Genomic DNA, 57,796 nt, shown 5'->3' on the forward strand with positions numbered 1-57,796 from the left:
ACATTTTTTCAAAATCTCTGTTTGTCTATAAAATACAAAAATCAAACAAAAATAGATATATGAAAATAAATTAAAACAAAAAAAAAAATGAAAAAAAAAAAACAACAAAACAAAAACAAAACACAAAATATTTTTTTAAATCACACAAAGTTAAAACAGAACATAAGAAGATAATATCATCTTATGTAACATCATATATAATAAAATATTTTAAAAACTGTACTCCACATGAAGTTTGCTAATTAGATTTTCGTATGTTAAACGCATATATATCCATGAAACTAAAAGATTTAGCTGATTATCATAATACATTGTTTATCTATAGAACACTTACCATTTTTGTATTCTCTGTGTATTATCTTTTAATGACAATTGTTTGTTACATGTATTAGATTATAAGGAGAAGAACTCGTAAGTTGTAAGAACTTGTTTCTGATCCTTTTGTATATATCATATACAATAAAATACGCTCAAATCAAATTAAATCCGTTGTAAAATGTTCATATCAAATACATGTCAGAGGTATTGTAATGAATAACCTAGATTTAACAAACTCAGTATTCTAATTCTTGAACTCGGCTGTCTAATGAGGTAATGGGTTTAATTGCGCGATGCCAGTTTAACACTAGACAAAACAGTCGTTTGGCGCGATAGAAATCATTTCGTGATATATCTGTTGAACGGAAACAAAAGAATAATCAGAGACAACCCATAGCATTGCCTAATAGTATATTGAAGTTTACTTAGGATCTACTAATGGACATAAAATGACTGAAAAATGGATCCTAATAGTGCTTTGTCTTGCTACAGTTTTCAGATTCTCAGGTAAAGTTCACAAAACAAAATATTTAAGATATTTGAAGATTTTGAAACTATGAATACTGATTACATTTATAAGAATAAGGTACTAAAATGAAAGAGGCTCCCATCTCTCACAGAATTCTCCCATAAGAGTAAAAAAAAAATATCACTGCTTGTATCTGGTTGTTACTGTTGTAACTCTTCAATTTCACTTACACCACATAATTTCAATTTCAATTTTTTAAATTAATTTAAGACTGTTTCTAATCATCATTGTATAAAAGAAAAATTACAATAAAACATCTTAAGGTAGCTCCATCCTCATGTGACTTATCAATATCAATGGTTAAAAGTGGAAAAACTTTATTAATTTCCGTTCAATATAGTTTAATTTAATTAATAACCAAAGAAAATGTATATGTTGCGACCATTTTAAAGATGTCGGACATACAAAAACAGAAGTCTACATCAACGTAAGAAAATCACACATTTTCGTTAAACAGAATAATAAAAATAGATAAAAACTTGTTGAAATGACAAAATTTAAATATCAACAGTTTTAAAAAACGGCTAATTCATAAATATATATAAATTAATTGTGGCTATTAGGGAAACCAATGTATAATGGACATCCATTAGAGGTAATTCCAGCAGAGGAGGTATTGCCCTTGACAACATTTCTGTAATCATAATTAATTGATCTATGGGAAATATAATTTTTTTTTTCAGTAATGATAGTTTACCAGATTTTTTATCATACCCAGTGAATGAAATTCCTCGGAAAGATATATTTCTATCATGCACAAAGTTTAATTTATTAAGATTTTTGCAAAAACCTATGACATCACATGAGGATCGATCAACCTTAAGACAAGATTATGGATTTTGCCATATTATGTGGAAGCAAAATGATTCGCTTTTACATAATTACATCATATGTAATATTTATGCATTGAAACTTTACCATGGCGTGTAAAACATTGTACAAATCTTAATTTATATTCGAAAATTCTTATTTGTATGCAAATATCTTGATTCATATTCGATAAATCTTGATGTATGTTCAATACATCTCGAAGTATATTCAATAAATCTTTATTTATTTTCGATTATCTTGTTATTAATATGCAAAATCTTCGATACGGTAAATCTTAATATAATTGTATATTTAATAAATCTTGATGTACATTCAATAAATCTTGATTATCAAATATACATCAAGATTTTCACAGATTATCGAATATGAATGAAGATTTTGGCATAAAAATGACAAGATAAAAAGGTGAAGATAGCATGATCAAACTCGCAACTCGGGTGTCCAGGAGAGTAAACATCCCCTATTGACCTGTCACATCTGCCGTGAGCTCTATATCTCGATCGGGTAAACGGAGTAATCCGTAGTCAAGATCTGTGTACAAGGAACGGCCTCAATTGGTATGAAACATGTACTGAAAGATGCATCAAATATGAATAACAATATCATCGGATACAAATGAAGATTCTCGTTTATAAATAACAAGATTATCGAATATAAAATTATGAATTTTGCATATAAATATATAAAATTAAGATTTTCGCATATAAATAAAGATTTATATAATGTTGCAACATTTTACACGCCATTCTCTACTGTCAGTTTACAGGAAGTGCATTGAGTTTTCAACACCGCTAACAAATGATTTTAGATAAAACGTTTCAATAAGATACAAAATGACCAAAAACTGAATAATGCGCATTTCATCATTATTAATTTTATTGTTTGTTGAACTGATTGCGATTAATATTGATTCAAATATTGGTTGACAACAAGAATGGAGAGAGAGAGAGAGAGAGAGAGAGAGAGAGAGAGAGAACAAAAACAATTCTGATTATTTCTTTTTTAGTAGATAAATTTCTTCCTATATTATCAATTGTTCAGTTTGATGTCTATGAACGCTTACTGTTTCCACATCATTTATCAATATGAACTAGCGTTGAGTTGCATATAATGTATATATACAATGTAGGTCAGCCACATAACTTGTGCATATACAAGTACTCTGATATTAGTTATTTTTAAGTTCTTGACTTACGACCCTCTCTCCCTGAGGAGAATAGGACAGTGAACAATTTTTCCTCATTCTGTCCTTCGTTCTTCCACCCTGCTTGCCTCTGTCCAGGTCTTAAATATATTTTATATGTAAGTGTTGTTATTGCATTTCAAAAGTCTTACATTTGTATATTAATGCTAGACATGAGAATAAAAATTGTAAATAAAATCGCAATGTCCCGGACAAGACAATGTCGTATATTTTGAAAGTTGTCTTTTTTGGCATTAGAAGTAAATGCTACACGTACATACTAGATAGGTTTTTTATTATGCAAACAGAAAGTATCATATATCCTGAGTGCTGCTGATAACTGCCAATCGCAGATAACGTATTCCTGATATGGTATAACTTGATTTCTATTCACCACGGCAGCTCAGTGGAACATGAAGAGCGTTCGCGTCATAACCGGGAGTCCCTTTCACACATTCACGGATGAGACGACGGAGCATCCCGGATCGTCAATCCGTGAAAATCCGTCATCAACGTGTACAAATCGTAAATGCATTCGGCGTCGTCCAGGACCATACGGCTCCTTCAAGACAAGCAGGGGTATATCAACCGATAGGTCCGTGTATCAATCAAGAGGTCCGTGTAGCCACCGAGAGGTCCATGTAGCCACTGAAGTATCCGTGTGAAGTCCAGGGGTCCTACAGGTACAAAACTCTACTGAAGAATCCGGTTGTCTACGGATTGCACACGGATTATTCCCGGAAACTACACGGACAATCACGATAACTCCCCATTCACACATTCACGGATGAGACGCCGGATTGTTAATCCGTGATGGTTCGTGAAAATCCGCCATGCCCGTGTACAAACCGTGAATGCATTCAGCCGCGTCCGGGACAATCCGGCTTGGCCAAGCCAAACAGTGAAAAAAATTAAATATGTTTGATTTTCACCCCGGATCGTCCCGGGAAAAAATCCTTCGTATCGATCCGTGTAGGTACCATGTATCAACCGAAGGTCCGAGTATCAACCGAGAAGTCCGTGTAGCCACCGAAATAACCGTGTAAAGTCCGAGATCATCCGTGTACGAAACTTTTCTGCTGAAGAACACGGATGTCTACGGTCTGTACACGGATTGTTCTCGGTAACTACATGGACAGCCACGATAAACGCATGGAAGACAGATCGTGATAATCCCTGGATATCTGCTTATCTCCGTGAAACAACCGTGGATGGACTGGCAGAAACCGTGATCTTCCGTACGCCCCGTGATCATGTCGGCACCGACAGGGATTTTTTCCTGGGACATACGGGTAGCTACCGTGCTTATCCGTAGAGAAACCGGCGTTTTCCGTGTCTGCATTGTGATATGACTGTGTTGACACCGGCGTTACGACGTCACAGAACCCAAAGTCGTCGGATCACCCTGGATGACTAGAATTTTGCATCCAGAGTCGACCGGCTCCTGATCCGTGAATGTGTGAAAGGGGCTTAAACGCAGGGGAGAAAGATCGTAATAATCCGTTGACATCCGTATATTTCCGTGAAACAACCGCGGAAGGACCGGCAGAAACCGTGATCTTTTGTACGCTCCGTGATCATGTCGGTACTGACCGGGATTTTTTCCGGGGACGTATATATGTACGGGGAGCTACCGTGCTCATCCGTAGAGAAACCGGCGTTTTACGAGTCTGCATCGTGATAATACCGTGTTGACACCGGCATTACGACGTCACAGAACCCATTTGATGATCACGCATGACTAGAATTTTGCACCCGTCGTCGACCGGCTCCTGATCCGTGAATGTTTGAAAGACTTTAAAATAGATAGTGATTGCTCCTTAACCAAACGTTCGGTATTTATAGAAGTCTTACGGATATGACCATGCATAAAATCGGGGGTTCCGTGTGGGGCCTGCACGTTAAAGAACCCTCACTGCTGATAATAGTATTAGACTTTAGCGGCTTATTCTTAGTATACCATATCTATATTTATTTAAAACATAATAATAAATCCCTATTTCAAGTTTTATAGGGGGAAAATATCGCGCTTGTAAGAAACCAGCTTGGTCTACACAGTATGGTGATATACTTCTGCCTCGTACAGTAAGCTATTTATTTTAGATTATGACGACAGTCAAGATAATTATGTTAACATGCAATATAAATATCCCAACCGGCAACTCGTGTATGTTAACGTACAACTTTTAAAATTACGTTAACTTGTAACTCGTGTATGTTAACATACAACTTTTAAAATTACGTTAACTTGTAACTCGTGTATGTTAACATACAACTTAATTACGTTAACTTGTAACTCGTGTATGTTAACATACAACTTAATTACGTTAACTTGCAACTTTATTATGTTGCACCCAATATGAAATACTAATGTCTTCATTATGACGTTACGGTAGGCGGTTTTGAGAACACACAGTGGACAGACAAACAGACGATTGTGCCCAGATTGTTTTGTTTTTTTAATCCTGTCGAGAATTTTTCACTCCAATTGAGACGTCACCAGTTGTAGGCGAAGTAGAACACATTTAGAACTATGCTTAGCGCTTATGAAGAAGTGAGGGGTTTTTAACGTGCCACCGCCTGGACCTCCCTATTTTAAGGCCATATCCAAAAGACCTCTAAATGCCGAGGGAGCATTTACGTCTTAGGTTTGACGCGGCAATGACACGAGCGGGGGTCGAACTCATGTCCTACCGGTTACAAAGCGAACGCTCTGCCATTGAGCTACCGCGACCGGTTTGTAACCCAGGAAACCTTTATAAAAAGGTTTTCGCTTGTCTTAATTTTAGCGCAGGGACACTTCACCATTTCATGGGTAAAACTATCCACCGACACTTTCAATTGATGACAAAACGAAACTCCTCTACATAGCAATCGTATACAATATAGTTATATAATGTTCTTAGACATACAACACTGCGTATTACCATTATAATGTGTAAGGCCTCTCAAGAGATTTTTCTTCTCAAGCAGAAGCTTTTGAATAAACTCTGCTTCAATTAAGCAATAAAATGCTTTCTTTGTTGTTTCATACAGTAGTTAAGAAGTACATGTATTCGTGACTTCAGAGAGGAACTAAATTGTATATAATATTGTGGAGTGTTCTTAGACACACAACACTGCGTATTACCATTATGATGTGTAAGGCCTCTCCTAGACTTGCGAGCCCGTTTTGGGGGTCCCAGGACTGGGATGCGTTATAAATATATAACATGTATATAATCCCAATTTTCCAAATCTAATTAAAATGAGATCCTTTGATCCACTCACGTATACATGTATCTTAGCGATATACGTGAGCAGATCAAAGGGTCTCATTCCAATTGGATTGAATCTCACCGAGTCAAAAAAAAAATTATTGTGTGGGTGGGTGGGGGGAGCAGAGTGGACCCGAAAATCCTTCTCTAGTGATGATCGAATTCCCTAGAAAAGTATCGTATGCCAGCTACATAAACTGAAAGTATATACTTTATCTATTCTTATATTTCTATTCTTGTTTTCTCGTTTTGGATGGTGGTAATACATGAAGGTACACCGTACTTAATTAACATTAAACAAGGTTGTTGGGATTGTGTTCTTGACTCTGATAATGTGGAAATTCGGTTCATAACAAACCCTTCAGTAATTGATAGAATTTTCTTAGCTGTATCAGTACTTTTTACCAATGATGTGGTCAAAATGCAATTGCAAGTGCGAGTTTTAGCCAAATCCTTCTGTTTGTAAAAAAAAATTCATTTTCCAGATAAGTCTGCGAAAGACACAAAGGACAATTGCTCTATTATATACGGACAAACATGCAGTTTATTGACCTGGTTTTAAAAATATTATAAGGATTGACGCATTTACTAAGAGATATATATCTTTTTAAAATATCATGCATATAGCTCTACATTTTATTTCATCTGTCACATCGTACAAGTGAATACACATTGTTAGATGTTTCTTTGTGATGTAGATTTCACCGTGTGCTTGATATATACCTAAAACACTGTAATGTACGACACTTTTTCATAACAAGCAAACAATTAGCGATAAGATCAAGATAACACAAGATGATTTGTAAAGGTTGATTTTTTTAAAGAAAAATCTTTTATACTGATTTACAAAGAAATGCGTTCCAGCTTATGCGGGTGCCTCTATCATTATCAGGATGATTGAACATACAGAACAAGGTTTAAATTTGAATAGCTGACTGTAATTTATAATTAACGATCCGCACGTTTGATAGCGTGGCTGTCATGTTCGTAATGTGTGCATTATGAAATATTAGTTATCTTACATATGCCATATTTAGGATCACCACTGATGATATTAATCCTCGATCGCTTTGTTCACCCAAATATAAATCCACCACATTTTAAGGACCAAAAATGTCAAATATTGGAATAGAACATTTCATTTTTTTTTTTTATTAACAGTGTGTCTATACATGTATTTGTATTTAATCATCGTTGGTTAAACACATAATTATTAAACTCCTTGTACTTTATCAAGTATGATATTTTAGTTCCAGTGAGCGATAGAATGACTCGAACATTACACACTGACTATTTATACCATCAGACCACGTGACTAAGTAACAACAATTCAAATACCATACAAGAGTGTTAAAGGTTACAACTCAATCAATGAAGGATGATCGATCTTCCTTTCTAATTTTACACATTATCATAGATAAACATTCGTAGAGATATCTACATCAGGATTAAATATATTCCTGTAGGGATCCGGGTTAGAGTATGTCCTCAGTATCCCTTGCTTGTCGTAAGAGACGAGTAAATGGGGCGGTCCTTCGGATGAGACTGCAAAAACAGAGGCCCCGTGTCACAGCAGGTGTGGCACGATAAAGATCCCTCCCTGCTCAAAGGTCGTAAGCGTCGAGCATAGGCCAAAATTTTGCAACCCTTCACCGGCAATGGTGACGTCTCCATATGAGTGAAAAATTCTCGAGCGGGTCGTTAAACAATAAAATTAATCAATCAAATAGAAATAACACACAATACATAAAACACATTTGCACAAAAGTATGAAAAAGATTTTTTTATTTTTACTTCACATAGAACTTGCTACATGTGTTGGCTTAAGGAGAATAATTGACAATATTTGACAACAATTTTGTTCTGCCTATAATAAGTTCCTGTTTAATTACTGAAGATATATAAATAAATAATTCAAACAAATTCACAAGGTACCTGACTCTTCAGTAACAATATAATCAGATTTGTTATTTATCTACTGACACTTCAGTAACAATATAATCAGATTTGTTATTTATCTACTGACACTTCAGTAACAATATAATCAGATTTGTTATTTATCTACTGACACTTCAGTAACAATATAATCAGATTTGTGATTTATCTACTGACACTTCAGTAACAATATAATCAGATTTGTTATTTATCTACTGACACTTCAGTAACAATATAATCAGATTTGTGATTTATCTACTGACACTTCAGTAACAATATAATCAGATTTGTTATTTATCTACTGACACTTCAGTAACAATATAATCAGATTTGTTATTTTTCTACTGACACTTCAGTAACAATATAATCAGATTTGTTATTTATCTACTGACACTTCAGTAACAATATAATCAGATTTGTTATTTATCTACTGACACTTCAGTAACAATATAATCAGATTTGTGATTTATCTACTGACACTTCAGTAACAATATAATCAGATTTGTGATTTATCTACTGACACTTCAGTAACAATATAATCAGATTTGTTATTTATCTACTGACACTTCAGTAACAATATAATCAGATTTGTTATTTATCTACAATCAAATGCATCTATTAGCAATCCAGAATATGGTTTAGCGAGTGGCTTACAACTGTAATAAGTCAGAGGGGTGTTTGGATGTACTTGGGGTCGAGATCAAAATAAAAATATAAAATTAAGTAAATGGGGTAGGGGACTGGATAAAAATAATTTAAGTGTCCGTCGTCCGACATCGGTTACATGATTTTGAAACGCATTTACTTTTGTATGTAAATTCAAAGCAGCATTCATCATCAGAACCTACACAGACACCTTTCTTTGGCGAATAAACTCGTAATGTGTTGTTAATACTACTATACTTTATAATGGAGTAATAAACATACTCGTAATGTGTTGTTAATACTACTATACTTTATAATGGAGTAATAAACATACTCGTAATGTGTTGTTAATACTACTATACTTTATAATGGATTAATAAACATACTCGTAATGTGTTGTTAATACTACTATACTTTATAATGGATTAATAAACATACTCGTAATGTGTTGTTAATACTACTATACTTTATAATGGAGTAATAAACATACTCGTAATGTGTTGTTAATACTACTATACTTTATAATGGAGTAATAAACATACTCGTAATGTGTTGTTAATACTACTATACTTTATAATGGATTAATTAATAAACATACTCGTAATGTGTTGTTAATACTACTATACTTTATGATGGATTTGGGTCAACAACTACTTTTAAGGGGTTGGGGTGTTTTGATGAAATCTGTGAATGTGAAGTAGTTTCAACTCAGCCAAAACGTGTGGCTATAAGAAGCTAGATCTTAGACCGGATGTCGTATCAGCTCTGTTTGATAAGCGTACAAACGTGTAGCTATAAGAAGCTAGATCGTGGACCGGATGTCGTATCAGCTCTGTTTGATAAGCCTACAAACGTGTGACTATAAGAAGCTAGATCGTGGACCGGATGTCGTATCAGCTCTGTTTGATAAGCGTACAAACGTGTGGCTATAAAAAGCTAGATCGTGGACCGGATGTCGTATCTGCTCTGTTTGATAAGCATACAAATGTGTGGCTATAAGAAGCTAGATCGTGGACCAGATGTCGTATCAGCTCTGTTTGATAAGCCTACAAACGTGTGGCTATAAGAAGCTAGATCGTGAACCGAATGTCGTATCTGCTTTGTTTGATAAGCGTATAAACGTGTGGCTATAAGAAGCTAGATTGTGGACCGGATGTCATATCAGCTCTGTTTGATAAGCATACAAACGTGTGGCTATAAGAAGCTAGATCGTGGACCGGATGTCATATCAGCTCTGTTTGATAAGCGTACAAACGTGTGGCTATAAGAAGCTAGATCGTGAACCGAATGTCGTATCGCCTCTGTTTGATAAGCCTACAAACGTGTGGGTATAAGAAGCTAGATTGTGGACCGGATGTTATATCATCTCTGTTTGATAAACCTACAAACGTGGGAAAGACGGGGAGAAATAGAGAAAGCCAAAAGCTTACTACAAGCGGAGAATAATACTGTCTTGTAATTTAATGCCCTCTTTATAAATTGTATAAAAACCACATTTACCGCACCAATATACTTTGTCTAGAATTTTAATTAAAATTAATACGACGCTGCACATGATGCAAGACACCTGCACCCCTAACATAATATTTTCCCCAAAACAAAACAAAACAACATTAAAGCAAAAAAGGAAAAATAATATGGCAACACTTGATGCAGTCTCATCAAAATTGTATGTTAATTCAATTAAAACATATTTTATTGAGAAACTCAATAGGATCGGGCAACAGGCAGAGCTTATGTAGGCCCTCTCCCAAAATTGTATGTCATGTATATCTGCTCACGAACTCAATACACAAACACGTGTCTGTTTAGAGAGTATGCACGTGAACGTGACATATTTTTATGATTCATTTTCATTATGATCCTCACCCACAAATTCCTCCATTTACAAAACATATGTCTTTGTTCTACATTGCTCTCATGACGTCATAAGTTCATAGTACTAAAACTTTGAGATTTGATTTTTCAATATTAATATCATCAAAAATTAATTCATTAATAGTTTTCATGAAGAATCTATGTTACAAAATTGATATTTAAAGTGAAAAAAACAACTTTACCATCCATCTCTTATGACCCTTAAGAATATTGTTTTAAAAAGCAACACACACATACTCCGAAAACGTTGTGAAGGTATAGTGGAGGTAAATGTAAAAATATATAATTAAAGATTGTGTTGTGTTTCAGAATCTTGGTGCCGACCATTCGAGAGAGCAGACATCTACTTTATCATGGAAAATTCTTATAGCACTGGCTATCAATATGGAGATTTCTACGACCAAAGGTCGCTCATCAGCAGACTCATCGGCAAACTTTACATCAACCCAGACAACGGTTTCAGGATCGGGGCCATCACCTATAATGAAAACGCTGACCTTCATTTCGACCTAAACGACTACACGACTACATCCAGTATACAAAGCCGAATTAACAGTATCGGCAGAGTGCGCAACTCATGGATATATGAAAATGACACGGATTACGCATACAAGGGCATTGATAAAGCACAGACACACTTTACGTCGAGTTATGGCGACCGCTCAGACGCCCCCAATATTTACTTTTTCATGACAGACTATCTTTTTTCAGTGGATACTAGTGGCAGTACTTTGTATAACAGAGCGTTAAATCTGCGAAACGCTGGTGAGAACTATTTTTGGGCGATAGGCGTGCGCAGCACCACAGGACAGGTAGCTAACATCGTGGGCTCTGACGGGGGCTATTTTACCGGAAGTACATGGGCGAGTTTGAACAGCGACACTTTCGCAGAAACCTTTTACCAACAGTTCTGCAGATGTCCGACCGTAGATCCGGCACCCTCATATTACTGTGAGTACTCGCATATTCACAAATTGAGGGATACAGTTAGCTAAATATGCTCCCAAATCCCATCTACCAATGTTTGGCTCGTATATATGTTCTTTGATCACTTTCTATATGATTTTCAATCAAACAAAATGTCCAATATACATTTGAACTTTCGACTGCACAAAAAGTACCTGATGAATGTGGAGGAAGAGTTTTCGGGTCGTATGGGCCTTTAAGGAATATTTTAGGGTATGTTTGGGCACAAGTAGAGTAGGAAAATATGTTAAGAATTTTTTTATATTAAATTTGTGAGACAGCAACACAAGGATATAACGATATCAGGCCTCGACCGTGCGCAGCTTTTTGTGCGCCGTAAATCGAAGTTTTTTTTTATAAGGGATGGATCTGTAGCTCTCTGTTCCGTCACAATATTTTTTCAGAGAACTACAGTTCTGCAGCTAATTTTTCATAGTAAAGGAACTCGACATACATGTATCTGCATACAACCTTACAAAAAATGGGGCGCTCTTTGTTGTTTAGGAAAGGGCGTTCTAAGTTTTTTTAATAAGAATTTTGTGTCCAATTGTTTTGTCTTTAATATTAATCTTGACAATAAATATATTCAATTATAAAAACTCAAACATTCCAAGCAAGAAGTGTTGTGTCGCTTCATGGCCCAAATTTCTTTGAAAATTAGAGGAAGTTGACCTTTTACAATTTTGCATTGCTATACATTGTATTGACAAAAATACATGATTTAACTTCTTCAGATGATTTTTATGTTCGTGAAATTAGCAGTAGACCCACTAGTTTAAGTTAAAGCGATACATTGTATTTCTCAAGGGCAAAACGCTGTACTTTAGAAGATCTTTCGCAAGTTACGGCTCGCAGGTGTTGAATGAACTACTACTGAGAAATTTTAAAATTTTACCTAACGTTAGAAACTTAAACTTTAGGTCTACGTATCTCAAAAATTATTTTCACCCATCACATTGATGAAAATCAAGCTCTTCGCATCTCATTGGTCAGTACCACATTTGTTATCATGATTATTATTACATTATATGTTTTTATAAGAAGCTCCCTCTTATCATGTTTTACTCAGTTTTATATTATATTGAAAACTAATTTCTCAAACTCATCACTTTACAGTTTGCTACCGACCCAATTTCTTATACTACGAAGACCCGGCTCAGGCAACATCCTCAACGGAAGTGTGCGAAACGGAGACAGGTGCCTCTTTAATGGAATATGTTTTATCAAATATTATAAGACACAATTAAATTTAGATACTAGTACGCCACGAGTCTTCTTTTCTATTATTTGTTGTTAAATACAATAACAAAATTACGGAAATAACCGAGTACATACACATAGAATTTAATATACCTACAACACTAAATAAGCATGCAGGCCTTTTTATTTTCTGAATAACAAGATGGCGATTTTCCTTTTCTACAGGTGTGATGTACTTTATGGATGACGATCTGTTCCAGATTAATTGCTGTGGCATCATATCCGCCTGGGAGTTCTACCCGTGTGCTCTAGGCACCGTGGAATTCATGGTCTGGACGAAGAAGTCGGGAACAACATACGAATTGAAAGGCATCAATCGGGTGGAAATCATAGGTGAAACTATTCACGCATCTAGTTTCTGGAAACTCTTATGTACAGCTATTGTAGCGATCGTGATTGAACCTGTTCTGTACTTGATGACGTTAAGCTTTATTGGTTGATAAATGTTCCATATTTGAAGGGTTTTTTAAAAGATAATCATTGATAGATCTGTTCTGTACATTTTGAAATTGACCTTAGTTTTTATTGGTTGACCCGGTATGTACTTGTTGACATTGGTTTTTATTGGTTGACCCTGTTTGTACTTGTTGACCTTGGTTTTTATTGGTTGACCCGGTTTATATTTGCTGACATTAGTTTTTATTGGTTCGTACCTGTTTACGTTAGTTTTTATTGGCTGACCCGATCTGAACTTCTTCTTTATTGATTGACCTGGTTCTGACTTGTTTACGTTAGTTTTCATTGGTTGACCCGGTTTATACTTGTTGACGGTAGTATTTATTGGTAGATCTGTTCCTACGTTGTAGACAATAGGTTTTTTTTTTGTGGGTTTTGTTTTTTGTTGTTGACTGATATGAAGATAACAAACAGTGATCAATCTCAAAAATAATATAAAAGATAAAAAATTAAGAGAATGACAAACACGGACCCCTGGACATACCAGAGGTGAAAGCGGGTGCCTAGGAGGAGTAAGCATTACCTGTTGACCGGTCCTAACCACAACCCTATATTTTGATCAGGTAAACGGAGTAATCCGTAGTCAAAATCAATATGTAAAGAACTGCCCAACAATTGGTATAAAACACGTCAGACAACATTCGCTTCATTGGTTGACCTGTTCGACGATTTTTCTATTGGTTGATTTGCTCTGTACTTGTTCATGTTAGTTTTTATTGGTTGATCTGCCCTGTGCGTGTTGGTGTTTTTCATTGGCTGTTCTTCACATTATTTTTTCATTGCATGGTTGATATGTTTCGTACTTGTAGACGTTATTTTCACGCATCTGTTGTTTCAGCGGATGATCTGACCGGGACAGTGGCGTCTGTGAACTACACGGTGCCTGAGGAGGAGAGAATCACCATAGTAGAAAATGACAGGATTGGCTGGTAATTCTGTTTAGGATTCAAATATGTACATAAAGATTGTAACAAGATGCGCGGACAATTTTTGGTTTAGATATTAACGATATAAAGTAATTATCATTAAAGTTTGCTCTAAATTTAAAAACAATGTCATTACCCCTTTTCGATGCTTGCCAAATATATTGTACCTATTCTCTTTTTAAGAGTATCACGCCATGACATATTGCTTGACAGTAACGGCCACCGAAAGGCCGATAACTCGCCGTCGCATGTACACCAGCTATGCCGTACACGTGATACTGTATACAGTACAGTCATTTAACTTTTTTTCTTTTGAACTTTCAGTTTTGTACATGTTCTGTGATACTTTCAGGCGAGTGGCTACACAGAATATCATATCGTATCAAGCATGCAACATTCTGACGGACCGCTTCTGTCCACAAAATGTCTACGCTACCATTCAATCAGACGATATCTATGAATACATGCAGTTTGATTGGTCGGTTAGATACGATAACGCAACCAATACAAACGTCACAAAAATTACTAACAGGGGCTATACGTTGAAAGTGTATGCGAATAATAGTGAGTATGATCCTAGTAGATAATAGAGAAATCGAATCACTGAGAATGATTTTCAGCATCAGTATATATTTACATTTTCTTTTGCCATTTCAGATACGGCTGTGGAGTTTGTGGAGTCGTTCTACCTCGCTTCCGCTGCGGATCATTGGCCAATCGGAACGAGCTTTGTATCGTATGAATTGACTGGTGTGGATTACAAAGAAAACGTCACATTTTCTTGGCAACAACAAAACAACTATATTGCCCTCAATGAGTCTTTCAGTATGTGCATGTTAACCTAAGCCATGAGCCATTTTATAGAAGATCTTACTACTAAAATTGGAATTTCTGTTAGTCGAAAATGTGCCTCATTTATGTTTAAACTTTGTTAAAGTATAGCTGTAAAAACTGAAACATCAGATAAATTGTACAACGTATATCTAGTCCTAAGTCGTAAGATGTTCAGTGAAGTTAACCCCTGGTCGAAGTCTAACGAGGCTTTTGTTCGCAATTAAATCGAATAGCGTTGTTAAAATAGCATCACAACTATGGAGCGCCAAATGAACATAAATTCGAATAATTGAAGACATCGTTGATTATGTGAAGATCTCATCAATTCAATTATAGCGCGCAATAATTGATTAATGCGCACATCAAATAATTTTTTGCTCTCATCAGTTGAATTTATGAACGCGTCGCATTATTCATTATCATTAATTCCATTGAAGATAGCAATTGCATGTCTTCAATTATTGCGCGAATGTATTGAATTGATGTGGATATTAATTGAAGTATTGTTCTCGTCAATTGAATCATAGCGCCCATTAATTCTTTCGAAAATGCGCAGCCATCAATTCAGCAGAATAATTACCACCAATAAAATTAATGCGCGCAATAATTCAGATTGAAGACATCATTAATTATCTGAAGAAATTTTAATGGAGTTGTTGCGCGAATTTAATATCTTAAAGTAATTAAAGATATTTTCAATTATTTGAGTTTATGTTAATTTGGCACTTCATCTCATACAAAATGTATAATGTCACGCTTGGTCCATTCTTTTGCATTACAGTGTACTTAGTATATATTTTTATGAATTTGGACTATTAGAAGTAATTGACTACGAATGTCAAATTATAAAATAATGGAAAGATAGAAACTACTAGTATTCAAAAGTACATGCCACTTTTCCCGGTTTGATTCAGGTTTTGTACAAGTTGCGAAGCAGCTGGAGCCCTCGGAATCTACCCAGGGATTGGCGGGATATCAAGCCATCCTTAGAGTAGTGGACACGTGTCGCTGGACCTCCACGGCCACTTTCAGCGTCGAAACATTCAATGGGGTAAACTTCCTTCACCGTGTATCAATTTTAACAGCCATTGTTTGTAAGGAATTGGACATCACCGACAGTTAATTTATGGTGCAGAAGCGTACAATAAATCATTGTTTTGTTTTAAATACATGAATTCTCGAAGTGTTCTATTTGGCATGCTTCGATCAGAAAGTGGTTTCTTATATTCGAAACAATATTAAAAAAAACAATGAGGGAAAGAAAAGATTTTTTTATATAGAAAGATATAACTTGACCAATATTTATATTTTTTCTCGAACATTATGAGACAGTATTCTTGTTGTTAAGGGTTTTCGAGATATTTTCTCGTGATTGCAAGATAATGTTATCGTAATTAACAGAGCTGTTCTCCTAATTACGAGGTCTTCTCTTCTGGTAGTAGGATGTGAATTCATTTTTTACATGATACTAATAGGCTTTCGTAGAAAGAAGCAATTTCGCAAATTATTATTTTTTTGTATTATTTCTGAATCATGAAAAAGTGAAGATAATGAACAGTGATCAATCTAGTATTTCCTATATGAATAATACAAAATTAAGAGAAGGACAAATACAAACTCTATATCTTGACCAGGCAACCGGAGTAATCCGTAGTCAAAATCAGTATGTAAAGAACGGCCCAAGATTTATTGGCATGAAACATGTCAGACAGCATTAAATCTAATGACAGATTATATTTGTGAATTATATTGTTCTCTATTACGACGATGGAGTTTTCGAAATGCTGACTTTAAAACTGTTGAAACCTCTGTACCATAAACTTATTCGTCCGTAGCCTATCACGATTCTTAACTGATGTTTTTAAAGTCTTTACTTTTTTAAAACTATGTTTCATTATTGATGACGACATTTCAATTAATGTAATGTCATTTTGCAGCCCCCAGTTATCACGAATTTTCCAAAGGAAATGTCGCTGATGGAGGACACTGGGGCCGAGTTATTTGTGTACACTGTAGCCGTGTATGACCCCACCGTGCCCCCTGATCCCGTATGTTGTACTTTAGAAAGCGTCCGCCCCCAAACCCAAAATTATGAGATTCAACTCATCAACGGCACGAATTTTCTTCTGTTCACTACGGAGAAGCCGGTGTTCGATTATAATTCTTGGAATTCCTATATGTTGACTGTGTGCTGTGAGGACGGATATGGGACCGTGAAGGGAATTCTAAAAATAGACATCATTCAGATCAAAGAGAAGAGCGTTTACGTACCTCCATGTAGGTATAATTACCGGGTTTAGTGGTTTCTTCAAAGATACAGTATGATAGTCATGTAGAGATAATTAAATAGTACGAGCTTTTAACTAACTATTTCAATTATTAACGTTAAGGTGATTTGTCTTGGATTTTGTTTTTCGTTTACAGCTTATATAAATGATTAACTCAATCTGGGTTTTATTTTCTTCTTTTAACGCGATCTGGAATTTCTTTTATAGCTTATATAACTTTAGAATTAACGCGATCTAATTTTTTTACAGCTGATATAACGTCAGAATTAACGCGATCTATTTTTTTTTTACAGCTGATATATATATTATTACTACAGTAACTTGATCCGAAGAGTTGGATCACGTCGAGCTGACAGGCGTGGATCATCAGATCACACGGGACGCGAAGCGTCGAGTTTGATCTGCATGATGATCCGCGCCTGTCAACGAGACGTGATCCGACTCTTCTTATAAGTTACTGCAGTAATTTTATTATATACCCCTTTATGCATTTTACATCCACATTTATAATATAATAAATGTAATCCAATTTATCAAAAACACAAACATACCCTGAAATTATGCTTTTGTACGCAGTTTTGTTTGTGACGCGGTCAATATTTTCCACAAATAACGTTGCATTGATACATTGTGACGGCATCAGTTTCAGGGGATACTGATACGGAATCAGAAAACCACAGTGTGGTGATCCGCAAAACCGGATCACACACTGTGAAATCCACATTATCAGAGAACGATACATTGATGGGTATATAATAAAACGTCAGAATCAACGCGATCTATTTTTTTTTTACAGCTGATATAACGTCAGAATTAACGCAATCTATTTTTTCTTTTACAGCATGGTTTTACACTTCCGTCTTCGCCAGCCTCATTCCAATCGGCATTATGTTCCTCCTGGCCTGTTTTCTGTTGCTGGACACGATGTTTTGCATGTAACTGTTAAATTACAATGTTAATCAAGTAATAAACTATGCACGCATGTACCTCCAAGAAGTTTACGGCATTTGTGTGGGTCCAAAAATAGGCATTCCAATGAACTATATACATGTAATCTGCATTCAAAGTTACTGGAAATGTGAATAAAAAATAGCCACGCCTGCACGCCCGTAACAAGCTACTCGTATTATATTTTATCATCGTGTATACAGTAACTGTGCACAAGAACGAATTACTGATATCACTTTCTCGTTGAATAAAAGTACTATCAGAAAATTTACACTATGTAATGAATTTACGAGCACTTACAGCTTTTATAGTGAAAATTTTCTTGAGAATATTTCTTTCACACCATATACTACTGTCAGTACTAATGAGTTATACCCTACTGTCAGTACTAATGATTTATACCCTACTGTCAGTACTAATGAATTATATCCTACTGTCAGTACTTCTGAATTATATCCTACTGCCTGTACTAATGAGTTATACCCTACTGTCAGTACTAATGATTAATACCCTACTGTCAGTACTAATGAATTATATCCTACTGTCAGTACTAATGAGTTATACCCTACTGTCAGTACTAATGAGTTATACCCTACTGTCAGTACTAATGAATTATATCCTACTGTCAGTACTAATGAGTTATACCCTACTGTCAATACTAATGAGTTATATCCTACTGTCAGTACTAGTGAATTATATCCTACTGTCAGTACTAATGAGTTATATCCTACTGTCAGTACTAGTGAATTATATCCTACTGTCAGTACTAATGAATTATATCCTACTGTCAGTACTAATGAATTATATCCTACTGTCAGTACTAATGAGTTATATCCTACTGTCAGTACTAATGAGTTATACCCTACTGTCAGTACTAATGAGTTATATCCTACTGTCAGTACTAGTGAATTATATCCTACTGTCAGTACTAGTGAATTATACCCTACTGTCAGTACTAATGAATTATACCCTACTGTCAGTACTAGTGAATTATATCCTACTGTCAGTACTAATGAGTTATATCCTACTGTCAGTACTAGTGAATTATATCCTACTGTCAGTACTAATGAGTTATATCCTACTGTCAGTACTAATGAATTATATCACAGAATTCTTCCCAAATCAATAGCATTAAAACCTATGACTTTTCAACACTATACACGACCATTCCTCACGATAAATTAAAGACTAGACTTTTTGACATCATAGACAGTTGCTTCTTCAACAAAAACGGAAAACGGAAATATTCATATCTAGTGATCAGTCATTCAAAAACTTACTTTGTTAAACACCACTCTGATTCCACACACAAGTACTCTGAAGTTGAAATAAAAAATATGCTAGAGTTCCTCATTGACAATATCTTCGTGGTCTTTGGTGATCAGGTCTTCCAACAGTCTGTTGGAATTCCCATGGGCACGAATTGTGCTCCTTTGTTAGCTGACCTGTTTTTATATTCATATGAAGCAGAATTTATTCAAAAACTTCTACGTGAGAAGAAAAAATCTCTCGCTGTGACCTTCAATTCGACTTTTAGATATATCGATGACGTTTTGTCTATTAACAATGATAGCTTTCATTCATATGTCGATTTGATATATCCATGTGAGCTGGAAATAAAGGACACCACAGAGTCGTCCACTTCTGCTTCATACTTAGATATTTTATTGAAAGTAGACATTAACGGCAAACTAACAACTCAACTGTATGACAAATGGGATGATTTCAGCTTCTCCATCGTCAACTTCCCACATTTATGTAGCAATATTCCATTATCACCTGCATATGGTGTTTATATATCTCAACTGATTCGATATGCAAGAGCTTGTTCTGGGTATAGTCAGTTTTTAAATCGAGGTAAGCTACTGACAAACAAGTTGATGGTACAGGGATTTCAACAGTCTCGATTGAAGTCAGCATTTCGCAAATTCTATGGTCGTTATAACGATCTAGTTCGTCAATACAACCTCGCATTGGGTCAAATGCTGTCTGACGTGTTTCATACCGATTGTTAAGCCGTTCTTGGCACACTGATTTTGACTGCGGATAACTCCGTTTACCTGATCAGGATATGGGGCTCACGGCGGGTGTGACCGGTCAACAGGGGATGCTTACTCCTCCTAGGCACCTGATCCCACCTCTGGTGTGTCCAGGGGTCCGTGTTTGCCCAACTATCTATTTTGTATTGCTTGTAGGAGTTATGAGATTGATCACTGTTCGTTATCTTCACCTTGCATCCTACTGTCAGTACTAATGAATTATATCCTACTGTCAGTACTAATGAATTATATCCTACTGTAAGTACTAATGAATTATATTCTACTGTTAGTACTAATGAATTATATCTTACAGTCAGAAATTAATTATATTCTTACTAATGAATTATTTCCATCTTGAGAGCAACATTAAAACAATTGAGATTTCTTGTTTGAAACTGGACCACTGTTATGTGGAAATGTAGAAATAATTCTTTAATAATTATGTAAAAAGTTAACAACAGACTAATTCTATAAGGAGAACTCTCTCAAGTCGATGAGGTAGATAAGGTGTTTGGAGGTTTCGATTCCTTAAATGGACACAGCCTGGTTACTAAGTATACACACAATATAGTTTTCTAACATAAACTGCACATGACATAGTGCCTGCAGCAAACACATGTCACGCACAAACGTTTACAAAACACATGACAGTGTCTGCAGCAAAAAACATGCCACGCACAAACGTTTACAAAACACATGACAGTGTCTGCAGCAAAAACATGTCACGCACAAACGTTTACAAAACACTCGATCCCCCGCGTTGACGCATGCTCACAAAACACTTAATTCTCCATATTGACACCGTGTTCACAAACACAGAATTTCCCGCGATGACTTGTGTTCACATTGAATCCTCCGTGTTCATGTGTTCACTGAACACGTAATGACCCACTTTAACGTGTTACAGGGATGTGACTGAATACGCCGGTTTCGAGATACGTACGAGTTATTTCCCTTTGGAGAACTCTCGTACATAGTAAGGCGCGAAAGAATTTGTTTACACGCGGGAGTGGGACAGATATCCATCACAGCGTAAGTGAATGTACTCAGTAAGTTTCTCATACGCTGTTTGATAACCTGAATTCGACTGATACACAAACTAAGTAAGTGATAAGTATTTAGGGAGTAATTAAATACACGGAATTCTTATCCTATCACGTTATTTCGTTGGTCATAAGTACCATATCCAAGATATTTCTTGCAAATATGACATTGTTTGTATGTTTCCACTTCGGTAAAACATTTCTTTCGATAGTATTTAGTATTTTCCACATTTACATATCTAAAGAGAAACCGCTTTTAATACATTTCATCCTCTTCCTCGTTGGCTGTATATCCACTCTGTCCCACTTAGGCATTCAAAGTCCCACTAAATGCACCTCCTATACAGAAGAGTTCGTATCTCAAAACTGGCGTATTCCTCAGAAATCAGAGGAAAACTGGTCAAAAAGGGAGGAAAACACCTCACCCTACCTGGAAAAATATCATTTTCTGTCACTTTAGATCAAATCCAGAGTGTTTCATTTTTTTCGAAAATTGAGCAAATCAGAGGATTTCCTCTGAAAAGAGGAAAAATCACACCTCTGGTGTTCACACAATATTTAACACTAATCAGCCTCACTTTGACATATGTTCATAAATACTTAATGCTAAGTGTTCACTTACTATTGTATTGCCCTACTTTGGTACATGTTCACAAAACATTTACATGTAATCTCATCTGTTCACAAAAGATTGATCTCCCACTTTGACATATTTTCATAAAACACTTACTCCCTTTTTGGCATGTGTTTAAAAACCACTTAACACCCTTCATCATATTGGTAACTGAGCAGACAAATGTTTCCCACCAGTGATACATGTACACGTGCACCATACACTTAAAATTCCGCATGTGTACGAAGCATACATTGTCCACATTGACAGATCTGACAGACTGCTAAGACGAAAACATCAACTAGTAGGCTACTTCATTTCAATTTTATTGTTCATCCAGCAATGATGAGTTCGTGTTTTGTAATAGTTATCAAAAGAGAAAAAGCTAATTATATAATATAAACTGAAACATTTTCCTGCACGTTTCAGAGACAACCGGTAACAAAGTCACATGCACGCCAAAACTGATATGTGGTCAATTTTTTTGTGCTGAATAAATCTTTATCTGAAAGCACTCTGGAGTTCTGAGAAGAGGAACTTTTTCTGATAATCAGAAAAAGAAAGATTGAGACTGAGTACTCGGTTCCTTCCCTTTAGTGTCGACAGAATCTGATGACGATCTACGGACCTCAGTCTGCTGTGGTACAAAGAATCATTCTCTACCTCTTCATCTCTGACGTACAACACAAATACGTCACCTGCAAAATATTCATCACCATCTATCAAGCCATGGAAAATATTTAAAGTATATTCGCGCGCCAAAAAAAAAAAAACCCTTTTAATTTTTCCACTTTGGTACAGGAAACAGCTAAGATTTTGTAAACTGCTCAGCCATTGCTTTAGATTGTCTGTGCCACGTTAATGTTCATCTTCGTACAAGTACTTACACCCCATTTCGAGAACGGATTCAACAGTTTGTTTCCGGAACCAGCCGATTTCCTGGGTTGGGTCTTCTAGTATGATATGACGGCTGTTGGCTTCCACGAAAACAAAGACCACCTTGGATGGAGGGATTGTTTGGATTTCATCCTCACGCGTCACAATGGTACGCCGAACCTTAAAAAATAGTGTTAGTTCTATATATCTGATACAACGTTCTGTAACAGAGTTTGTCAGTCTACGTTATCTTTTAATTTCACATATTTTGAAGATGAAACCTACAAACTTTACTGTGGCGGGATTTGATAAAAAAAATTTACATTATCTTTTTGTATGAAAATTGTCTTACTAGAAATTCATCTGAGTAGAAATGTGGACCACACAACACTAAGCCTAACTGTAACCCCGTGACTTTCTATATATGATACATAAAAATTATTAAATGATATTCAAACACTAGCGCTTTCTAGATTTTAAAGGGACATGGACAGTTTGAGACATGGACACAGTTTGAGATGAAAATTGTCAAATTTTATTTTCCCATTTTTAATGTTTAGAATGCTTCAATAACGTATTACTAATAGTCAGCAAAAATTTGAATGTCAGTTGTCGAGGTACATGGGAGATACAGAGCTCACAATTCTTTGATATGTAAACAAGGCTCGTGCCGTGTGGTTTTGTTTTTTTTTAAGGTTAAATATACTATTAAAAGTTTCGTTTAAAGCAGATTTTTCATAAACAGTTTCTAATGTTTGACACATCTTATTTTGTTTTAAACATGATATTTTCTATTGAGCATTCTATATGTAAACAAAAACGTGGCACGAGCCTTGTTTACATACATGTAACTAGGAATTATGAATGCTGTATCTCATTCGTAACTCAACAATTGATATTCATATTTTGGTTAACGATTAGAAATACTTTATTTAATCATTGTAGATAATAAAAATGGAACAGTAAAATTTGAAAATTTGAAAAATGCCCCTTGAACAGCCATGCTCAGGTGAATATAAATTGAATATCCATATCATATTCAATTTGTATTCACCTGAGGATGGATGTTAAAACCCTGAAAGCTCGAACTGTCAGCAGACGATAAAATCTTAATAAGCTTCTTACTGAATGTGTATCTTATTCTGATTGACAAACTGGTAGAAGACGATAAAAACTTAATAAGCTTCTTACTGAATGTGTATCTTATTCTGATTGACAAACTGGTAGCAGACGATAAAAACTTAATAAGCTTCTTACTGAATGTGTATCTTATTCTGATTGACAAACTGGTAGAAGACGATAAAAACTTAATAAGCTTCTTACTGAATGTGTATCTTATTCTGATTGACAAACTGGTAGAAGACGATAAAAACTTAATAAGCTTCTTACTGAATGTGTATCTTATTCTGATTGACAAACTGGTAGCAGACGATAAAAACTTAATAAGCTTCTTACTGAATGTGTATCTTATTCTGATTGACAAACTTGTAGCAGACGATAAAATCTTCATAAGCTTCTTACTGAATGTGTATCTTATTCTGATTGACAAACTGGCAGCAGACGATAAAAACTTAATAAGCTTCTTACTGAATGTGTATCTTATTCTGATTGACAAACTGGTAGCAGACGATAAAAACTTAATAAGCTTCTTACTGAATGTGTATCTTATTCTGATTGACAAACTGGCAGGAGACGATAAAAACTTAATAAGCTTCTTACTGAATGTGTATCTTATTCTGATTGACAAACTGGCAGCAGACGATAAAAACTTAATAAGCTTCTTACTGAATGTGTATCTTACTTTGATTGACAAACTGATAGCAGACGATAAAATCTTAATAAGCTTCTTACTGAATGTGTATCTTACTTTGATTGACAAACTGGCAGCAGACAATAAACCTTCAATCAGATCTTTGTGGAAGTCGCTTTTGTGTTTATCAAAACTCATGACACCTACGCTGTTCTCCAACGTTCTCCTAGTAAAACGAGTCATCTGTGCAGGAGCTTGCTAAACAATATAAAATGTATTTCAACTCAAACGAGTGATTCAGAGGTATATTACACTCAACATGTCATCGACAATAACAGATAAAAATGGCTAACGTATGGGTGACAGTTAGGGTACTATTGACGGTTGAGGTATCACTGGTGGTTAAGGTATTTTTGAAAGTTAAGGTGGTATTGACGGTTAACTCAAAGGTATTACCGACGGTAAATGTATTACTGACGGTAAAGGTATTACTGTCGGTTGAGGTATACTGTTGTTTGAGGTATACTGTCGGTTTAGGTATTACTGACGGTTAAGGGCATAGGATACCCAAATTTTATTTTAGACTTTTGGGAAAATATCACCGATGGTTAAGGTATCACTGATGATTAAGGCAAGGTCGTCGCTATGGAATTTTTCGGAAATTGTAGGGAAAAAATTGAATAGATTCTGTGAATATGACCTCCTCTCATCCGTTATTGATTGATTGATTGATTGTATCTTGCTTAACGTCTCACTCGAGAATTTTTCACTCATATGGAGACTCATCCGGTATTAACATAATATCATTTCCTACTTTCAACAATGGACGCGCCATTATGAAAAAAAAATCTATAAAGCATTTTTACACAGAAAATTTCATGAATGATTGAAAAACATCAATGTAATAAAGCTTAGTTCTGTAAATGGAAAAAATAGACAAAAATTGTATGAAAAGTGAAGGTAACGAACAGTATTAAATTTTTAAAAATCCTATAAGAATACAAAATTGAGAGTAAGGCAATTCTAGAAACACCAGAAATGGGATCAAGTATCTAAGAGAAGTAAGCATTCCCAGTCACACCAGCCGCGAGTTCACCATCTTGATCAGGTAAAAGGAATAATCCGTAGTAAAAATCAGTATGTAGAGAATGCCTTAACAATTAGTGTGAAAGGCATCAGACAATATTCGTCGTAATGACAGGTTGTATCTGCAAATAAGATCATTAAAACGACCTTAGAATTTACTAAATGCTGAGTCTTGGAAACCCTTGTAACATTAGCTCATTTCACAGTAGTCTGTCCGATTTTAAAAATTGATCATTCGCAGAACATGCTCTCGTGTATCGAGCCAGTTGAGAGACATACATGTAAACACCACATGCAGTTGATAATGGAACATTGATACATAATTTGGAAAGTTGGTGATGGAAAAGCTGAGGATACACCGAAATATCCAGTCAATTTCATGTACATGTAAATAGCTAAAATGGGTGCTAGATTGTGTAATAAAAACTTTTCAAACAGGGAAAATACCATTGTCTTCCCAGAGTTCCGTGCGCTCCTCGTACTACACCTCTGTCAACAGCTTTTTACAGAAATCTTGTAAAAGTTTCTTTGATCCAACATTTATATTTTGGACTAAATATATAGTCATATTATGATATGGTTTTGGTGCAATCAAATTGATACTTACTGTAAATTGTTTAAAATCGCCGTTTTCTGATCATAAATTTGGAACTACTTCGTAATATGCGTATGAATGTAGGATATACACGTGCTGGAGATTTAAATGTAAACATGGAATCATAAGTAGGAAAGGCTGTAAAATACGATAAAACGTGTAAAATAAGAGACAAACAGCTAAATGGTAAATATGCACTTATTAAAGTGTCAGTTGGCTATGAAAAGAGATTGATGTATCACCTGTTGCCTGAACTTTTAAAGGGGAAGGAAACCGAGAATGATTGTTTATATCATGTGATTATATTGTCACGTGATTCCAAGCGTTGACAGAGGTGTATGTGAAGCTTGCGTAACGCGCCCTCTGGTGAGAGAATGGGAAAATACTAACATTATAGATCACATCGAGGTTTTCCCGGGTGTGTTTCCTTTGTTCTGACTTTCGGTGTTCGCTATTGTCTGTTGGGATTGGCGTTTCCGTCTCTGTGTGAGGAAGCCGTATCCTTCGTCTGTAAACAACCACGCACAAACCGATGACCAGTAGAAAAATGAAGACAAGTTTGCCATCTAAAAATAGCAATCATAACATCACCCCTGGTATTTTCTATCATTTAACAAAGTATAAAAACGTACTAAATACAGCGATATTTTCGCTGATTTTGTTTGTTTGCTATTTTCACCGTAAGTAAAAACCGCAAAATATAAATATAACAGTCATTTTTAATAATAATAATAAAAAAAAAAGATTTCAACCAGGACAATAATCATGCGAGAATCAAAACTATAAATACAGCATCATATAGAGTAATCTGTCTTTACAGGGCAAAAATAAAACCCGCATAAAGTATTACTTAGAATAACCCGCCAGATTTACAGGAGAGAAATAAGAGCTGTATACAGTATTACAATGTATAGTGATCCGTCAAATTTACAGGAGAGAAATTGATTGATTGTTTTGATGCTTTCCGCCACACTCAACAATGCTCTAACCACTAGGCCACAGAGGTCCCTCAGGAGAGAAATTAGAGCTATATACAGTATTACAATATATAGTGATCCGTCACATTTACAGTATTACTAATAGAGGTAGCCATCAAACTTACAGGCGACTATTTCCTGTATGGTGAGGTTATTTAAGGAGAGTTTACTGTCCAGATCCGGTATTTTCTGCTCGCAATATTTGACTAGCTTTGTAACCTCAGACAACATGTTCGAAACGTGAGACAGATTCTGTCGGGTCTCCAAGGTTTCCCGATTCAAAGTTTCTATACTTTCTTTTTGCTCGTCAATTGTCGTCTGCATACGAGCAATAGTACTATGGGCATCTTGTACATCTTTATTCAACTGTTCGTCTCTCCGCAACGTGTGATCTAAAAAGGGAATTGACAACTTGAACTCAATATCCAAATTCATTTTTTTTTGTCTCCTTATTTAGATGTTAGAGATCTCTAGTCTGATTATCATTAACAGTTACCTGAGTCTTCTTTCATCTTGACTATCAACTCCGAGTGTCTTGAATGTAGTAATGTTACATCTCCTCCAATCAAGTCCAATTTCGCACGTATTTCACTGGTTTCCTGTGTCGTCCTCCCTTCTACTTCATTAATCGAATTTTGCAGATTTGCAACACGTTTATTTAATCTCTCACCATTTTCCTTTTCTTTATTCACTGAAATTCTTAATTGTGAAATAGTATGTATTAGATTATTGATTTTCCGTCTTGATTCCGAGTCTCGTTTAAGGCTGGACACATCTGTTTGTAGTTGTTTTATCATATTTTCAATGTTAATACTCATTCTTCCCTTGCTCGGGTTACAATTGTCTGTCTCTCTCAACGGGCACTGGCCTTCCTTCCAGACGGGGGGCAAATCTTTGTAACAGCTTACGAAAGAACTGAAAGAAAAAGCAAGGATTCTGTCATATATATATTTACCGAAAGATAAGATTTGGACCGTTCTCTTTGATATTTTTAACAAATCTAATTGAAGGTTTCTCAGCTTTGTCAACTTCCGGTGCTGCATAGAGTAATTTTATATATATTTCCACAATATTACAATCTTTTGTAGAATACTTGGATCTGATTGGTCGTGGTGGGATGGTTGATTGGTTGGTTTGTAGAATACTTGGATCTGATTGGTTGTGGTGGGATGGTTGATTGGTTGGTTTGTAGAATACTTGGATCTGATTGGTCGTGGTGGGATGGTTGATTGGTTGGTTTGTAGAATACTTGGATCTGATTGGTCGTGGTGGGATGGTTGATTGGTTGGTTTGTAGAATACTTGGATCTGATTGGTCATGGTGGGATGGTTGATTGGTTGGTTTGTAGAATACTTGGATCTGATTGGTCGTGGTGGGATGGTTGATTGGTTGGTTTGTAGAATACTTGGATCTGATTGGTCGTGGTGGGATGGTTGATTGGTTGGTTGTTTTAATGTTTCACTCGTGTTGAGACGTCACCAGCAGTAGGTGAAGTGCTAATCTAAAAATTTACTTTCAGCTTCGGCCGGTTCTAGCAATTAATGTGCACTTAGATGACACTGTTGTTCGCTTCAAATAAGTTAGTTGACTATTTAATCAACTCTATTATACTGCACTACTTACCGTCTAAGTATGTATTTAATAAAATAAACCATAACTAAATTTTCCGTTCAAGTGATTGACTGATTGGTTGTTTTTTAATCCCGTCGATAAGTTTTCTCTCATATCGAGACGTCACCAGCTGTAGGTGAAGTACCACAAATTTAGACGTAGCAATGAGGGTTCTTTATCATGTCAACGCCAGCTGCGACACGAGACCTCCGTTTGAAGGTCATATCCGAAAGACCTGTGATTCTCACTTCTAAATGCCGAGCGTTTGGCGAAGGAGCAATCACTACCTATTTTATTGTCTTAGGTTTGACGCGGTCATGGCACAAGCGTCGGTTAAGCAAAAGCGTTAATTTATTATTGCGTAAAAATAGAAAACTACTTATTCATCCATTATGCTAATTAATACACAAAATAGTGAGTCAGCTCCGACTGCGCCTAATTTTGAATATGAAAAGAGAGTACATATATAGTAATCAGAATAATATGTGCCATTTAGTTTCGTATCGATGCTTTTTTTTTTAAACGAAAACTTGAACAATTGAGCAGTTAAGGTTCTTTCCAAGTCAAAGTGGTTTGATTTCTTCTTCTTATGTTCTTGTCCAGTTTTCTGTGCTCTGCAACATACTAATATCAATATCACAAGAGTGTTTTACTCCATTTCGTGAATAGAAAAACAACTGTCAATCAACTAAACTTCCAATTAATCAAACTATTAATGCTCTTTGTAGAGCAGATTTAGACAGACTGTCTCATAGGACAAGAATGTATTTCATGTAAAAAATAATAATAATAATTGGAATAATCTTATTACCTTTCAGAATACATTAGCATTCAAAGACTATAAAACAGAAATCAACACAGATTCTTGGACTAGTACTAATCACTTAAAATGTTCATTTAATAAAAGTACGATAAAACAATATCAAGAGAGCAAAGAATGATTGATTGGTGTTTACAAGACGAATCTTCAAAAATTCATAATTCACTGTAACTAAATGTTTATCAAGTTGTTTTTAATTGCATATTGTGATATACCCAAAGTAAAACAGAGAGGACAGCTGTATGTATCAGAAGAATAAGATTTAAGGAAATATTGTGTAATATTTGTAATACAGGTCTGGGCAATTGAAGAATACAATCCATATTCAAAGCAGCATTGCTCAGTATTTTTCATAAACAAAATTTATCTAAAACAAATACTCAAAATGTCAAGCTTTCCTTCCAATATAATATCCAAAGGTACTGAAAATAGCATGTTCATTAATAAATGTATTTTCTCAAGAAATAACATATAAGAATAGAACATATGTACAATATACTCATATTTACTTTGCATAAAATTGAATACGAAACGATTGTATTACATTTTATGTATTTTTCTAGATAAATCTTAGACCTTAGCCAATTACTGTAATTGTATGGTATGAAATATACACCAAAATAATGTTAAGATTTCAAGGAAATAAAACAATTAAAATGTACATTAGAAATAGTACCCACTATCACTTTAACTTACATTTTCAATAATTGATTAATACATGTACATGTACCTTTATTAATACATGTACATGTCCCTTTATGTAGTAAAACCAGTCTGACATATCTTGGCATTTAAAGAAATTATATCAAGTGTCTAAAACCACATAGAAAATAGTTCTATATCTTGGGAATTTAAGCATTGTTTTCAATGTTTTGAGATAACTTTCAAATATCAATGTAACATGATGCGGCATTTTCAACATCAAGTGAATCTTCAGATAATTGTACTGCATTATTATGATAAGCTGACAAGTAACAGAGGGTTAGAAACTGGAATGGCCAGAGTCGAACAAATTTTGTTTAGGGGGTACCATTATCAATAAATTTATAAGATTAAAAAGTATATAAAGACCGAATTAATCGATTATGGTGTAAATCCTAAAGATGAATTTGAGAAATTACCAACCCTGACGGAATTATCTCCATATTCTACACTTGAAACGTTTCTAAATTTCGCAGGTTACATTTTGTATATTTCAATCTGTCTTTTGTATCGTGCTTGACTGAGCTTGGAGCTGAAATTTTATCAATACATGTACGTACAAGAATATATTGATTGAATGTTGTTTTACGTCCCTCTCGAGAATATTTCACTCATATGGAGACGTCACCACTGCCGGTGAAGGTCTGCAAAATTTAGGCCTATGCTCGGCGTTTATGGCCATTGAGCAGGGAGGGATCTTTATCGTGCCACACCTACTGTGACACGGGACTTCGGTTTTTGCGGTCTCATCCGAAAGACCGCCCCATTTAGTCGCCTCTTACGACAAGCAAAGGGGAACTGAGGGCCTATTCTAACCCGATTACAAGAATATAATAATTTGAATTGCTTTCATTTCGTTTAGTATGTACAGAAAGGAAGTTTTATGTTATTACCCGACAGCCGTACACCAGAGTAAACAGGTGACCACGAACATATCACATTTTCCAATCCATTCCATCACTACAGGATTTTGGTTTCACGAACACGAGTCCCTTCATCAGCAATCGGACTTTACTGTCAGTCAATAGTGCCCTATTCTTAGTCCCTGACCAAGGTCACCTTTCAAGTTGTGACGTTTCAGGGCTTCAAGAATATGTACATCTTATTACTCGGGGTAATCTTTATTTCAACGAATATTGAACAATTAACTTTTTTTAAGAACAACTTGGGTTTCTACTTTCGCTTTAGACATAGACTCCCGAACCCGATGGAAATGCTCAGGAATTAAGGTACATATGTAACATCCTCACAAGTCAAGGTTTTGTGATTACGCACTCTTTTGTGTGGAGAGTACGTAATCAAAAAACCTTGACTTGTGAGGATGAGGTATATACTGAAACTGTTTGATTTAACGCCTAATTTTACACGGAAGTATTCAATGGCGTTGTACATGTATAATATAAAAAAAACTTTAAAAGAATAAACAATACATCATATACATGCAAACACACTCTACATATACTAAACTAAAACATGTACATTAAAACTGTCTAAACAAATGTGTCTTCAATTTGGCTTTAAAAGGATGTAAAAATTTGGACTGTCTTATTTCTGCCGGTAAACTGTTCCAGTCTCGGACCAATGGTTCCGAAACTTCTATCACTGAACGTTTTACGCCTGTTAACAGGAACAATGTAGCAACTCTCAGAAGATTGAACGGAGTGCAATTTTTTATTTGGTACCTGTTTCGTTAAAAGTTATGTTAAATACAATGGCGCTTCGCCCACATGACAATTATAATACATGAAGGTCAATAATTTAAATGATATCCTAGAATCGATAGGTAACCAATGTAGGTCAATGAGAGCATCCCTAGAGCTGTCAAATTTCTTACGATTTAATACCAGTTTCGCACCCATGTTTTGCATTCTTTGCATTTTACATATTTCAGTCTGTGTTATGCCGTATAAAATCACATTACAATAGTCCAAATGAGAAATTACTCAAGATAAAACCAAAAATTTCTGTAGCTTCCTTTGTCAAATATTTGCGAATACTTTTAATCCTAAGATAATTGATCATAGCTGTTCGGCATTTCCTTTTTATATGTTCCTTAAAATTGAGAGTTTCATCCAAATATGCACCTAAGTATCTTATATAACGTTCTGGTTCAATTTCATCAACATCAAAATAACTTTTGTGCTACATTTATCCAGTTGCCTCCTGCTGTCAAATAAAATGAATTCGGTCTTTGATGTGTTCATTTTCAGTTTATTTGTATTCATCCAATCGTTAATGATTTCAGCACATTTTTCAAGTTCGCGGATGGCTTTGGTTTCATTGTGAATGGAGGTAGGGTTAAACCGTTTATTTGCAGTATGATCATCCACAAATCCATAGACTGAAATTGTCGGAGGATTAACGTCTAACAATGTACTCGCATACGTAAAGTACAACCATGGACCTAAGCAGCTCCCCTGTGGAACACCACGCTGTAAATGACGCAGTGATGATGACGTAGAATTAATGCACACTCGGCAACTACGCGGCCGTACGTATGAGTCGACCCAAGTCAAAGCCGAGTCACTAACACCGTATTGTTTTTTGAGCACACCAATAAGTATTTGATGATCTACTGTGTCAAACGCGGCGCTGAGATCGATCGCTATGAGAGCCGTAACTTCTCGTGTCTCCATTGCATCTAACAAGTCATTCACGAGTCTCAACAGAGCGGATTCGCAAGAATGAAAACGGCGATATGCAGACTGGTTTTTTAAAAAGTAGTTCATGGTCGTTAACATGCTGGTTTAGTCTGTAGAACGCGGCTTTTTCAATAAGTTTTGACAGAAACGGCAAATTACTAACTGGTGTATAGTTCTCGTATTCCAGTTCAAGGCCCACCTTCTTTAACAAGGCCTAACGATAGCTTGTTTCCATTTTGACGGGGAAACACCCTGCCTCATTGATAAATTCACAAGTTTAGTTATAGGTGGTAACAATTCCTGTTAATGCCATTTTAGAACACTGGTTGGTAAAATGTCCGACTCGCATGATTTCGTATGTAGTTCACCTATCAGTTTCTTTATTTCGTCATCCGATAGTTCCCGAAAAGAATCAAGTGGTGGCACATCTTTAGTAAGAGGTTCAAAATTACTTAAATATTGTAATGACTGCCTAATTTTGTCAATTTTGTTTATGAAATAATCTGCAAATTTCTCCGCGAGCACGCTAGCGCAATTTTCATTGGGCATAGGGTTGTCGGACTTAGTACCAGTAAGTTCAGCAACTAATTGGTACAGTTGTTTCGAATCTCCTTTGCAGTTTAAGACTTTTTCACTAAGGGTTTTATTTTTCTCACGATAAAGTTCATAATTGTATGTGTTCCGCACTGTTTTCATCGCTTCGTACTGATTAGGTTGTTTGTATTTTCTCCAGACCCTCTCTGTTTTAATTGCGAGAAGCGCATTTCAGATGGGAGTATATTTTCGGTGAACCACGGTTTGGGTTCTCGGATGATCTTTGTTTTTTTTTCCTTTATAGGAGCGTGCTTATCTAAGATTGAACCGATTGTCATTTCAAAATGCTCTACAAATCCATTCACATCTTCACATTCGATCGAGATTTCATTTAAATCCTGCCCAAACGCTGACTTGTCGATATCTTTATAAATTCTTCGAGAAACAGTTTTACTTTGATGCTTTCCTTTTTAACGTTTGTAATGATTTTGACTACACAATGATCTGAAATAAATATACCTGGTTGACAAGATCGTATTTCTACATCGCTGATTACTTCCGTGATGACCAAGTCAAGGGTGTTTCCACCGATATGCGTACTAAAGTTGACATGCTGCTCTAAACCCATTTCGAAAAGTGAATCCTTAAAATCTGAAATTACAGCGATTTCTTCATTTATATGCAAATTAAAATCACCCAAGATCAAACAATTTGAGTAGCAGAATATCTGCCTTATGTTGTTATCATTGATAATCATGCCCACACCTTCTAAATAAAGTTCGGGTATATTATTAAATTACCCTGGTCCGTCCGTCTGTCACACTTTCTTCATGCCTGAACTCCTGAATGTGATAGGTGGTTTCATGTAGATTCAGAACGTTCAATTTTACCTTGGATACAAAATGGGAGTTAATAAACCAACACACTAAAACTGGTTCCCAGAACCCATACATTTTACGCAATAGGAATCATCTTTTGGAAGATGATTGGTGGTGCAACGGTTAACGGCGGATGTGACCGATCGACAGAAGATGCTTACTCCCTAGGTACCTGGTGATGTGGTCCCAGTATCTCCAGGGGTCCATGTTTGCCTAAATCTCTAATTCTCCAAAATCCGATAGGTCAGGACATCAAGAAAAGAAAATGGGGCTGGATAGGACATACGCTCCGCAAACCAACTGACAACGTCACAAGACAAGCACTAGAGTGGAACCCACAGCACGGCTACCCATGTCCTAAATCATAATATATCGGTTATGCAAGAAAATTCGTTTGAAGTGTGTCCGGTTATGAGTTGAAAGAGAACAACACGCCGCTTCGAAAGGTAGGTAGATCTGAGATTTTCTTGTTTATCACCCAAAGTCAATAAAAGCGTGCAATTGAGGGTTTCAAAATCATAGTTTATCGACCATTCAAAATATATAATGGTAACATGCGTTTATTAATGGTAAATATCTGTTGAACACTCACCTCAAATTGTTTCAAGTTAAGTATGACATATTTTTTTTTTACAGTAGGTCAAAGTATGGTATATTTTTCGAGATTTTTCTCACATGTAACCTTCGTTACTGTGTCCTTGACATGATAATATGTAAGATAAACATTAATTTTCCATGTATTATTCCATAACTTGTATTGGAATTGACTGAGCATATATTTTTCTAATTTGCGAAAGACAATAAATACAGGTTTTCAAAGAAAATATTTAACCAACACAACAAGAAATTATCTGCTGTAAAAGTTAGCAATAAGATTTTAAGAGCGCAAAATAAACGACTAGATATCACTTTCAATATCTTTGAAATGGCAAAAAATAAAATTGATTAACAAATATTCTCGAACAGTTCAATATGTATGAAACATGAAAACAAAAGACTAGCAATAGATATAGAACGATAGTTTTTTTGTATGTAAATGAAGTAGCGCTATAATTATGTAACGTATGTTTCAACACTTACACAACAGTACATCCATGAAAATATTATGCCAAAACGATGTCACCATCAGTTATTCTTTACGATTGATGTTGCAGAATCATAACGACATCACTTAATTCAATGGAAATACCAATTTTAATAGAAATATAACGTAGACAAGCAAAAAAATTTACCAAATGTGTCTTTTCTTCTGAATTTGTTAATTTGCAATAAATGTGCGATTAAAACAAAAGTGAAAGATTGATGTTTCGCTATATAAATGCTCGTGATTCTTATAGAAATAACAGACACATATTTTGAAACCTGGATTGCTCTTTGTTATAATAAACAATGAAAGTAACGTGTGTTTCTTATTTTTCCTTTCATTACTATAAACACATCATTTCTATTCAAAAAATGGAAAGAATCATATGTATCCATTTCTAACAATCTGTTTACAATTATAATATAAAGAAAATGTTTAATTTCCCAACATTTTGATTAAATGTATACCGAATCTTATGTTTTTGTTGCTTATTTTGGAATACCTTTCCATAGAAACTGTCAGTATAATCCACCACGCGGTGTTATGAATGAATATTTAACGTGAACCTTAAGACATAGATGTCCCCTATTGATTTTGAGGTCAAAAGGACAACGGTTAAACTACTCTGGACATACGCTATTGTCCGTTGAGAAATCTTTCCTTGATAGACATCAAACTTGAAACACTGGTGCCCCTTATGAATAGATGACCCCCATTGGATTCCAAGTCACAAGGTCAAAGGTCATACAAAATTACTCAAATGACCAGTTGCTTATAAGTATTTTGAGAGACAAAACTTACATGTATCATTATGGTAGCCTTTGACCGGTAGTTAAACCTTTATTTTCACTGTCTATACAGACATTCTACCTTTTCAGTATTGCCACAGGGGGAGCATATAATATTATTTCTAAAACATTTTTTCATGGTTGTTCTTATGTTTTAATACATTTTTTTCATGGTAGTTATTCTGTACTTCTACTCTCACAAGCGCCATTTCTGAAAAAAATAAATAAAAAATTAAAAACAAGTAGAATAATATTACGTAACAGAATTTCTGGTAACATACTTTACACTCAGATAAAATATTTTTGAATGATTTCTCTATAAGATTGCATAGAACAATCATCAGAGATTAGTCCCTTCATTTCTAAGATATATTATGAAAAGATGCTGAATTCTAGCAAATTGATAAATGCAGAGTTGCATAGTTACATGTATCATAAATAGGACAGTAGCAGAGGAAAACATGGCCTGTATTTCTTGCAGAGGATATCTGTATATGCTAGTGAATACGGGAACAATAACACATTTGTTTCTTCATAACATAGTTGGTATTCAACAAACATATCATTAATGATGATATTTTGTCAATATGTAGTTCAATATTTGATGTCTAATCAAGCATTTCATTAAGTACCATACGTTACTTTGAGTAACGTATGTTATCAGCATTCTACTCAATGTAATTCTTACACCAGAAGAATTTCGAGATATTTGGAATACGATACACATTCTTTGATATCAGAAGAACAAATTCAGACCAAAACATTCCATCTGCTTAATCAATATTGTATATCAAACATTGCAGTTGTTGTAACAGTACTTACCGTAAGAGAAAATGAATCCTAATTCTCAAAGTTTAACACGTATTGACTTTCAAACTCAAATGTTCATAGTAGACGTTCATGTCGTATACCACATCATGCAGAGAGAGAGCAAAAATACGCCGGAAATTGATCTATCATTCCCTTTAATTAATTTCTCGGTAACGAATGTTACATCACGAATGTTATATCTTGACACGTTTGTCAAATTTCAGATCAGCCAATGACTTCTGCAAAAGAAATGTTTATATTTTCATTCTCTGTACACTACGAGATTTTCATAAAAGGGGTTAACATTTGCTCTGCAAATACGTTTTCATAAAAAGTTTATTGTATCGTATGTTACATTTCTAAAATCAGAATGCAAAATTTTGAGAATATGATGACTTCTTCTCAATGCCACATCCAAATATCGCTTGATGAATATTTTCACACAGTTTTTGAATATTTTAGCGCCAAAATAGATCAAAAACATAAAGATAATACGAAATCTTTGTCCATACATTGGGTGTTTAATTGACCCTATGATCACACAATATAATCTGGCGACATGGAGTAATATATACACCACTGCTTAAAATCATATGCAAAAGTTGTTAAACTTTTATTGAATGAAAATTTAGGAAAAACAAATGATATTAACGCAAAGAAAATTTAAAAACACGCTCTCAGATTTTTATATTTGCTTGTTCAATTTTAAAAATTGAGTCGGCGACAGTCACGTACGTTACAAAATTAGGGTATCTACGCTTCCTACCAAGTTTATAAGTAAAGGGGAAATAAAAAGTATACCATGCCTAGGGAGGCAATGGGTCCATGAATGTATAGCACACAAAATATATGATTTGGTATAGCTTATTTTCTAATAAAGTGCCGGCGACATCGATTGCACGCTTTTATTGACTTTGAGTGTTATGATCATTTAACCACTGTTGACGATCCAGAATCGTACATACTAATCTAAATTACGTCACGTAATACAAACTCATTCAGGTGCGTAATACTACTGTATCTATCAACGGGGTGTGTATTAACCAAATTTTCCTCTAAATCTTAACCAATCCATTAAATCATAACTTATCCCCTAAAGCATTACCTGACCCGTTTGGATAGAAATTTTGGCAAAATACAAACACCAACATAGAAAAAGAAGAATATTTCAATTTTAATTTGCACAAATCGTCCCTAGAGTGGTCAACTTATTTCGGCTGGTAAGCTGATTGAGCCGATATTGACCCTGACAATCGAGAGTTGTGAGAAATTATCAAAATTCAACCTCCTTCTGCTCTCGGAGAATCATCTCGTGTCGTCTTGCCGCTTTAGATATGGGTAATTGTGGTTATTTCGTGTACTTGAATCATTTCTACAGCTGACTACATTCTCAGATTTTCTTCAACAGTGGTTAAATTATTATAAACAAGAAACACTCAGATCTACCTACCTTTCGAAGCGGCGTGTTCTTCTCTTTTAACTCATAACCGGAAACACTCCAAACGAATTTTCTTGCATACCCGTTACATTATGATTTAGGACATGGGTAGCCGTGTACAGGGGAAAAGGAAAGTAGGACGGCCCAAACAGTCCTGGAGAAGATCCATCGAGAGCGAAATGAAGGAAGCCGGAATGACGTGGACTCAGCTGAAGAGAGCAGCCCATAACAGAGTCCGTTGGCGTGGTGTTGTTGCAGCCTATGCTCCACCGGGAGTCAACAGGAATAAGTCAAGTAAGTCAAGTCTAATTCCTTAAAGGAGTTTTGAGATTGACAATGTATTCCAACATATTTCAAGTTCAAGTCTACATCCTGTATTTCCTACAAACATATTTCTACTATAATTGCATCCAAACTTTATAATTATAAACAAACTTTTCAGTGCCTAAATATAAACCATCTTGTATTTAATCTACCTACATGTTCTTCGTCTTCTTTCAGCTATAGTCCAGCTGGAAATGTCATTACTGGTGAAGTTGGTATAGTTGAAAATGAGGACCTCAAATCACTTACTCTTAAAGGTCCTAAATACAGAGAACCTCGGTCTTTTAATTGGCGACAAAACCTCATCTATATTATGAATTTTGTCGAGGATTATGCCAGATGATGAGCTAAATATGAAAAAGGACTTGATACATTGTCAGAATGGATTAAAAGTATAAGAGGAATATTTATATCTCGCATTAGACATATTAAAACAAAAGTACGTATTATCTATCCGTCTGTGTTTAGTAAACCAGAAGTGATAAAAGAATTAGATAGGTTACATGAGGAATATGTTTTGGTTCCAGCTGACAAAGCTTGTAACAACATTGTCTTTGTTTGCAAGGCTGATTATTACTGTTTACAACTGCATTTTAAACCAACTCGACATCAATTCAACTTTTGGTAATCTTACTTATACTCCAACTGCCCTTTCAAAAGATCAAATTCTTCGAAACCACGCTTCAGTTTTTGACACACTTAAAATCCCAGTCAATGGGTCGGATGAATGAGTTACCGTACCTATACTGGATTCCTAAACTTTATAAAAACCTTTACAAAGATACATTGCTGGATCCAGGAAGTGTTCTATCAAGCCCCTATCTTTGTTGCTCAAGAAAATATTAACAGTTGTGAAGGAGAAATTTCAAACCAACTGTGCGACTACATATGGTACACTGATTTTGACGACGGATTACTCCGTTTACCTTATCAAGATATAGGCTCACGGTGGATGTGACCGGTCGACAGAGGATGCTTACTAATCCTAGGCACCTGATCCCACCTCTGATATATCCAGGGGCCCGTGCTTGCCCAACTCTCTATTTTGTATTGCTTATAGGAGTTATGAGATTGATCACTGTTCGTCATCTTCACCTTTCATATGCCAGAAGTGGTGTAAATCAAATGTGGATTCTAAAAATTTCTAAAGAACTTTTAGTAGATTTGAAATCGCAAAACTTTTCTCAAATCAGCAACATCATAACCTATGGTTTTTCAACACTTTATACGACAATTCCTTACGATACATTAAAGATTATACTTTTTGACATCATAGACAGTTGCTTCATCAACAAAAATGGAAAACGGAAACATTCTTATCTAGTGATCAGTCATCCAAAACATAACTTTGTTAAACACCACTCCGATTCCACGCACGAGTACTCTGAAATGGAAATAAAAAAATATGCTGAAGTTCCTCATTGACAATATCCTCGTAGTCTTTGGTGATCAGATCTTCCAACAGTATATTGGAATTCCCATGAGTACGAATTGCGCTCCATTGTAAGGTGAATTGCTTTTGTATTCCTTCGAAGCAGAATTTCTTCAAAAACGTCTACGTGAGAACAAAAAAAATTCTTGCTGTGGCTTCAATGTGACATTTAGATATATCGACGACGCACTATGTATTAACAATAATCATTTTCATTCATATGTCGATTCGATATATCCCTGTGAACTCGAAATAAAAGACATCACAGAGTCGTTCCCTTCTGCTTCATACTTAGATATTTCATTAAAAGTAGATATTAACGACAAACTACCCGGTATCAACTCAACTTTATGACAAACGGCAAGATTTCAGCTTCTCCATCGTCAACTTTTCATATCTATGTAGCAATGTTGCATTATCACCTGCATATGGTGTTTATATCTCTCAACGGATAGACAATAGCTTGTTCTGTGTATGGTAAGTTTTTAAGTCGAGGCAAGCTACTGACAATTAAGTTGATGGTACAGGGGTTTCAACAGTCTCGTTTACTGTCGGCATTTCGCAAATTCTATGGTCGTTATAACGAACTACAAGTTTGTCAATACAACCTATCATTGGGCAAAAAGCTCTCTGACGTGTTCATTCCTATTGTTAGGCCATTCTTGGCACACTGATTTTGACTACGGATAACTCCGTTTACCTGATCAAGATATAGGGCTCACGGCGGGTGTGACCGGTCGACAGGGGATGCTTACTCCTCCAAGACACCTGATGTCATCTCTAGTATGTCCAGGTGTCCGTGTTTGCCCAACTCTCTATCTTGTATTGCTTGGGGGATTTCTGAGATGGATCACTGTTCGTCGTCGTCGTTCATTGATCACTATTCGTTATCCTCACCTTTCATAAGGGGAATATTAATTAAAATCTTGTATTACGCACGTTAAAACAAAACTGCGAACCATCTATATATCTGTGTTTAATAATCAAGAAGTGATAAAAGAATTAGATAGCCTACACAAAGCCTTTGTATTGGTTTCAGTTGACAACACGTGTAACAACTCTATCTTTATTTGTAAGGCTTATTATTATAACTGTATCTTAAATGAACTCGCATTTAGTTCCCTTTCAAAAGATGAAATTCTTACAAATGACGTCTCAGTGTTAAACACATTTAATATTCCAGTCAATGAGATGGATACGAGTTAATTTAGTTATGCTGGATATCTTTGGTCCTCACCAAAATATAAACCGAAATGAAGGAATAGTGCCACAAAATATGCGAGAAGTAGTGTAAATCAAATCCGTAAAAGAAATCAGAACTTAAGTACCAAGCTGCTATGTCTACTCATATATACATTAATTGTTGTGAATTCGCAAAGTACAAACTTCAGACATATTGTGCCACAACATATGAGAAGTGGTGTAAATTAAATGTGAATTTTCGACAATTCCAAAGGAATTAATCAAAAAGTATACTGTGACTTTTCAACACTTTACGTTATACACCACCATTCCTCACGATGAATTAAAGACTATGGTTTTGAACATCACACACAGCCGCTTCTTAAATAAAAATGGAACATGAAAATATTCGTATCTTGTCAGTCCAAACAATTACTTTGTTAAACACCATTGTGATTCTACAAGTATTCTGAAGTTGATATTAAAAAGACACTGGAGTTCCTCACTGACAATATCTACGTAGTTGTTGGTGATCAGGTCTTTCAACAATAGGTTGGAATCCCCATAAGCACAAATTTTGCTCCTTTATTAGCTTACCTTCTTTTGTACTCTTATAAGGCAGAATTTGTTTTAAAAATCCTACACGATTAGAAAAAATCTCTTGCTATGGACTCGTCATTTAGATACATCAAGTCGACGTTCATCATTTCACAATACCCACTTTCCTTCAAATGTCGATTCGACATACCCATGTGAACTCGAAATAAAAGACAATACAGAGTCTTTCATATCTGTTTCATATTTGCATATTCTATTGAACAATTACATAGACGTAAATTACAAACTAACAACTCAGCTTTATGAAAACGGGATGACTTCTGAATCAGCTTCTCCAACGTCAACCTCCAATATTTATGAAGTAATATTTCCTCATCACCTGCATATGGTATTTATGCCTCTCAACTCATTTGATACGCGAGAGCATGATCTCCGTATGAACAAATTTTAAACATTTCATTTTGGTTTCTGGCTATTTCAATTGCAGTTTACTGAATATCAGATAAATCAGAGAATGTATGGATAACAGGACAGGAAACAGCTGTTGTGGTACCTAACCCTTCAATGTAAATTAGCTGATCTCTCCTCAATGCGTATATAAAATTAATGTGGTACAATGTACAACAATGGTAGAGATAAGGGGGTATTGTTGAAAATTCAGGATTTTTTTTTTTCATTTTGGAGGCAATGATGCGCCTTTTAAATATATCGCATGGTTTGAAAACCTGCAAGACCTGGCGATGAGCAGGATAGGATCCAGGTAAGAAAATCTCACAACCAGATAGAAAACATCACAGAAAAAACAAAACTCACTACCACAGGGAAACAGTTAAAAGCTCGTCGTGGTGAATATAAAGTTCCATGTGTGTGATGAAGTAAATCACTAGTATTACAAAGACATGAAGCTCCATGCTCTCCTTTGCCAGATATTGAAATCACAATTAGAGAGATCACAGTATCACAACCGTTTGAAACAGTCTTCCAGGAATTTCACCTGGTGAGGATGGAATCTGTCATAGACAGAGAAGACACGCTTTCTTTTGTTGAGCCCGGATAGCACGGGGTGTCTGTCAACAGAATGGAGACGAGGACTGTACAGCTGACCCTCTTGTAAGGTCTGGGAATCTCGGTGTCTGACATACACCACAAACACATCACCTTTAAAACACAGGTAAAGAACACATGTATGACATTGGTGACCAGAAAGTAACATTTTCTGTTCCTCAGAATACTAGTACATGTATACAGCAAAACGCCATTTCAAGTAAACTTGATCCAAAACTTCACCAAATGCTTTGTAACAGGATTTAGACCATGTTATGTTTTTCTCGTCTTTCACTGTCATTAACTTACACCCCATTTTCTGGAACCCAATAGTCGTCATCCTCCTGAGGTCCCCAATCTCTGCTGCAGGGTCCTCCAGGATGATGTTTCTCTCATTAAAATCCACAAATATCAACACCAGTTTAAATGGCTTCGTATCAGCAATTCCATGTTTCGTCTTAATATTGCAAGCCTTTAAAAACAGAATTTGTAAATCGGATGTTGTCACAATTATTTGCTGACTGGAAAACTTATAGTACATCAGTAAATTATCAATAGTAATGTTGTATTTCACACACACACACACACACACACACACACACACATATATATATATATATATATATATATATATATATATATATATATATATATATATATACATACACACACATATATATATATATATATATATATATAATCATGAATTTGCCTGGTTTTCTTATTCTGGAATATTCACTGATTTTTACATACTTGGATATATAAGGAACTGTGCTTTGGCACTTTCGCTATCAAATCCCTGTGGAAGTGCTGTGTGGAATCGTTAAAGCTGATAAGGGTTATTCCTGGCTTTAAATCTCTCCTGGTTATACCGTCCACAATATTTGAAGGAAGCTGAAGAAAAATAGAGATTAATTATAGAATGTCTACGTCAGCTATTGAAAATTCCTGCTAATTTCTTTACATCTAACACGTCTTATGAAAAACAGATTAGTAACAAAGTTGAAAAGCTGTATAACTTTGCAAATGTATACCAAAATACCAAGACTTTAAAAAAAACACAACATATGTCTATAAACAAGTATGACGTGTATTTCATTTTACTAGAATCCCATATATTGAAAACGAGTTAACATGTAGACTTTGATTCAGACATGATTATCTACAGTAGGTGAATTATTTATATAGGAGATATATAAGAACTGCAGCTTTTCAAACATGACCTTTTCCTCTGCCCTGTGTTGATGATGGGATCTAAGTGGTGATGTATGACCCGGATCTTGTTCAGCAGTCTGATGATGTGGTCTTGACAACAATTTCTTATACGCAACAAAGATGATGATCACCACGACAAGCAACAGGAATCCCACAATGTAGAGATCTTATGTTTAAAATAAATATAAGATACAGAATGAAAGGTGAAGAGAACGAACAGTGATCAATCTCATAAATCTCATAAGCAACACAAAATAGATGGTTGAGCAAACACGGACCCCTGGACACACCAGAGGTGGGATCAGGTGCCTAGGAGGAGTAAACATCCCCTGTCGACCGGTCACACCGCCGTGAGCCCTATATCTTGCGTCTTTAGGATATTACCTTTAAAATGAATGTCACGGTAGGCGTTGGCACGATAAAGAACCCTCATTGCTATGGTCTTAGGGGGAGTAAGCACTTCCTGTCGACCGGTAACGTTCGATGTGCTTTAAACTTCTACTACCGAAAGAACAGTAAATGCTTACGCTATCCGTATTGAGTTTAACACGACGTCAGAACCCGGTCTTCCTGGTTGCGAAGGGAGCGTCATAATGACTGGTATTTATATTCCTTAGAGAATTTTTGACTCATAAAGACATCACAACCTGCTGATGAAGTACCACAAATTTCGACCCGTGCTTAGCGCTCAGTGCCGTAGCAGTGATGTGTCAACGCCTGTCGCAACACGTGACCTCCGTTCTTTAAGGTCATATCCGGTATGTGTGTGCCACAAGACGTACATCTTGGACAATGAATATGTATATGTGAAAGTCGACGCGTCAGGATTAGTGGCAATAATTGCAAAATTGTGATTATTTTTCTCTTGTTGTTTCAACGTCTTCAGCTGCTGCTTAAGTGCCAGAAACAACAAGTATGAAGAATAGACTTATAAGTTAAAAGGATACTCACTGATATCTTTGAGTTCCCGGAAGAAATAGTCTAACTGTCCATGTATCCCGACAAGGCTAGACTCCACTCTCTTCTTTTCTTCATCAACTTTTTTGTAAACTTTCTTCACTTCAGCATCAACCTTTAGATTGACGTTCGTAGCTGTTTCATCAACAGTTTTTTCCACTAAACTCAGCTCTTTGTTAACCTTACTAAACTTTCTATCAACGTCATTTTTATCATCCTTAAGCTTTCCAAAAACTATGCCGATTTCTCTAGCAACTTTCATCAACTCTACATCATGCTTTTGCACGTGATCACTGATTGTCTTTACACTTTTATCGGTGTTAGCAACGGTTTCATCAATAACTTTAAGATCAAGAGTTAAAGTACTAATACCTTGCTGTGCTGTCTTAACTTCTTTTTCAACTTTTCCCAATTTTTCAGTCGTTTCCTCTAAATCAGCCTTCATTTTATGCAGATGGGTGTCCATTATTTCTACCTTTTTTTCGCGTTCTGTGACGAGATACCCAAATTCTCCACGCAGTGCAGAAAGACTAGATTTCACCTCCCACTGTCCATTAGCAACCTTTCTGTGAACTCTCTTCACCTTAGCTTCATTTGATTTGACTATCCTAACGTTTTCATTAATCAATGAACTAATATTTTGCTGACTTATATTAACTTTTTTCTTCATGTCTTCAATTGTGTCCGTCAACGTTGCGTTCATTTTAAGCAAATCTTCTTTCCACGTGTTTCTAATACCATCCATAACTTGTTCATAAATCTTTCTCCTATCCATATCAGACATTGTCATTTTACTTTCGATTAACGTTCTCGTTTCGTTATGGATTTCCTTTGAAAATAACTGCAATTTATCTATAAAGATTAAAAAAGAGAGAGAAATGAAACAGAGTGTCAGAAACATAATTCTAGAACTTCTTGTCGGGAGAAACCCATATCTTGTAGGTTGCTTCTCTACGAGTAATTTTTGGCATGGAATAATTTCTTGCAAGATGCTTCTGATTCTTGGCATGGAACCCCAACCCATTTTTTTTATCTCTTTCAGATCATACAGAGTATGTATACAACCTTAATTGCAGGAAGATAAATATTCAACCTCAGGCGTCACAGAATGACAGACCTACATGAAATGTATCTAAACCACCGTAAAAAAAGAAGATTGAAATGAATCTAAACCACTATAAAAAAAAAGAGTGAAATGTATCTAAACCAACTGCTAAAAAGTTCTGTTAAAAAAGAGTGAAATGTATGTATACCAACTGTTAAAAAGAGTGAAATGTAAGTAAACTAACTGTTAAAAAAAGAGTGAAATGTATCTAAACAACTGTAAAAAAAAAAAAAAAAAAAAAAAAAAAAAAAAAAAACAAAACAAAAAAAAAAAGAGCGAAATGTATCTATACCACTGTAAGAAAAGAAAAAAAAAGGAGAGTGAAATGTATCTAAACCAACTGTAAAAAAAAGAATTGTGTGCGTCATTCAGACTTCGCTTTTTTTAAATGCTACCTACTCAAAAAGTATATAGTTCCACAAAACCGAATGAAAATTATGTTATAACGTTCTGGTTTTGACAAGTTTCAGTGTAAAATTCCTTACCTTCAAGCCATGTTGATTTATTTGTTTTGACTTCTTCCTGAAATTTACTAATATTGCGTTCAAGATCTAGGAGGCTTCTGTTGAAATCTCTGTCTACTTCCTGTAGGTGCTCCATTATTTCCTCCGTCTTGGAACAGTTCATTTGTAAATCTCCAAAACTTTGAAACATGTTCTCAATGCGTTCTTCCCTGGAGTTTATACGTGTAGTTACTTGTTCCCAAGACTTTCGGGAAATGGGCAATTCTTCTAGGAATACCTCTTGATCCTCTGTTCGTTCATTGTTTTGAGCTTTACAATGTTGAGACAGATCAATGGTTTTACGGTGACATACTGAAGACGTGGATTCTTTAGAGACAGCAGTGACGGAATCATACTCACAACAGGAAACAACATGTGGGGCGGTGATTTGTAGCAATAAGTAAGCAAACCCACATATCTGGAGTCTGTGAAGACAAATGGCAATATTTAAACAAAAAATGGCTACTAGTGCATTTCAAAGCTCTTAATCATTATGGACAAAGACACTCTTTCGACGAAGGTTTTTTGGAATTGATGAATGAAAAGAAAAATAGTAGATATATATATATATATATATATATATATATATATATATATATATATATATATAATTCAATAAAAAAAATCAGGAAAATATACAGTTCCAAAATATATTTAAAATATTTAAAATATATTTAAATGCGAGGTTGTAGTGACGATCTTTTTTGTAGGCATCATGACTGGACTAGCGTAGGTTGGGTAGGACCAGTGTAGGTTGGATAGGTTAAATATATTTTGGAACTGTATATTTTCCTGATTTTTTTATTGAATTATTTTGACTGTGTGATATCAACTCTTTCTATTTGGATTATATATATATATATATATATATATATATATATATAGCACAGAAAATTTCACTTTATTTGGATACTCACAAATAAAGTGAAATTTTCTGTGCTTTATATTAAATATTTCTTCACTTAGGGCAGTTATGTTCATTTAAGAGTTCATTGCTATTTATGTGTTTTATATATATATACTGGACCAAATTTCTAACTCCCCAAGTTAATAATTTCTAAATTTTACAAACCTTTGCAGTTATGCAATTTGTAATTTATAATATCGTCAGCTAACTAAAATGCTGACCTTTTTAGCACAAAGATTTCAAGAACGCGTTCGTATCCACTGGACCGTAGTGGGTTTTGTTGAAATTGAAAATCTCGTGCTCGATTGGTTTTTCTGGCTTGCTTTTCAAAATTCTTTGTTTTCTTGTTCTCAATACACTCATTTGTATTTGAAAAACACAAAATTACTGAAGTCAAATGCGGCGCATGTCGATCGACAGAGGAACGCGCAAGAGCAGTTGGCATGGTCCATGCTGGTTGCAGTTTACGAGAGGTTTGCTTTCTTCCATTACATTCGATCTTTTGCGATTAACTTTCAGATACACAGTGTAGGAAACAATTTAAAAATTCAATTGCATTGATCATTTTCACAGGTTGCTAGAAATTTCAATAGAGACCACAAGACCATCGCAAACCTAATCCGAAAATTCAATGGAACCGGAAGTGTAGTGGATCTACGCCGACGGCCCAAACGGCGTGTAACAACCCCTCAACAGGATCGCTACATAAGAGTGACCCATTTACATGACAGACATTTGACAGCTCGAGCAACAGCAAGGCGCACATTGGGAACACATGGAAGACCCCTCAGTGATCAAACTGTGAGAAACAGACTTAGGGAAGGGGGGTTGCGGGCAAGAAGGCCTTATGTAGGGTTGGTATTGTCTGCAAGACATAGGCAACTTCGATTAGCGTGGGCAAGACGCCATCTGAGGTATACACGCGCGGACTGGGGACAAGTTCTTTTCACAGAGGAGTCCAGATTCAATTTAAGGTGATCAGATGGACGGTCCCGCGTCTACCGCAGAATTGGCGAACGATATATTGGCGCATGGGTAAGGGGGCGAGGGCAGTTTGGAGGTGGTTCTGTCATGGTGTGGGCGGGAATATCGTTTCACACAAAAACACCAATGATCCCAATCCACCAGAACCTGAATGCAGCAAGGTACCAAAACCTTGTCCTTCAGCCAGTGGCAATCCCGCACATCCAAGCAAATCGCGGAATGGTCCTTATGCAGGATAATGCGACCCCACACACGGCAAGAACCACCCAACAGATGCTGTAGGGTCACAATATCCGCGTAATTGACTGGCCGCCTTGGAGTCCAGACCTCAATCCCATTGAACATGTATGGGACGAGGTAGACAGGCGAGTAAGACAGCTTCCCCAGCCGCAGAATCTGGCAGAGCTTGAGAGAAACCTTACTAACACTTGGAATAACATTCCACAAAGTTTTTACACAATTACGTGACCTCAATGTGAAACAGGCGCCAGGCAGTTATTCGAGCGAATGGGGGACACACACGGTATTGATTGTTGAGAATTCCAAAATTTAGGGTACTGTTAAGTTTTCATGTTTTTAATTGAATATTTCAATAAATGAACATTGAAAAAAAATTGACTTCTTTTGAAGATGTTATATTTTATACCAATCAAAACCTATGTCAAAATAATAGAAAATAAAACCAGTGGATGACAAAACTTAGGTGGGGAGTTAGAAATTTTGTCTAGTATATATATATATATATATATCAGAGAGAATATCATATTGACCGAGCACGTGGTGCAAATACTACATCAGAGAAATGTGGTATGGATATGTACAATAATAGTTCGAAATTGAATCGGGATATCTTATCTGAACTTCGGCCGCTTGTTGCGATTAAAATAGGTTAAAATTGAATTTCTTGTCCGCTTCAACTTTTTGCATTCTATTCACTCCTTATCAGAATGAAACATGCATTTCTTACCTTAACCTGGTGTAACTCCCACAAAAAATCAAGTTGGTTATATCTTAAGTCGTTGCAAATAGCCACCATTTGATTTATACCTTCTCAACACTGAAGATTTCCGATAGTCTACTTTTGATAGTTTGTACTTGCTATTAAAACACCTTCACATAGATTGGTTAAAATTTATAGTTTTCTTTTAATTTCTATGCTTAAATGTTTTGTGTAAAGTAATCGTCATTCAGAAAGTTCTGTATCTCCAGACATGGTACAAACATGAAACAGACTATCGGAACTCTTCTGTGTTAAAAAGGTATAAAATCAAATGTTGGCCATTTGCAACGGTTTCAAAAATAACCAATCTGATTTACTGTCAGATTAATCGCAAAAGTGGCCGAAGTTCAGGCAAGATTTTCCGGATCACTTTGTGTAAAACTGGCTCGAGATTCGAAAGAGGCGTCAGTACAAACATCCTGCCTCAACGAATCTGACTGAGATTTCCCAGCTACGCGTTTAAGCTAAGAATATACACGTACATGTATTGCTAATCATCATATTTTCATCAAAATTTCAATAGGAATTGTTTTAAAAGTCAGTCATTAGGACGATGTATTATTCCTCTATCAATACGCGTAGTGTAATAATTACAAAAACAGAGAAAACGTCAACAAGTAAATCATATTAAGTGAACACACCTGAGAGGTAGAATAAAGGGTTGTATACAGTATCCACGTATTTATTAGTGTACACAGTGTGGAGAATTAATTCATCAATGTTCTAAAACCTAGAGGAGGATGGTTCTTTCTGTGTTTGTTTTTACTTACACATGACATACTCCTGATATTAGAATCACAGTTCGTAACTTTCTGTCCTTCCATACATCGGCGGGGGTTGCTGTTTGCTCTGAATTCCTTCTCTCCTCATGGTGTTCCTGACCACGTGATTTTGAGAGATTGCTGGAATGTTTACTCACGCCAGAGTTTTCACTGCTTACTGTACAAGTAGACGACTCATTTTTACCAGCTTTGTTTTCACTATTTTTCTGATTTTGGTTTTGGGGTTTTCTTCCCATTTCATCTATTCCCAGTCAAATTAACGACTTTGTCTGTAAAAAAGATGAATTAATCAAAAATAATTCTGTCTAAATAAAAGTACTTTGACGATCAATCTAATGAGTAAAGTTGCATTCTGTGTTTTTATCTGAGAGAGAGTTCTAATACATACAAAACTAGCAGAATTTGTCTGATGGTTTATCCACACCGAATGTAAAACAAAAACAAAGGTGGAAGTTGTCGGGAAGATGCGTTACACGTACCAAGTGAGTACTACTTTAAAATAACGAGATCAATAGACCTAAAAATATACTTCAGTACTGCTTAACAATAAAACTGAACCATTACAGTTTGTAAGGATACCAACAGAAAAAACATTGGAAAAGTAAATATGAAATATTTATACATTGATGTTTTTGTCCTTGACATCTCTGTCTATTGTATTGATAGCCATTTCCTCATGAATGCGTTACAGTTTTTAACAATACGCGCATGAATCTTCATAAATATAGTACGCCTATTATAGAACAGCTGGAAGTTGTCAGAAATGAAAGTGGATTGTAAATATGTTATAAATATTTTTTTTAAATCAATTTTAAAATAAACACTTCACAGCTCACACGGGCCTACTTTTCCTGAAGCGCTATGACGTATGTCAACGTAAACAAAAGTCGCAGTTCATACTCTCGTGTATTTTCAAAAATGTTTATTTCTTAAATATATGATTAATTCGGGGATATACACTAGACAAGAAGTGATGTTACTATTGCAATATGCCATCCTTTTCAGATATATATCACTGCCTAAGGAAATCAGCTATACTTATACCTTTTGAAAGAAAGTACCCTTCTTTGGAAGCCTTTTGAGGACCTGGGTGTTTGCATTAAACATCTCACATCCGGATAGCCATACCAAGTACCATCCATCAAAAGGTATAAGTAGCTAATTCCTTTATAAGTTATGCGTGAAAGGTGAAGATAACGAACAGTGATCAATCTCATGACTCCTAAAATCAATACAAAATAGTTAGATGGACAAACACGGACACACCAGAGGTGGGATCAGGTGCCTAAAAGGAGTAAGCACCCCACCTGTCGACCGGTCACACCCGCCATGATCCCTATATCCTGATTATGAAAACGCCCAGCTAGATTCGATTTTCAACGAAAACTTGAAATTTAAAGGTGATTTTCCTCAAACTGTAGACATATAAGAAGTTAATTTCCATAAGCGTGATGTCTAAAGATTCATGGCATATTGAGATACCAAAATCACAACTCGACATGAGCAGTGACGTATCCAGGATTTTCGAAAAAGGGGAGTGACCACATGTGAAAATCAAGTATTACCCAAAATATTCAGCCATTTTGAAGGTCAAATCTGGAGTTTTCATCAAAGACATGCCAGTAATGCCTTGTTAAATGACAAAGAACGGAGAGAGGAGCTTTAAATCCGTCACTGATGAGTACAATGTTTATCTGAATTAATTTCCCTTTAATGCATACTCATTTACTTACAATTTTCAAAGGGAATTTGAATATTAAGGTTGTTTATCAGTGTGCACCTTAAATGTATACACAAATTTCTCCCTTGAAAACTATAAGTAGACGTATAAGTTATAATGGTTTTCAACATAACAGCATATAAGCTCCTTGTCAGGTTTAAAATCCACTCCCCTTTATGTATATTACAAAGAATTGAATAATTACCCCCAAGTTTATTCATATTTTGCATTGCAAAGCTTAGGTAGCTGGCAAAATCAAGCATGCTAATTGGAATTTCAAAGCAAATTACTAGTACACGTACACCCCTTCCCCGCCATCTAAATTAAATATACCCGATTTGTGTGTGTGTGGGGGGGGGGGGGGGGGGGGGGGGGGGCAGTAACCAGTATCATATAGCTATAGCTATCCTTCAGTATTTATTCCTTGTAAGTACGTGGTTACTGGTAGCTAGTTAACCTCAGTAGATGGCTACTTGTAGGTAACCTTTTCAGTTTCAAGTATAGCAGGCTTCTAGCATCTTAAAGGAACCAAGTACCGGTACTTTACCGATCTTATAAATTAATTCATACTACTGCATCGACGAGTGAAACAGCATATATATTGATGAATAAGTGTACTTCATCAAAGTCGATAAAAATCTTAGATCCGTATATACACATGTATATCCTCTGCTAATGTCATACCTCCACCTGACCCCGATGTAATATGCACCGATGACTGAAATAACGTTTAATTTCTACCCGGTCTTGCAGGCGAGTGATTAAATATGACAGGCACTCCTGGTATTTACCGCATTCAGCGATGATGCATTCTATTAAGTATTTGGACTACCATAGGAATTAGGGAAGAGAACTGAAATATTTACCTGTTCATACCACGTCAGTCGGTCTACTTTCGTTTTAAACGAGTAGTTCAGTAGATAAGTCTAAAGAACAACAACTGTGTAACGCGGTATCCCGATTAAAGCTCGCGTAAAGCCGGTATCTAAAATTATACCATCTGATAAATATGACCTCAAGGCCGTAAATTAACCTTCAATTTGGAGGAGGCAGGAAATTAGGCGGGGGTCTGGGGGCCGCTCAGGCCCCCAGACGCTGAGCACATTTTGTGCACACTGACCACGTTTCGTGCAAAATCCTTGATTCTAGGGCCTTCTAAGATGTTACTTGACTAACTCATTCTAAAAGAAAGATTTGGAATACTTTTTAAGGGAGGTATCATGTTCTTAGTTATTGGAAACAACATAAATTCTAATGAACTTTAAATTTTAATTTTTTTTGGCTCAAAAGTTGGAGGAGGCAGCTGCCTCCTCCGCCTCCATGTAATTTACGGCCCTGGACTTGGTTTGTCAATGTGCAGTATTATATCTCTTTCACTGGTATAGTCACAGTGCTTGTATATATATTATTATGCGTTATTATATAGTATAGCTTGCCAAGTTTATCAAACAAGCGCCTATGGTTATAGTAACTTCTGGTTTTCAATACATGACAGGGGTGGATCCAGTAATTTTGGAAAGGGTGGGATGTCTATTATCCAATTTTGGTTTTCAAAGGGGGATCCACCCACAGGCACTTGTTTCTGTAAATGACTTATGACCTCTGTATACTAATAACAACACAAGGTACCTAGCTTCAAATGACACAGAATGGCACCCCCTGAGAATCTCGGCCTTTTGAGCTTCCAGGGAATATGCTATGTAAATGTATTTACTACCGTTGTATTGTACAAATCATTCAACTTAAAAACCATGTATGACATGACTGCATTCGTTGCCTCTTATCGCCGAAAACTGCAACAAAACATGGATTTTCCGTTTTATACCACGAAGTGCTATGTACTGATACCGCACAGAATGAAAATTGTACATTCGTTGTGTTGAAAAATAAAGTCTCATTGTTTTATTATCACAATAAATTGATACGATGTTTATTACCAAAAAATCTGGAACATTTGCTTTGTTAACAAAATAAAAATTTTGAATTGAAGACGCTGTACGCTATTTTTAGTTACTCAAAAAAACCAAAGCTGTTCGTACGTTTCGGGATTTTACACGTCATCAGAAGATAGAAGCTAAGACTTCCCGAGTGGAGATTTAAATATATTTTCGTGTCGGAATCATTTCTGATGAAGATAATAATGAAATTATGACTTACTGTAAATACAACTTCGTTAACTAGTATGAGAAATATTTCTGTCAATTGCATGTTTCATGCAGATCTATGGAAAGTCAGAGAAAATACAGATAAAAGATTATTGGGAAGTATGCAAAATAGAACAAGGAAAGTTTTTTAGTGATGTGTTATTGACTTTGTGGTATGTATTGCTGTGGCAAGTACCTGTTGTTACATTGAAGTTTTATGAAACCCACCATAAGTACCAAGAACGCTGCAGGCACATATCAATGTTTTTCGGAGGCGACTCTCCAACCCTTAATATTAACTGTTATTTTCATGCATGCAAATGAAGATATATTGCGAGAATGGCCCCTCCACTATTTTTGATAGTACTATGTAGTAGTGAATGAGAAGATATTAATGCATGTAAGCTTGAAAGTTATGAATTGAAGCCCTGGAGCAAAGAATGACCCCCCTCCCAGCCTGAGGGGGGAAATTGAGACAGCAATGACGAACACTATAACCCCACCCCCCCCCCCCCCCCCCCCCTGCACACACTAATTAAGGTTCTGAAGGTCTTTATCATGATTTATCATGATTATCATATTTTTATCATTGTCTGTAAGGAAATTTAAACAAGCCATGTGCAACTTCCAACTTCTCCGGTGAACCCCCTCCCCTGCATCCCTAATATTACGGATCTGTGCCGATATGGAAAAATTCACAGGCATCTGAAGTATGGACACCCCCCCCCCCTTTCTGATTTTTGGGGGCGGCGATTATTTCTCCGAAATGTGTGGATTCCCCGTCTATTCCATCCTAATTTCGATTTATGTAATCGTAAACATGCTTTTTTGTAAGCCTTAAATACCTTATACTGTTTATAATAAGTATATTCTATATTATACCAGTCCAGTAGAAGGTCAGTCTCTAACGCTTGTGAAAAGCGTGAAACAACTACACCAATCGAAATTGGGTTGAGAGAGACAAGGAATCCACACATTTTGGAGGAATTGTCACCGCAAAAAAAATCAGAAGGGGGGATTATAGTTATCAGGTGTCTGTGGAAAAATATGGGGGGATGGAGTCCCCTTTACTTTTTTGTAGCATTTCCCCCCTAATGTTAGTACATGTAACTAAATTATATAAAATAAGATCAATTGTGGTTAATGGTCACCATTAAAATCATCCTTTTGCCTGTTATTTTTAATTCATTTCTGATGCTCTATCTTTCTATAAATAACTCTAAAGAATTCCAAACGTAATTTTAGAAGAGCGTGCTAGCCAGTCAAAATCGCCCACGTATTCTGTGCGGTATCAGTACATAGCACTTCGTGGTATATAACGGAAAAGCCATTTTTTGTTACAGTTTTCGGCGATAAGAGGCAATGAATGCAGTCATGTCATACATGGTTTTTAAGTTGAATGATTGTACAATACAACGGTAGTAAATACATTAGCATCGCATATTCCCTGGAGGCTCAAAAGGCCGACATTCTCAGGGGGTGCCGTTCTGTGTCATTTGAAGCTGGGTACCTTGTGTTGTTATTAGTATACAGAGGTCGTAAGTCATTTACAGAAACAAGTGCCTGTGGATCCACCCTCAAAATGAGGTCATGTTTTCGTTTTCAGCCAAATTTCCTGACGAAAGAGAGAGAGGGGGAGGGTCCGATACGCGGAACCTCCTTGACCCACCACTGTATGATCAGAAAGTATTTAGACACTAAAACATTCAAAAATCCCTTTCTATTTTATGATAAAAAAGGATAGTGTTTGACAGCGAGATTCATTATGAATCATGTATAGGCCTAAGCACTCTTTCCACGTGGTCACAGACGCCTGGATGCCTCCCTTTGTTTGGTTGAATATTTTGAAATAAAAAATGTCATTAATTCAATTCTATTTGGGGTCTTAAACCAAAAGGTTACCAACTTGGATTGTACTACCCCCTCCCCCCCCCCCTTTTGAAAATTTTCTGGCTCTACCATTGTTAGATGATCAGAAAACGGCATTAATATGTGTTGAATAAAAAGTATATTAAATCAAATTTTAAAAAGCGTTGAAATTCTCCAAATCATCGATTGACCTATCCTACTTCCATGGTTACTCGAGGTTTCATCTAAAACAAAGTGAATCTTCAACTGTGTCCTAGTTCTGTTTCCAACAGCCTGTGACGTGTCTTCTGTGTATCACCAACACCGGATATTGCTACCAGTCGAAGCGAGGATATTTCAAGTAATGGCACAACAAGATGTGAATTCCTTCTTTTTAAACCAATTTTTATACATTTGCTGATGCTACCACTTGTTGGAATGTTTTAACGATGTACAGACTTACTGTCAATGACTTTGTATCTGAAGCTTGCGTAACGCGCCCTCTGGTGAGAGAATGCGCCTGGTACCTGTAAAACGGAGGGGGTAGTCCTCTGTTTTTGACTCACATACAATTTTAGTGAATTCATTTCACTGTTTCTCTGAATGAATCATCAGAATGTGGTATAATATGTACGTTGAAATCAGTTTTAGTCCATAAACGTCGAATTTATGAAAGAAATTAACAATAATCAGGTCCGATGTACGGCGTATTGTGAAAAACAACATTTTTACTGTACAGCAATTTGTTATCCAGCAGAAATATACAACGTTAGGAAGCAGCAAATGTCTCTCGTACGCACCTCGATTTAATGTGCTAAGCTTTGTAAGAGAGGAATCAATATGCACTTGTTTTCCAATATCATCATGTTCTGCTTTTGAAAAAAAAAATACTGTATAAAATAATGTACAAAGCTCTATTCCATTCGACTATGCATTGTTTTGTTCTTTGTTCGAATGATGAAATAATGTCATCAGTGGCGGATTTAGACTCCCCCCCCCCCTTCCCGCTTTTGTGACTAAAACTATATATAGAACAACCAGAATAGTATAAGATTTCAAATAATGCAAACAAAAAAGTGCAGCAAGATAAAACAAATCAAATATTTGTTGTTATTTATTGATATTATGTATAAAGGAAAGCTAGAATAATCCTTAAAAATAACATAAAAGACTCCTAAAAAATCTGGAGCTCTCAGCCTACCCCCCCCCCTTTTTTTTAAAATAACAAATTCTGGATCCGTAACTGGTCATTGAACATGAAATTAACATCATCCTAACAATAGAATTAAACTAAAGGTACTAGAAGGCCGAAATTTAGATAAGTTCCTTGAATCTGCCTGGATGACGAAGCCGTTATGCATGAATTATCACGTTTTTCTTTGTTGCTTATCATCACACATATCCATTAAACGAGAAGTGATTCCTTATTTCTATATTTGAAATGAAAATGAAGATACAAAAATACTTCCCAATAGAAATTGAAATACTCAAGGCATTCCATGTTAATTTCCATAGTCCCCGCTCAATGACCTTTCATTTTGCATGACCTAG

General features: G+C 35.7%; 3 protein-coding genes across 4 annotated transcripts; 1 reads left to right on the forward strand and 2 right to left on the reverse strand.

Annotated features, from left to right (window-relative positions):
- The first annotated feature begins 667 nt into the window (after positions 1–667).
- LOC125682357 (uncharacterized) lies at positions 668–18,297 on the forward strand. Of its 2 annotated transcripts, none has more exons than XM_048922864.2 (10): positions 668–825; positions 10,886–11,527; positions 12,659–12,739; positions 12,968–13,135; positions 14,097–14,187; positions 14,537–14,748; positions 14,842–15,009; positions 15,933–16,069; positions 16,956–17,295; positions 18,148–18,297. In XM_048922864.2, exons 1-10 carry the CDS (start codon positions 768–770, stop codon positions 18,243–18,245), a joined length of 1,995 nt encoding a protein of 664 aa, XP_048778821.2. In that variant the 5' UTR covers positions 668–767; the 3' UTR covers positions 18,246–18,297. The 2 variants fall into 2 exon arrangements, with proteins under 2 accessions (XP_048778821.2, XP_048778822.2); XM_048922865.2 differs by lacking the exon at positions 668–825 and adding an exon at positions 2,114–2,235.
- A 3,962-nt stretch (positions 18,298–22,259) lies between these two features.
- On the reverse strand, positions 22,260–31,575 carry LOC125681045 (uncharacterized). The gene is made up of 7 exons (XM_048920939.2): positions 31,260–31,575; positions 27,730–28,148; positions 27,359–27,625; positions 26,647–26,822; positions 24,693–24,833; positions 22,837–23,005; positions 22,260–22,647 (listed from the first exon to the last, which is right to left on the reverse strand). Exons 1-7 carry the CDS (start codon positions 31,322–31,324, stop codon positions 22,451–22,453), a joined length of 1,434 nt encoding a protein of 477 aa, XP_048776896.1. The 5' UTR covers positions 31,325–31,575; the 3' UTR covers positions 22,260–22,450.
- A 10,681-nt stretch (positions 31,576–42,256) lies between these two features.
- LOC125679181 (uncharacterized) lies at positions 42,257–53,181 on the reverse strand. Its single transcript, XM_056156435.1, has 8 exons — positions 53,120–53,181; positions 50,522–50,802; positions 46,843–47,285; positions 45,247–46,104; positions 44,304–44,461; positions 43,834–43,974; positions 43,390–43,552; positions 42,257–43,194 (listed from the first exon to the last, which is right to left on the reverse strand). Exons 2-8 carry the CDS (start codon positions 50,767–50,769, stop codon positions 42,995–42,997), a joined length of 2,211 nt encoding a protein of 736 aa, XP_056012410.1. The 5' UTR covers positions 50,770–50,802; positions 53,120–53,181; the 3' UTR covers positions 42,257–42,994.
- Positions 53,182–57,796: the final 4,615 nt, after the last annotated feature.

Source organism: Ostrea edulis, chromosome 2 (assembly GCF_947568905.1).
Source record: "Ostrea edulis chromosome 2, xbOstEdul1.1, whole genome shotgun sequence".
Classification (NCBI taxonomy): domain Eukaryota; kingdom Metazoa; phylum Mollusca; class Bivalvia; order Ostreida; family Ostreidae; genus Ostrea; species Ostrea edulis.

What these genes read in the sequence shown, in the direction of transcription:
- LOC125682357 (XM_048922864.2), top strand. Translation starts at nt 768, where the DNA reads ATGACTGAAAAATGGATCCTAATAGTGCTTTGTCTTGCTACAGTTTTC. An exon ending in TCCGGCACCCTCATATTACT is followed by an intron (nt 11,528 to 12,658) that starts GTGAGTACTCGC and finishes ATCACTTTACAG; the next exon opens with TTTGCTACCGACCCAATTTC. An exon ending in GAGCGTTTACGTACCTCCAT is followed by an intron (nt 17,296 to 18,147) that starts GTAGGTATAATT and finishes TTTCTTTTACAG; the next exon opens with CATGGTTTTACACTTCCGTC.
- LOC125681045 (XM_048920939.2), bottom strand. Translation starts at nt 31,324, where the DNA reads ATGGAATGGATTGGAAAATGTGATATGTTCGTGGTCACCTGTTTACTC. An exon ending in CATACAGGAAATAGTCGCCT is followed by an intron (nt 26,823 to 27,358) that starts GTAAGTTTGATG and finishes TGCTATTTTTAG; the next exon opens with ATGGCAAACTTGTCTTCATT. An exon ending in ATCCGTTCTCGAAATGGGGT is followed by an intron (nt 22,648 to 22,836) that starts GTAAGTACTTGT and finishes AATATTTTGCAG; the next exon opens with GTGACGTATTTGTGTTGTAC.
- LOC125679181 (XM_056156435.1), bottom strand. Translation starts at nt 50,769, where the DNA reads ATGGGAAGAAAACCCCAAAACCAAAATCAGAAAAATAGTGAAAACAAA. An exon ending in AACACAGGGCAGAGGAAAAG is followed by an intron (nt 43,975 to 44,303) that starts GTCATGTTTGAA and finishes ATTTTTCTTCAG; the next exon opens with CTTCCTTCAAATATTGTGGA. An exon ending in TGGGTTCCAGAAAATGGGGT is followed by an intron (nt 43,195 to 43,389) that starts GTAAGTTAATGA and finishes TGTGTTTTAAAG; the next exon opens with GTGATGTGTTTGTGGTGTAT.